The sequence below is a fragment of the Scyliorhinus torazame genome, chromosome 16, assembly GCF_047496885.1.
Source record: "Scyliorhinus torazame isolate Kashiwa2021f chromosome 16, sScyTor2.1, whole genome shotgun sequence".
NCBI classification, from domain to species: Eukaryota; Metazoa; Chordata; class Chondrichthyes; order Carcharhiniformes; family Scyliorhinidae; genus Scyliorhinus; species Scyliorhinus torazame.
In genome coordinates this window covers 45242729-45314817 of record NC_092722.1, presented here as the reverse complement: position 1 = coordinate 45314817, position 72089 = coordinate 45242729, and the positions used below count along the sequence as shown (strand labels likewise).

The following is a 72089-nucleotide window of genomic DNA, read 5'->3' as shown; positions in this document are numbered from 1 at the left end:
AACTGAGTAGAACTTCAATACAGGACAGTCCTGCAGGATTTTGTCTTTTAGGGATGGAAATCTGCCGTCCTCACCCTGGTCTGGTCTACATGTGACTCCAGACCCACAGCAATGTGGTTGACTTTAAATGCCCTCTGAAACGGACTAGCAAGCCACTCAGTTCTATCAAACCACTAGAAAGTCGAGGAGGAATGAAACTGGACAGACCACGCAGCATTGACCTCCGCACCGAAGACAACAACAATGAACTTGGTCGACCTTGAAGAATTCTCCTTCTTGCATCTGGAAGCTTGTGGCAAAATTGGGAGAGTTGTCCCACAGACTACCATAAGACTATAAGACATAGAAGCAGAATTAGGCCACTCGGCCCATCGAGTCTGCTCCGCCATTCAATCATGGCTGATATTTTTCTCATCCCCATTCTCCTGCCTCCTCCCATAACCCCTGATCCCCTTATTAATAAAGAACCTATCTATCTCTGTCTTAAAGACACTCAGTGATTTAGCCTCCACAGCCTTCTGCGGCAAAGAGTTCCATAGATTCACCACCCTCTGGCAGAAGAAATTCCTCGTCATCTCTGTTTTAAAGGATCTTCCCTTTAGTCTGAGATTCTGTCCTCTGCTTCTAGTTTTTCCTACGAGTGGAAACATCCTCTCCACGTCCACTCTATCCAGGCCTCGCAGTATCCTGTAAGTTTCAATAAGATCCCCCCTCATCCTTCGAAACTCCAACGAGTACAGACCCAGAGTCCCCAACCGTTCCTCATACGACAAGCTCTTCATTCCAGGGTTCATTCTTGTGAACCTCCTCGGACCCTTTCCAAGGCCAGCACAGTCAAGTCACAACCTGACATTGTTATCCTCACCGAATCATACCTTAGAGACAATGTCCCAGACACCACAATCACCATACCTGGGTGTGGCCTGTCTCAGAGATGGGACAGATGCACCAGAAATGGCAGTCAGGAGGGAATCCTCAACATTGTTTCCAGACGCCATGAGATTTCACAGAGTTTGATTGGATTTGTTTTATTATCAAGTGTACCGAGGTACCGTGAAAGTATTGTTCTGCGTACAGACCAGACAGATCATTCACACATGAAAACAAATCATAGGACATACATAAATACACAATGTAAATACACAATGTGAATAGACAATGGGTGATGCATATAGGGTGGTACTACTCAGTAGAGATGATGTGTGAAGAGATCAGTTGAGTCCATAAGAGGGTCATTCAGGAGTCTAGTAACAGCAGGGAAGAAGTGTTTTTGAACTTGTTAGTGCATGTTCTCAGACTTTTGTATCTCCTGCTTGATGGAACAAGTTGGAAGGAAGAATAACCCGGGTGGGGGGGGTCTTTGATTATGCTGCCCACTTTCCCAAGGCAGCGGGAGATGTAGACAGAGTCAATGGATGAGAGACGGATTTGAGCGATGGAGTAGGCTGCGTTCACGGCTCTCAGTAGTTTCTTTTCAAAGGTCAAAGGAAACCTGCTACTGATTATAACTCACTACACCCCCACCCCACAGCTGATGAATCAAGATTCCTCCATGTTGAAAACCAATGAGAAGAAGCACTGAGAATGGAAAGACACAGAATGCAATCTGGGTGGTGTACTTCAATGTCTATAACCAAGGGTGGCTGTGAACTATCACTACTGACTGAGCTGGCCAAGCCCTAAAGAACTGGGTCTACGGCGGTTGGTGAGGGAATCAACAAGAAGGAAAAGCATACTTGACCTCATCCACATCAACCTGCCTGCCGCAGATGCATCTGTCCATGACAGTATCAGTAGGAGTGGCTGTCACACAACCCTTGTGGAGACAAAGTCCCACCTTCATAGTGTGAATGCCCTCCCCATCATGTTATTTGGCACCACCACTGTTGTAGTTGGGTTAGGTTTCAAACAGATCTAGCAATTCAAAACTGGCCATCCATGAGGCGCTGTGGGCCATTAGCAGCAGCAGAATTGTATTCAAACACATTTGTAACCTCATGGCCCGGCACATCCTCCATTCTATTCATTATCACCAAGCTAAGGTATCAACCCTGGTTCGATGAAGAGAGAGGAGGGCATACCAGGAGCAGCACCAAACATAACTAAAAATGAGGGGCGGGACTCTCCGGTCTCCGACGCCGAAATCACGTTCGGCGATCTCCCGGAGAATCCATGTTGGTGCTGATATCGGGGGCAGCGCGCTTTTGCGATGCTCCGCCCCCTCTAAAACAGCGTACTCTAGGAGTACGCCGCAGGCCATCAGGACGGCCTCAGGACGTTATCTGAGGCCCTTCCCCCGTGCTCCGCCTCCGATGGACCGAGTTCCCAACGGCGTCGGCCGTGTGTGGTATTTATTTTTGGGAACTCAGCGTGGCGGCTGCAGACTAAGTCCAGTGCCACCACAGTCGGGGAGCGCCGATCCATGGGCAGGGGGGCTTTGGCGGGGGCTGCGGGCCCTGGTGGGGATGGTCTGGGAGTGGCGGGCCTGGTCAAAGGGGGACACTATTTGGCATGCTACAGTCAGGTGCTCTACGCTGTATGCCTGCTCGCCCCCCCCCCCCCCCCCCCCACCAGACGGAGGATCGGTGCCCGTTTTGCACCATTTTTTGGGTCGTAAAACACCACCGTTGCCACACCGGCGTCAGGACATAATCTCCAAATCAGAGAATCCAGCCACCTGTGTCAATCTGGTGAAGCTACAGCACAGGACTGCTTGCATGCCAAACAGCTGGAGCAGCAAGTGATGGACAGAACTAAGTGATCTAAGATCTGTAGTCCAGCCACATCCTGTCATGAATGGTGATAAACAATTAAACAGCCAGCAGTATGAAGAGCCATATATATCCCCTTTCCTAATGATGGGGTAGCCCAGAACATTAGTGCAAAGACAAGATTGAAGCATCTGCAACTATTTTCAGCCAAAAGAGCCGAGTGGATGATCCATTTTGACATCCTCCGGAGGTCCCCAGGATCACAGATGCCAGACTTCAACCAATTTGATTCACCCCACATGATATCAAGAAACGACTGAAGCCACTGGATACTGCAAAGGCTATGGGCACTGACAATATTCCATCAATACTTGTGCTTCAGAACTGACTCCAATATAGCTCTATACTGGCATTTACCCAGCAATGTGGAAAATTGCCCAGGTATGTCCTGTACATAAAAAGCAGGACAAATCCAACTCTGCCAAATGCTGCCCCATCAGCCTATTCCCGACCATCAGAAAATTGATGGAAGGGTTCGTCAATAGTGCTAAGAAACGGCACTTACCACAGCAATAGCCTGCTCATTGGTGTTCCGTTTGGTCAGCTCCTGAACCCATTACAGCCTTGGTCCAAACATGGACAAATAAGCTGAATTCAGGAGATGAGTTGTGAGTGACTGCTATTGACATCTAGACAGCATTGAACTGAGTGTGGCATCAACAGCCCTTGAAAAACTTAGGTCAATGGAAATCCAGGGGAAAGCTGGTTGGAGTCATACTTAGCACAAAGGAAGATGGCTATGGTTGTTGAGGGTCAATCATCTCAACCCCGAAATATCACTGCAGGAGTTCCACAGGGTTGTGTCCTAGGCCCAACCATCATCTGCTGTCACATCAATGTCCTTCCCTCCATCATTAGGTCAGAAGTGGGGATGTTCGCTAATGATTGCACAATGTTCAGCACCATCTACAACTCAGATACTGAAACCATCTGTGTCCATATAAAACGAGACCTGGACAACATTCTGGCTTGTGCTCATAAGTTGCAATCAACATTCTCACCACATATGTAGCAGGCAATGACCATCTCCAGCAAGAGCGAATATGACCATCTCCCTTGACATTCAATGGCATTACCATCACTGGATCCTGCACTATCAACACCCTGGGGTTACCATAGACCAGAAACTGAACTTGACCAGCCATATAAATACTGTGGCCGCAGGAGCAGGTGAAAGGCTAGGAATCCTGAGGAGAGTAATTCACCTCCTGACTCCCCAAAGCCTGTCCACCATCTACAAGGCACAAGTCAGAAATGTGAGAGAATACTCTCTACTTTCCCAGATGAGTGCAACTCCAACAACACTCAAGGAACTCAACACCATCCAGGACAAATCAGCCCACCTTGATTGGCACCCCACCCATCACCTTCAACATTAATTTCTTCCACACCAAAGCACAATGGCAGCAGTGTGAAACATCAACGAGATGCACTGCAGTAACTCACCAAGGCTCCTTCGACAGATTCCAAATATACGACGTCCATCACCTAGAAGGGCAAGAGCAGCAGGTGCATGGGAACTTCAGCACTTTCAAACTCCCTTCCAAGTCACTCACCGTCTTGACTTGGAAATATATTGTTGTTCCTTTGCTGTCGCTGGGTAAAAATCCTAGAACACCCTCCATAACAGCACAGTGGGTGTACCTCCACAACATGGCCTGCAGTCGTTCAAGAGGGCAGCTCACCACCACCTTCTCAAGGGCAATTAGAGACGGGCAATAAATGTTGGCCACGCCAGCGAAGTCCTCATCTCATGTACGAATAAATGTTTAAAGATTTGGAAAAAAGAATACATAGAGTGGAGCAGCTGTTGATACCCATTCAGTTACACAGAAATGCCATCAAAGTTCAAAGAAGCTGTGAAAGCTCTTGGAATTACTTGGAGGTTGTTCTTCAAGATAGAAATGGGAAAGTACATGCCATGGGGCAGAGTAAGGCCCGTGATTCTGTAAGAACTAAAGCGCGGCGTGCCTCACATCTCCGGCCCTTCCTGACCACCATCCCTCAATGGTGTGTGGGCCTTGTACTAGGCCCTTACTTACCCCCTCGCACTACTACTCTTGGTGTTAATACAGAGTTCTGCCAAATTTCTGTATTCTGTGAAAATTTCTTTCAGATCCGTCTCATCAATACCGTGAGGCAGGTACCTGACAAATAACTGGTGACTGTCTGGGTATCAGATTGTGCTCTATGATTCCATATTCCTCCCCTGTTCATTTTCACTGTGACTTGGACTGGGGCCCAGTTTTGCCATTCTCTAATTCGCTCATCACAAGGCCTTGGGGTGGAATCCATAGATTTCTGGTTTCTTTTCTGGTCAGGGCTGTGGCATTGGGGCTTTGACAGCATGAGGTGGGATTCCATTGGTGGAGACAAACACTTGTTACTGAAGACCAGGTGAACATCCCGGAATCCTCAACCAGAACGGGTGTTGGATTGGCAGGTGGTGGGGATAGAGAGTTTACCACGGCCACTACCTCCTCCAACACCGGCTCAGGGTTTATTTCATCCTCTAATGACTCTGGTTCTGGTTCTGAATCTGTTCTTCCATAGGTCCTATCTCCTACGTTCCTTTCCGACCTCAGTCCTCCCTCGATAGTGAGTGAGAGAGAACCCTGAGACTGGGGATGAACAGACAGACGGACACACACACACATACATACATGAACATGCTGCTTAGTGTGGGAACACACACCTTCCACCCCACCCCCCTCCTCCTCCTCGCTCCTACAAAACCTATCCGCACACCAGGCAGGAAGAGGAAGAAAACCCAGGCTGAAAGACAACCTGCTTCTTGCCCCAACTTTCTGCTGAGGTCAGCTTGGAGTCTGCCTCAACAGAGGTGAACACAAGGTGGACACTACTTAACCAGCCTTAGCTCAGCCCCTGTCCCCTCCCCTTTCCTTGGTAATCAAATCTTGGGGTCTAATCTGTTTCTTTCTAGCTCTGCTTCTTAAGTGAAATAGCTTTATTAGTTAGCTATAATTATCTAGCTTGATAATTGGTCATTTTTATGAATTACTCATTTTTAAAATTATCAATTTATTGCCTTAACGTTGATTTTTTTTCTTCTTTTGGTCCAGCAGCCTGTGTATGTTTCCTTCATACCTTAACTTTTTTTAAATTCCTGTTTAAGGTTGAACCAAACCAGATCTCAGGCAACTGCTGCTGAGTTTCTTGCTGATGGGGACTAAAAGGTTCACAAGAAATCTGATCATTTTTGGAGGGCAGATGAAAGGCGTTATTTTCACTCCTACAGAAAGGGGAAGCATTGGAAATGCTCAACAGGTCTGGCAGCAACTGTGCAGAGAGAAAGAGGTAAGCGACCCTTGAACAGAGATAGTGTAGATCATGAAACCCAAAACATTGACTCAATTTCTTTCTCCACAGATGTTGATTGGCCTGCTGAGTATTCTCAGCATTTTCTGTTTTCATTAAAGGACTGCGCCACAGTCTCAAACAGTGGTTAGGGACTGCGATGCTGGAAAGTTTACAGCTTTTTATTGCACACAACTTCTTTAACCTCTGAGTCCAGGTTGGCACGCAAGGTCATCATTTCAAAATTGAAGTATGGTGATATGTAATGACATACGGTGCTTTTCATAGAATGTCTACAGCATAAAGGAGCCCATTCGGCCCATTGATTCTGCACCCACACTCCGAAAGAGCACTCCACCCAGGTCCACTCCCTCACCCACCCCAAGCTAAGCCTAACAGCACCTCCCTAAGGGCCAATTTAGCATAGCCAATCCACCTAACCTGCGCATTTTTGCACTGTGGGAGGAAACCGGAACACCCGGAGGAAACCGACGCAGACACGGGGAGAATGTGCAGACTCCGCACAGACAGTGACCCAATTTTCTTACAAATGTGGAAATTGGATTTAAAATCTGAGGAGGGATTCCGCAATTCAGAGTTGAAAATCTTGCACAGAGAGCATGTAGGGACGTCACAGGCATCCACTCGACATTTTATGTAACTTCACTTTAAAGGACAAAAAAAAACCTCCCAATTTCCCCGAAAGGCAGGTCATGGAAAAACTGCTCTTACCCAAAGAAATCAGAAGAATGTTTACTTTCTCTTCCTCTCTAACTGTTTCCAAGAGAATCGAGTGAAATGAAGTTGAAGCATGCTGTGCGATATTAGTAACACATGTTAATATATTTGCATGAAATCGCTTCCCCTCCTATTTTACTAAAGATTTAAGACAACTGGGCTAATGCCTTTGCATAAATAGATCAAGACACACGTTATCGCATTTGCAACCACAATATGATTTCAACCCCAGTGTGTCTAAACAGTGTCTGAGAAATCTAGCAAGTCCAAACAATTACTTTTTTTTTGCTTGCTCTGATTTTTTTTTTGCAGAAACTATTTCATTAACCTTGCTAAAAGCCCCATAAGCTTGTAGGATCCAAAAAAATAACCTGCTCATTCGGTTAGAAAGCCTGTCATTGGAGCAGATTCTGTTGAGGTTGAGCCCAGACGCTGGCTGCAAGAAGTAGCAACAGGGAGATTGGGCGGGAATAATGCAAGTGAAAAGGTTCTACCACCAAAAGCAGGGTTAAAGACACAAAGCGGGGAGTTATCAGATGGTGAGAGCTAAAGGGGCATAATATCTCGGAGAGTATATAAAACTGGAGGTATTTGCAACAAAGAAAAGTAGGGTGGAGCAAGATCGAGGTGTAATGACAAAAAAAAACGAATATTAAATATATGTGTGAGAGTGAAATGTCATTCGTCCAAAAATCTTTGCATTAAGCTCCTCTTTTTAAAAAAATAATATTTTATTAAGGTGTTTGAAAAATTTTATAACAGTAACATAAACAATGACATAAAATGAACATTTCCCCCCCAGCCCAATCTTCACGCACCTCAACCACACAACAACAAGCTGCCCCCCCCACTTTGGAATTCTGCATCTGCTGACATTTTAATTTTCCCCGAGAAAGTCGACGAACGGCTGCCACCTCCGGGAGAACCCTAACATTGACCCTCTTAAGGCAAACATTATTTTCTCGAGACTGAGAAACCCAGCCATGTCACTAACCCAGGTCTCTACACTCAGGGGCTTCGAGTCCCTCCACATTAACAAGATCCGTCTCCGGGCTACCAGGGAGGCAAAGGCCAAGACGTCGACCTCTTTCGCCCCCTGAACTCCCGGATCTTCCAACACTCCAAAGATCGCTACCTCCGGACTCGGCACCACCCGTGTTTTTAGTACCGTGGACATTGCCTTAGCAAAATCCTGCCAAAACCCTCTAAGCTTTGCGCATGCCCAAAACACGTGGACATGATTTGCTGGGCTTCCCGCGCACCTCGCACACCTATCCTCAACCCCAAAGAACTTACTCATCCTAGCTGCTGTCATGTGTGCCCGGTGGACTACCTTAAATTGTATCAGGTTAAGCCTGGCGCATGATGATGAAGTATTAACCCTGCTCAGGGCATCCGCCCATAGCCCCGCCTCTATCTCTCCACCTAGCTCGTCCTCCCACTTGCCCTTAAGCTCCGCCACCGAAGTTTCCTCCGCCTCCGGAAGCTCCTGGTAAATATCCGATACCTTCCCCTCTCCCACCCAGGGGCTGGAAACTACTCCATCCTGTATCCCCCATGGCGGCAGCAGCGGAAAGGCTGGCACCTGTTTTCTCAAGAATCTCGCACCTGCAAATACCTAAAACCATTCCCTGCTGGCAATTTAAATTTATCCTCCAAAGCTTTCAAGCTGGGAAAGCTCCCGTCTATAAATAGATCCTCCATCCTTCCAATTCCTGCCCTCTGCCAACTCCAGGACCTGCCATCTAGCCTACCTGGTACAAACCTGTGGTTATTATAAATCGGGGTCCAAAGCGTTCTCCCTCCACTCTCTTATATCTCCTCCATTGCCCCCAGATCCTCAGAGTCGCTACTACCACCGGACTTGTGGAGTATCGGGCCAGCGAGAACGGCAGAGGTGCCAGTACCAATGCTCCCAGACTGGTGCCTTTACATGACGCCACCTCCATCCGCTCCCATGCCGACCCCTCCCCCACTACCCACTTCCTAATCATGGCTATATTAGCTGCCCAGTAGTAATTGCAGAAGTTCAGCAGCGCCAACCCACCTTCCCCCCGACTGCGCTCCAGCAACACTTTCTTCACTCACGGGGTTTTACTCGCCCACACAAAGCCCAAAATAATTTTATTCACCCGCTTGAAAAAGGCCTTAGGGATGAAGATGGGGAGGCACCGAAAGATAAACAGAAATCTGGGGAGGACCGTCATTTTCACAGTCTGTACCCTCCCCGCCAGTGATAGCAGGAGCATGTCCCATCTCTTAAAGTCCCCTTCCATTTGTTCTACCAATCGGGATAGGTTTAACTTGTGGAGTACCTCCCATTTCCGGGCCACCTGGATTCCCAGATATCAAATGCTCTTCCCTACCATTCTAAGCGGCAGCTCTCCCAGTCTCTCCTCCTGTCCTCTTGCCTGGATCGCAAACATCACGCTTTTCCCCATGTTCAATTTATACCCCGAAAATTTGCCAAATTCCCCCAAGCTTCGCATTACTTCCCCCATCCCCTCCAACCGGTCTGAAATGTACAAGAGCAGGTCATCTGTGTATAGCGAGGCCCAGTGCTCCACCCCCCCCCCCCCCCCCCCCCCGAACCAGCCCTTTCCAGTTCCTAGAGGCTCTTAACGCCTTGGCCAATGGCTCGATGGCCAGAGCAAACAGTAACGGGGAAAGGGGGCACCCTTGCCTCGTCCCTCAGTATAGTTCAAATAAAGCCCTCACCAAACCCAAACCTTCCCAGCACCTCCCACAGGTAATTCCTACTCCACCCGATCAAAAGCCTTCTCCGCATCCATCACTACCACCACCTCCACCTCCTCCCCTTCTGAGGGCATCATAATAACATTTAGAAGCCTTCAAACATTGGCCTTGAGTTGCCTGCCCTTAACAAATTCTGTCTGGTCTTCCCCTATCACCCCCGGGACACAGTCCTCTATCCTTGTGGCCAATATCTTAGCCAGCAGTTTGGCGTCCGCATTCAGTAGAGAAATCGGTCTGTATGACCCGCATTGCTCCGGATATTCCTCCCGTTTCAGGATCAATGGTCAGGATCAATGAAATCGAGGCCTGCGACATTATTGGGGGGAGGACTCCCTTCTCTCTTGTTTAGTTAAATGTCCTCACCAGCAATGGGCTCAATATCTCTGAAAACTTCTCATAGAATTCCACCGGGTAGCCGTCAGGCCCCGGAGCCTTACCCGACTGCGTGCCCTCCAGACCCTTGATTATTTTCTCAATCTCAATTGGGGCTCCCAGCCCCTCCACCAGGTCCTCCTCCATCCTCGGGAACCTCAACTGATCCAGAAATTGCCTCATCCCCTCCACTCCAGCCGGGGGTTCCGACTCATATAATTTACTCTAAAAGTCCTTAAACACCTCGTTCACCCCCGCTGGGTCTAGGACAGTATTCCCGTCCCTACTCTTTACTTTACCTATCTCCCTGGCCGTCTCTCTTTTCCTGAGCTGGTGCGCCAACATTCTGCTTGCCTTTTCCCCGTACTCATAGATCGCCCCCCTTGCCTTATTAAGCTCCTCTCTGTCCAACATTCCAGAAATGTTCTCACTGCTGCGTGCTGCATGCCACTTTTGTTCAATACTGAGCTTCTGCTGGAAGCTGCCTTCTGCTCCTTAGTGCTACAGATAAGGTGTTGAAGGATTCTTGTCATTACCTGTATGGACCATTTAACAGTTTAGAATTTTTTGGACAAATTAGGCACCGTTGAGGTGCCCGTATCGTTCACATTTGCCGTTTCAGTTTGTGAAGTCACAACCGGAGATGGCTCTTGTCAATCCATTCATTTGATCCATTTGTGAAGATTTAATTTGCATCAGCGGGGAGAAGGCTCTTACACATTCATAAACTACCGCCATCCTGACAACATAGGTACATTACGGCTTCTTTTGGGTCTTTGAAATAACTCGCTGAATTTGTTCAGGAGAAAAACATTGAATAACTTGCATTTATAAAATGTCTTTAAGATAGTTAAAGGTCAAACGGACTCCACAGGGTTCATTTGACTGAAAAAACATTTTGCAGCACCTTATATTTGACTTTCAGAATGCATCAAAATGTATTTATATAAAAAGGATTTTTGCTTCCTGGTGCGTTTTCCCGGGATGGTGTTAGGGATGCTAAAGTTTGCTTCAATTGCATCTCCCCCATGGAGAGAGCATACAACAAGGCGTCGTCGATAGACAGGAGCGTGTTCCAGTACATGTTTGACGTGCTCAAAGATATTGGTCGGGATTCTCTAATCCCGCGGCAGAGTGTCCATGCCGTCATAAATGCCGTCGCGTTTTACTCCTGCATGAACGGGCCAACCCGACGACTAATTCTGGCCCGCAAAAGGGGCCAGCACGGCAATGGAGCAGTTCACGCCGCTCCAGCTGCTGATCCCAGCGTGAACTGGGCACCGCGGGATCCGCGCATGCGCAGTGGCGCCGGCGCCAACGCACACATGCGCAGTGGCTTCCTTCAACGCGCCGGCCTCGACGCAACATGGCGCAGGACTACAGGGGCCAGCGCGGAGGAAACTAGGCACCCAGCCAGAGAGGCCAGCCCACCGATTGGTGGGACACGATCGCGGGCCAGGCCACATCGGAGCCCCCCCCCCGGGTCGGAACCCCCCCTCCCTCCCCACAGGCCGCCCCCCGACCCTTTCACGTCGAGTTCCCGCTGGCTGAGAGTAGGTGTGGACGGCGCCGGCAGGACTCAGCGTTTTTAAGACGCCACTCGGCCCATCCCGGGCCGAGAATCAGCAGGCCAGCCGCATAGAGCGGCGCCCAACCGGCACCGCGCCAACCACGCCGGGTCAATTTTTTACTATGGTCCAAAGTAGAGCTGTGAACTGTGGGCAAATCTTATTCATCAAAGCTCTGAGAGTTGACCTCTGACTCATGGTCAGAGTGAAGGGATATTCAGACATTTAAAGCAACAACAAACTGCCAACCATTAACTATAATATTCAGCAATTTCAAGACCGCAGTGTCAAACTTTTCATCTTCTTTCATTTTTTAACAATCTACAAGCTTTTAACACTGAAACTTGGCATAACTGAATCACTTCTTCAGTACTTTGTCTACCCTCCTCTTCTCTTCTAAGCACACTTAGATTCTGCACTATAGACCTTCATTGGCATTACCCCACTTAAAAAACATCAATGCATCTACATTAAATTGTGGCTATGTTTCTAATATTCATAATAAACAATTCCTTACCTGCAGACACTGAGGGGTGGACATCCAAATCTTCAATGCATGTTAAGAAAAGTGCCTGAAGTAAATGTGGAAAACAAAGTAAAATGTGGAGATGAGTCCGGGCAAAAGGCCTTCAGCCTGAAACTGTCTCTCACCACAGATGCTGCCTGACCTGCTGAATATTCCCAACATTCTCTATTTTTATTATAGTATGGAGGTAAATCAGTCATGATACTCGATTATCTGAGGAGCCTCTGTGCAAAGATAATTACCGCAGACATCAGTTGTATTACGGGCCAGGGAACCCCAAAGTGTACCATGGAGTTCACCTGACCCCTAACTTTGAATAGATTTTGGTTATGGGGAGCACAAAGGCCCACTTTACAGATGTGGGGCAACAGAGAGCTAAAAGTATTTTTAACAAAAACACAATGTTTATTCTATGAATCCCATTAACATTTTTAAACACACACAGTAAACATCTTAGCAACCATCAACTAAAATACTCCGCGCCGAGGTCCCAGGTTCGCTTCCGGCTCTAGGTCACTGTCCGTGTGGAGTTTGCACATTCTCCCCATGTCTGTGTGGGTTTTGCCCTCACAACCCAAATATGTGCAGGCTAGGTGGATTGGCCACGCTAAATTGCCCCTTAATTGGAAAAAATGAATTGGGTACTCTAAATTTAAAAAAAGAATACAGCACTCTATAAGTAACCCTTAATCTTTCCTAGCAACATCCATCAGACAAATACCCTCTTTAAGACAGAGATCAGGTTTAAATTCTCTACTGAGAGCAGTTATCACTTTGGAATCACCCAAATGAACACTCTTGTACTTGTAGAGATATCCATGCACATCTGCTGGCTTTCACTGCAGCTCTTCACTCTCAAAACAAAACTAAAACTCACAGACACACACCAGCCTTTGTTCAAAGCGAATGTAAATGCAGACAGACAGCCCAGCTCCACCCACACTCAGACATCACTGAAGCTATTTGACAGACACCCATTTCTTAAAGGTACACCCATTACAGCTCTTTGATAAACACCCATTTCTTAAAGGTACTCTCACATGACAGTTATAATATCTGTTAAACGAACAAGGGTATACTGGTTAGCCATAAACTGGTTAAAATGAGAACAGAGTCTGATGTCACTTCCGATTGTTGGTAAGCAACTGAGGAAGACATTGTGCCTAACATAGGGATGCTGAATGTTGGCCTGTGCCAGGCTTGCCATTGAAAATGTGTCTGGGTGGCACTTCTAATGGTGGGTGTGCCGTCTTTGAATCATCACATCTTCCTGACTCAGTTCGGAGTGTTGCTCTGTTTATTTGGCTCTAAATATGGCGGTCAATATGGTCGCCTTCCTTAATTCTAATTACGTTTGCTTTAGAGCCGCCAGGTATCTTTCGATACGGCCACAAGGTTCAAACTCAAATACTGATCAAAGAGCCGGTACACCAGTTAGTTAGTTCAAAGTCAATACTATTTATTTACATACACAGCAATATCTACTCATGCACGAAATACTACAGACTAAACTATCACTACTGCTATAGCCTATACTTGGCTTCGGGTGCCCACTCAGTCAGAGGAACAATGGCCGTTGTTCGGATATGAGGCTGCTGGGTCGAAGTGGCGAAGGGGAACTGCTAAGGTCGTCTGTCTGGTAGCGAGCGTTGACTTTGGACTTACTTGCTTCTGGTGTAGCTGGTGGAAGGGTCTCGCCGCTTTGAGAGCCGATTCCAAGAGAGCGATTCTCTCTTGGGGCCTTTTTCTTATACCCGAAGGGGGCTTCGCGCGCTTTTGGGCGGGCCTTGTACTTGGCCCCAATAAATTGGGCCATATCTTAATCACTCGTATTGATCTTGACCAATAAAGGGGTGGGTGCACTGATGACTGTGCGTGTCCTAGGTGGCCGTTGGCCTGACTTTGTTTGTGCTTTCGGTTTGGGGAACTGGCACCGTGAGGTCTGGAGCCAGATCGGTTACTTGAGTTTCTCCCTTTGCTCCCGGAGATGGGCCATCAATATGCTAATGGACCTACAGTTTCAGTCTCGTCTGGGAGCTGCGGTCCCAATACACGTACAGGCTCTGTGCCTGCCTGCTTTCTTAGCATTGTCCATAGTTCCCTGAAATCTTTGCAAACATCCATTTTGTATTCTGGAAGTGGCCATCCCAGATGGCTACAGGAGGCAAGGTTTGAAGTGCTTCATAGTGCAAAAGTTTAATCGATTCTGTTTCACAGAATTAGATCGTACGCCTGTTTCACACTCTGAGTGATGTTACTTTCCATTTCAATTGAGTGCGAGATAAGGCAGAGTATAAATCGGGTGCTTGATCGAAGTCTATCAGGCAGGTTAGATTAACATAATCCCATAATTTCAAGCATGGAGGAGAGGCAGTTGGATAATAGCGGACATCATGTGAAGCATGCAATAATTCCACCGATGGAATGCACAGGTTGATTGGTAGCAAGTGAAGATACTGAGCTGCAGGAAGATCCAAAGTTGGGGCATTGATGGCTGTTCAGGTGAGCGAAATGCTTACGTACGAATTTGCAGGTGGTGGCGGGGCAGTGGCAGAAGAGATTTCTCAGAAGGCACAATTGGAAGTTTTGTCATCAGCTATCCATGGATGTCTCGCAGATGACAAGGAGATTTTTCCTCCAGTAGGGTCTTGTCTGCCTGGTCACCCTGCTGGCTTTGTTCACTTCCCTCTACCACTTCAAGGACATTAACCAGGGTGTCCTGTGTGATTGGCAAAATTGTGCAGGATGCTGCAAAGCGCACAGTGTGAAACACCTTGACGGGGTTGTACTGGAGCAATCTTTAAGGCACATGAAGTATGCCTTTAGAAGGTTTATGATTGTTTAATTACAATCCTTAAGTTACGATGAGCTTCACAGCTAAGCAGGAGTCCATAGATATAAACTAAGGCATCCATTACTGCCAAAAGACGACCTCTCATCCCCAATCGTCCACCCGACCTGGGAACTATGAAAAGCGTTGGTCATTATACTGTCATCAAATGATGATTTATGGTAGCTAACCTTAGTGAGTGTTAAGTTGCAGAGTGAGTTAATTTTGATTGCACACCAGTTTCAGGATGATTAAGTGAAATCCTTTCCTGTTGACAAGGCGGTTTGCATTTTCAAAAAGAACAAGTGTGACAATGTGGGTACATTTAATTGCACCTTACAGCTATTGGCATTGCTAAATGTTAACAGCACAAGCACATTGACATGTTAGGCCCAAAGGAAACTATAAGCCGGCCAGCTTGCTTAGTTACTTAGTTGCTTGCGGTGGATTGTCAGTAGGTTGATGTTACAAATGCCCCGGTTCAAGCTGAAAGCAGCCAAGGGTGCAAAGTTTCAGTGTCCTAGTCACTTTGATGGACATTGGCATTGCTATGCCTCTGGTAGTCTGCAGGTCTGGACCAGGCAAGTGGCATAACTTTGGTATTGCCACACAATAGAAGTGCAGTCTCTACAAGCAAAGGGGAGGTTGAAATTCGGTCACTTTGGTCTGCATGCACAGAGGCCTTTGGGTGCTAGACTCTGCCCATGGTGCCCAATAAGTCTTGTTCCCTGTACAGTTCTTTATGAACCTTCTGTTATACCACTTCATATAATTGAGAATCTTTGGGGAGGAACATTACTTCATGTAGTGAATGGAGTAAGTTGAAAAAAGTAAAGACCACAGTGGCTAAAGCAACACTGAAATGAAAAAAAAAAATGAAAACCGCTTATTGTCACAAGTAGGCTTCAAATGAAGTTACTGTGAAAAGCCCCTAGTCACCACATTCCGGCGCCTGTTCAGAGAGGCTGGTACGGGAATTGAAACGTGCTGCTGGCCTGCCTTGATCTGTTTTAAAAGCCAGCGATTTAGCCCTGTGCTAAACCAGCCACTGAAACAATTTGCAAAGGTGGAGATGGCGAAACAGTACCTAAACACTTTTGCAAGTCTACAGCTGCTTCACAATGCCAACTGCCTCTTCTGTGCCCGTCTCCCCTTCAGAAAGTAAACCAAATAAATGAGGGAAGAAAATAATAACTTGGGACATTGAAGCTACATTTAAGTCTGATCTGTAGGCAACCACCATTCATATTGCAGTCCAAAGAATACTTACTGAACAGAATCATAGATGCCTGCCATACAGAAGGAGGCTATTCAGCCCATTATTTCTGTGCCAGCTCCCTGCGAGAGCAACTCACCGAGCCCCACTCCCCGACCTTTTCCCCATAATCCTAAAAAAAATGTTTCTCTTCAAATAATTATCCAATTCTCGATTGAAGACCTCGATTTAATGTGCCTCAACTACACTGTCATGCAGTGCATTCTATATCTCACCCACTCGTTGCAGAAAAAAGGATTTATTCATTTTCCTGTTGGTCCTTTTGCCAATCATCATAATTCCGGGTCCCTCTGGTTCATGATCCTTCCTCCAACGTGAGCAGTTTCTCCCTGTCTACTCTTCCAGATCCCTCATGATATTGAACACCTCGATTAAATCTCCTCTCAACCTACAAAACAGAACTTCAAAGCATTATTTAAGGGAAAAGATTCGACATTACAACACCCAAACACAGTTAACTCTGCAGGCACCCGCCCCCCCCCCCCCCCCACACACACACACACACACAGAATCCACCCAAAAGCAGGCAATTAACATGAAGCAAATCCCAACCAGGAAGCCTCGACAAAGTTTTAAAATGACTTACCTGCGTTAATTTCTCATATTTCTTTGGACATCCTGTTTGAAGTCATTTGTCAAAGTTTATATATACATGTAAATTTAGCTAGTGCAGACACTCTGAGTTATGTTGGTTCAAATGAAAATTCATCAAGCTCGAACATGAATTCAGCAAGCTGTTCTGTCTTGTCGCCAGAGTTTAAGGTGAGCCACTGAAATGTGGAATGAAGCTTCCTGCACCAAGGATAAACGTGAGCTAGGATATTTTTTGAAGTATTGTAGAGTTCAGCAAATGGGTATGAACACTGAGGGTCAGCTTTATAACCAGTATTGAATCTACCAATTTACATTGTACATTTGTCAAATGAATACTTCTTCTCCCAAACATTTTAGATAATTCACCATGACTTCAAATTACTGATGTAATGTTTTAATGCATTGAAATGAAATCTATCCAAGTGCTGAGTGAGAGAAAACCACTGGTCTACCTCGTCTTCTATTCCAAAGCCTCACATTAGGGGTTAGATTCTCCACTGCATGCCAGCGGTAGTGGAGTACCAATGTGGCGGAGTTACGAGAGTTAACATAGAAACATAGAAAATCGGAGCAGGAGGAGGCCATTCGGCCCTTCGAGCCTGCTCCACCATTCATTATGATTATGGCTGATCATCAAGTTCAATACCCTGATCCCGCCTTCCCCCATATCCCTTGATCCCTTTAACCCCATGGGCTATATCTAATTCCTTCTTGAAATTACATGTTTTGGCCTCAACTACTTTCTGTGACAGTGAATTCCACAGATTCAACACTCTCTGGGTGAAGACATTTCTCCTCACCTCAGTCCTAAAAGATTTACACCTAATCATAAAACTACGGCCTCTCGCTTTGGACTCCCCCCATCATCAGTAACAATAGTTCTGAATCTGCCCTGTCTAATCTTGGTGGAATTTTATAAGTTTGTATGAGATCCCCTCTCACTCTTCTAAACTCCAAAGAATATAATCCTAACCAACTTAGTCTCTCCTCATGACAGTCCTGCCATCCTGGGAATCAGTCTAGTAAACCTTCGCTACACTCCCTCCATAGCAAGAGCATCCTTTCTCAGATAAGGACACTAAAACTGCACACAAAACTCCAGAAACAGCCTCATCAATGCCCTATACAATTGCAGTAAAACATCTCTATTCCTATACTCAAATCCTCTCACTATGAAGGCCAACATACCATTTACCTTCTTTACTGCTGCTGTACCTGCACGCTTACTTTCAGCGAATGATGCACGAGGACACCAAAGTCTCGCTGAGTATCCGCCTCTCTCAATTTACACCCATTCAAATAATAATCTGCCTTCCTATTTTTCTACCAATGTGGATAACCTCACATTTATCCACATTATACTGCATCTGCCATGTATTTGCCCACTCACTCAGCCTGTCCAAATCCCTCTGAAGCATCTCTGCATCCTCCTCACAGCTCACCCTCCCACCCAATTTTTTATCATCTGCAAATTTGGAGATAATACATTTAGTTCCCTCAATCAGATCATTAATATATAAAGTGAACAGTTGGGGTCCTAAAACAGATCCCTGCAGTACCTCATTAGTCACTGCCTGCCAATCAGAGAAAAGACCCATTTATTCCAACTTTTTGCTTCCTGTCTGCTAACCAGCTTTCTGTCCATCTCAAGACATTGCCCATAATTCCATGTGCTTTAACTTTACATATTAATCGGTGAGACCTTGTTGAATGCTTTCTGAAAGTCTAAATAAACCACATCCACCAGTTCTCCCTGGTCAAGCCACTAGTTGCATCTTCAAAGAATTCTAATAGATTTGTCAAGCATGATTTTCCTTTCTTAAATCCATGCTGACTTTGTTTGATTATACCACTGTTTTCCAAATGCTGTGCTATGAAATCCTTGATAATGGACTCCAGCAACTTCCCTACTACCGACGTTAGGCTCGCTGGTCTATAGTTCTATGTTTTCTCTCTACCTCCCATTTTGAATAGCGGGGTTACATTTGCCACTCTCCAATTTGTAGGAAACATTCAGAGTCCAAAGAATTTTGGAAAATGATCACCAATGGATCTACTATTTCTAGGGTCACTTCCTTAAGTATTCTAGGATGAAGATTATCAGGCCCTGGAAATTGGTCCACCTTGAAACCCACTAATTTCCCCAAAACCATTTCTTGACTAATACTAATTTCTTTCAGCTCCTCACTAAAACTTGTGTTTCTCCGAACTTCCAGTACATTATTAATGTCTTCCTTTGTGACGACAGAAGCAAAACATGAATTTAATTCCTCAGCCATTTCTTTGTTCCCTGTTATGAATTTGCCCTGTCAATTTCCAGCTGAGCACTTCAAAATCACTCATGCGTGAAGGGGGGGTTGGAATGCATTTAACTCTCTTTAAAGTGGTTGATGTTTGAAAACATTGTGGTTATAGCACTTCAGAGCTACTCATCCATGAAGGGAGATGAGCTGTGTTTTATGAAAGCTGTGAATCACAGCCCACTAAGAGAAATTAATGAATTACTTCTAACTAAAGGATCGAAAGGGTTTAAGCACAGGTCACTTCTTCCTCTTTCCAGAAATGGGAATGTTGTGCTTCCCCTGTCTGAGCCAGCAGATGCACGCCCAGGTGAGTGATACAACAGTAATCTTTTTCACTGCCCCTGTCTAGTCTACTCTCTAGCTTCCAGACAGGGGTCTCCTTTCTGGAGGATCAATGGGGGTGTTCCTTTGGTTAAGGTGTCTTTGTGGGTATCCCTCTGTTCAGGGGGTCTCTGTGGGAGTCTCTGTATTCAGGTGTCTCTTTGGGGGTCTATTCAGGGGGTTTCTGGGGGTTCTCCCTATCTAGGAAGTCTCTGGAGGATCTCCCCAACTTGGGGGTCTTTATTGGGGTCTCACTAATTAGGGGGTCTCTGTGGGGCCTCTCTATCTAGGGGTTTGTAAACATTGTGGTAATAGCACCAGAGTTACTCATCCATGAAGGGAGATGAATGAAGCAAGGCTCACAGCTATGTTTTATGAAAGCTGTCAATCACAGTCCACTAAGAGGAATTAATGAAGAACTTCCAGCTAAAGGTTGGAAGAGGTTGAAAAACAGGTCACTGCTTTAGGGGTCCCTATCTAGTGGGTCTCTGGGGTATCTCCCATTTTAGGGAGTCTCTGACAGGAGTGTCCCCATCTAGGGGGCCTCTGGGGGTGTCGCCAATTTTAGGGAGTCTCTGGGAGGTGGTGAGGGGGCCTGGTAGGGGCAGGGTGGGCAGGGCATGCATTGTGGGATGGGGATTGCCCCCGAGTGGACTTTGAGGGCAATTCCCTTAAGAGGTTACCCCCTTGGCCCACGGCGAGTTTCACCACATCAGGGCCATGCTGGTAAATACCAGCAGTGACTCCCGTCCATGTAATTCCAGGCCCAGAGGACCAGAGAATCACGCAACACCAGAGACTCTGGTGCCCAGCTCACTAATAGAACATAAAACATACAGTGCAGAAGGAGGCCATTCAGCCCATCGAGTCTGCAGTGACCCACTTAAGCCCTCACTTCCACCCTATCCCCGTAACCCAATAACCCCTCCTAACCTTTTTGGTCACTAAGGACAATTTATCATGGCCAATCCACTTAACCTGCACATCTTTGTGAGAGGAAACTGGAGCGCCCGGAGGAAACCCACGCAGACATGGCGAGAACGTGCAGACTCCGCACAGACAGTGACCCAGCAGGGAATCGAACCTGGGACCCTGGTGCTGTGAAGCCACAGTGCTATCCACTTGTGCTGCCGTGCTGCCCCTTAATGATGTAAGTGAACCATTTGCATCCATTAGCATCCTCCCATAAGTACATGGGCATGAACCCTGAACCTGCCGCCAGCGAGGTGCCGGCGCATAGTGGTCGGTTTGACTTCTGACATGAACCTTGATTTCGGCCGGACGCTCGATTCTCTGCCCAATCACAATCCGCTTGTCGGCGTCGCGGGACGGAGAATCCAGCCCATGGTCCCCCAGATGGAGAACACTGGCCCAGGTTACTAATCGAACCTTGAATTTTCTTTACTAATAGGAGGCCATCTGCTAAACCTGCCATGATTTACCATTCCACCATCTCTGCTGATAATGTGTTCCATATTTCTAGCACCCACTTGTGAAAAAAATTTTGCTTATGTTTCTTGTTTTAATTTGACAACCTTTGTTTTAAATTGTGGCAGTGCGCATCAGAGAGTCAGCTAGTTGCACCATAGAGTAGATGGACTGCAAGTTGGATGTTACACTCCTTTGGGTTGTGTGCGCTGCAATTCATTTTGCGACGGAAGTGATGAGTAGCCGCCATAAAGACAGGGAGAGGAATCTGAGGAACAAAACTCAACAGGCCATCCTTATGCAACATTCAACAGCAGACATTGGAGCAACTTGTGATGAGGTCTGGGAAAAGGAGGAAGAACTAGTAGGTAACAATTATTTTTTAAAGTGTCAAACCTCAAATTCTATTTATTAATAATAATAATAATCTTTATTACTGTCACAAGTAGGCTTACATTAACACTGCAATTAAGTTAAAATCCCCCAGTCGCCACATTCCAGCGTCTGTTCCTGTACACAGATGGAGAATTCAGAATCTCCAATTCACCTAACAGACACATAGGGCGGGATTCTCCCATCCCGCGGCACAGTGTCCACGCCATCGTAAACGCCGTCGCATTTTACGACAGCGTGAACAGGCCACTGCCAGGAGTAATTCTGGCCCCTACAGGGGGCCAGCACGGCGCTGGAGCGGTTCACGCCGCTCCATCTGCCGATCCTGCTGCAAAATGTGCGCCGCGGGATCCGCGCATGCACAGTGGTGCCGGCACCAACGCGCGCATGCGCGCAGGCCTCCTTCAACGCACCGGCCCCGGCGCAACATGGCACAAGAGTACAGGGGCCAGCGCATAAGAAGAGGCCGGGGGACAAAGAGGCCAGCCCGCCAATCGGTGGGCCCCAATCACGGGCCAGGCCGCATCGGAGGGGCCCCCCCTCCCCGGGGTTGGAGCCCCCCCCCCCCACAGGCCGCCACTCAACCCTTGCACGCAGAGTTCCCGCCGGCTGCAAGCAGGTGTGGACAGTGCCGGCGGGACTCAGTGTATTAACTGCGGCCGCTCGGCCCATTCCGGGCCGAGAATCGGCAGACCAGCCGCATAGAGCGGCCCACGACCGGCGCCGCGCCAACCACACCAGCGCCAATGGTGCCGATTCTCCACTCCGCGGAAAATCGCATGCTGGCATCGGGGCGGCGTGGCCCAGTCACGGGGATTCTCCGGCCCAGCCCTGGGCTGAGAGAATCCTGCCCATGTTTTGGGACTTGTGGGAGGAAACCAGAGCAACCAGAGGAAACCCACGCAGACACGGGGAGAATGTGCAGACTCCACACAGACAGTGACCCAAGCAGGGATCAAACCTGGGACCCTGGCGCTGAGAAGCAACAGTGCTGACCAGTGTGCTACAAAATGAATCCATGGGAATACATCCATCATATATTCCTTCTAGTGGTCTTCATCACTACCTTTCTGGTCTCTTAACTTTCTCAATGATCTTAGGTTATTGTCCCTCTGATCTTTGCATATTTTCCCTTGCCAAGCTCTGACTATTCCAGCCAACATGCTATTGCTCCTCTATCTCTATCGTGCTGAAAGCCAACTTTGCTTTATTCTAACCCAAAACCTACAACGAAACACCCCTTTCCCTCCCCTCTTCCTCTTGAAAATGGGCTTTTCAACCCCACCCTAAAGTCTTCGACGAGATTTATTTTGAACCTCCCTGCATTACGTGCCTTCCCTCCACAATAAAAATAATCTATCCTCACTTTCTCGGCTGGTTTGGCTATATCTGCTCACTGGTAACCGGGTAAGAGGCTGGGACGGTTTTTGTCCCATCCAGCTCACCTCCTTGCTACATGTGATTTCAGGAGTGTCACATGACCTTCAGTGTATTAGTGAAGAAGCATTCTCCATGGGCAAGCTGAGACAATGAGTGACGGCAGTGTCATAATGATGTGCTTGGTCCCAATGAAACTACACGAGCTGGGCAGCGGACACAAACAATACACGAGCTGATGTTTCAAATATCCCCGATTCCCCCTGAAAGCAGCCCCAGACCCCATCGAAGCAGTCATCCTCGATCCTGAGGAACTGCCTGGGAAGAAGAAGTGGTTGAATGCACCGTCTGTTGGTGATCAGCGTGAGAGGCATCGCAACAAAGTTTGTTCCTAACCTATCCAACATATATGTACACTCCAGTTGGCATTACTGGATAGCTGCCAGCAACATAAATCTAGGTCTGTTTTCACAAACCTAACAAGGAGCACTGGACGCAATTAAGGCAGATCTTCCCCTTGCAATGTCCAAAGACGTACAAATTGGGTGGATTGGCCATGCTAAATCGCCCTCCGTGTCCAAAAAGGTTAGGAGCGGTTATTGGGTTACGGGGATAGGGTGGAAGTGAGGGCTTAAATGGGTCGGTGCAGACTCGATGGGCCGAATGACCTCATTCTGTACTGTATGTTCTATGTAATGTCCTGCCTGAAATCAACCAACATGAATATGGAAATTTGCTCCGACTTCATGACTCAGTGACCGTAATCTCGACTGCCAAATGCAATTTAATTTGATGATGTGTGTTATTGTATTTAGTAAGATTTCACTGTAATATTTTCTCAAGCCCTTTCGATCAGTACAATTAATTATGAGGCAAATATCCTGCGATTGACTTCTGTAAAGTTAAACATGATACCTTCCCACTAGAACATTGCTGAGATGTTCGGAGGAGAGTTCAATAAAGATTTGCTAAATGGAGCTGCTTTATTGTTAATTTAACTGTGTACATTTTCCCCTCTCTTTGCCACTCTGTGTTTGGCATGTGGCCCAGTGTTCACTAGTAAATCAGTTGCTTTCCAGTGTCTGTAGATTTGATTAATGTGGGTGCCGAGTCAGTTCTTCATAAAGTGATAACAGGAGCCCTGCACTTCCTCAGATTGGGGAGTGGGAAAGGACAGCACAAAAGATTAAGACAAATGAAACTTGGAAAGTGGTTTCTAGTGAAGAGCTGATTGGTTACTCCGAAGAAATGTCTTACAGCCGACCAAAAGGTCATCACTCATCTTTACTCCTACCTTGAGTCTGGGAGGTAAGAACAAGGGTAAAGTTAGCCATGAAATATGTAGCGTTATCATTTGTACAAGTGCCCAGAATTTTTTTTAAATCGGGCTTCTGCTCAAACTTTATGTTGAGCCCGAAGACATCATACAAAGCAAAGGACAACCCCACTGTATTAGTTTGCAAACTATGCTGTATCGTATTATCAGTCCACTATTTTAATGGAGAGGTTAATTTACTTTTGCTAGATTAATGTCTCCATTAGAATGGTAGATAGAAAATAGCTTGTTACATGGTAGGTTAACATCATAGTTAACATAGCAAACAAAGGGATTGTTTAACTAATCTTTGTACAATAACAGCCGAGACAATACCTGTGCTGTTATTCCTTGACATTATAGCATTGATATTTCCCATTTTCACTTTATTTTATTCCGTGTGTAAGCTATTTGGATGATTGACGAGTAAAGATGATGCAGGGAAGAGTTAGCAAGCAACAAATGGCAAACTCAGCTTACAAAGGGTTAAAGGTACATCTGTAAATCTTAGATAGAAAACGCTGGAAATGCAGAACAGGTAAAACGCGCGTCCGAAAGATATAGACTATGAGCCGAGGAGTAACCTTTCAGAATTTACTTTGGACAAATCGTCTGAGTGTTCTCACCAAGTGATCTAAACGGAGATAAAATGATCAAAAATACTATTGACAAAAGCACAGCGTTCAATTCTGCTATGACAAAAAATAGCGAGAAAATCCAATCCGAAATAGCCATGTCCTCCTGATTGCAAAATGCTGCCCAAAAGCAGATCAATGTCAGCAATGCCGTTAGACGAACATCAAAAAGATGATGGTAAGTTTAATTTCCTGCATGCTATGTATTTTTAGCATAATGATTAATGCATTTGTGCGAAATTCCTGTCTGTACTATTTTAATGCGGTTCTTAACCCATTGAAAATAAACAGGCTTAAATCAATGTTAAAGTAGCCAAACTTACATCAGCAGGAGATATTTCACCCCAGTACATTGCACCCCACTATCTCAAAATCCCTCCCATATTAAACCAACCTAAGATCCTTTCTGTTTAATCCATTCTTGTGTCCTTTCTTCGTTTGGTGTATGTTTTGTGAATATTACACCATTTTTTACTGGATCATATATTTCTCCCACACTACTCCCAATTGCTCCTGACATCTACTGTGTTTAATGCCACCTAGTCGCCTGGTCCTAATGATTCAAGACTCGTGTTAGAGATTCATCTCACTATAAAATTAAATTTTATGAGATGTTTCATTCCACAAAGGTGAGGAATATGATTGCTGAGAATAGAACACATTCTAATTTCAGGCACTCCCGGGTCACAAATAGCAGGATCAGTTATAGCACGTTCTTCCTATACTTGCTCTATGACCACCCGGGTTTGCTTTGCACCATCACCCCTTTTGTCTTTTAATCGTTACTGCTTTCCACCCAATTTGTTCTTTCCTCCCCTTCCCCTAACTTCCCCTGCCTCTGTACTTGATCAAAAACTGCTACGTCTCTATATTTTTCCAGTTCGAAGAAAAAAAGCCATCGAACTGCAATACAGTTCTGTTTCTCTCCCCACAGATGCTGCCGGACCTGCTGAGTATTTCCATCACTTTCTGCTATTGCTTTCGAAATAGCGCAGTATGTGCTTAGGTGTCAAATTCATCATGCTCCTTGCGACATGTTACTCTATTAAAGATGTTGGCTTGGTGAGATGCAAAATAAGAATCTCATCAATCTGGCCCAACAATGTTTTTCAGTCCAAACACCGGAGGAGTGCTTGCTCCAGCACGAGCGGGACATTTCCCCTTTCCCAAACTAGGCACCGTATCACTTTTGGTAGTGTGTTTTGCAAATGGGTACCAAATGGGAGCCATTGCCACTGTGAGGAACGAACAGTAGTATTCTGAGAAAGAAGCGTTGGTATAACCCCCATTCCAGACAGCCCAGGAAAACAGGGAGGAGGAAAATGGCTCTGATGGGTCCAGCTGTCCCACTCCCAACAGTAAAATGTCTTGTTGGCAAGTCACTCAAGGCGAAGGTACTCAGAATCGAAACACCACGAGGAAAGCAACATGAAACCTCCTCTGCTATTCTTCCCTAGTAACTGGATTAAGAAGTTTCTGTGTGAGATTTGAATTAGGACCGACCCTAAGGGAGGGCACACTGGATTGATGGGCCCACTGGGATTTGAATTAAGCCCGCTCAACTAATTTCGCCTAGCATCTTTGCAACCAACAGAAAAATGAAACGTTCAGCTCATCAGTTTGGGTTGGATTTGAACCTGGGCCCATTTTTTATTTCAATGAAAACAATAACTATCGCCAGTTTTCAACAAGGTGCAAACCCGTTCGGTGGAATAATGCGATGCTTGAACTCGCATTCCTCCGATTTTTCTCAGGCTTCAGTGTTTGAATCCAGTCCAATATAATCCGATAGCATCAGCTCCGTATTGCCAAATGATCAATTGACAGGACAGTAATACTGCATCCTATAAAGTGTTTTCATCATGAAACCTTCAGATGATCACAAAAAAAAGCGAAATCCCTTCTACAAGTCCGGCCAAACAGGAACTGTCTCATAAAGGAGTTTGATCATTCGTTTTCAGGGGTGTTGCAAGCAGAGCTCAAATCCAGCAATAGCTAGGGCAACAGATAATTTATCTTTTAACAAAAGAGCAATGTGTGGTATTAAAGAGAAAGAATGGAATATTTGCCCAGTTTTGCCAAATATTAACTTTCAAGAACCAGGTATCGCCTGTGTTAGATTTACAGTAAACTCCCTCTATTTCACAAAACCAATGTTCCTTCAATGAAATTTCAGAATAGCATCTGCTGCTGAATCAGTGTGACACTTCCATTCCTCATGGCAACAACACTTATGGTACCTTTGAGACTAATTCAATGGTAATGTATGCTGAATTATGGGTGCGATGGACAGAAGTTTAAAAACTACAGTGCCTTAGCTGAATTCCTTTAATAGCTGATATGTTAAAAATGCGAATGGATCTGGCACAGTGGTTGTGATGACATGGCATCAATTTATTTGTCACCATGGTACTTATAAACAGAGTGAAAAGTAAATTGTATTGCAGGCTGAAATAGCCCTTTGTCTCTCTCCCCCCCCCCCCCCCCCCCCCCCCATGAACTACCCTTCCAAAGTATTGGGGATCAATTACTTTTGTACACCTACAGGATTGATCTTTATGTGTCAGGAGATGAGACCAATTTTTTTTGTGTGTCAGGAGATGAGGCCCTGGGAACACAGGGGTGACCAAATTTTATAAAATGGAGGAATGGACGCTTCAACCGTGGAACAAGCAGGCAGGCCAGTGACCAGTGGGAGGGAGGGAGGGGGGGTGTATTTGATAACCTTGATGCCATAATAGCATGGGGGGGGGGGGAGTGGCAGTGGCGGTGGGGTGTTTAAAATCAACTAAAACTTTCAACCTGTCTTGTTGAGTCACAACCTTATCATCTCTCAAGGCAGACTCGCTCATTTGTAGACCCGGTCAAAGCACTCAAACTCACCATGGAGACTCACAGACTCCCATGGGCTGGCCCTAGAATTATGGGATAAAGCAATCCCATAAGAGACACGGGGCAATCTGTTAAAATAAGGGGCAATCCCTTGAAATACAGTCGGTCACCCTGGTGAACACCCCAAACTGACCCTCAGTTGAGCTGAACTTAGTGAGTACATTAGCGTTTTGAGTGTTGTTTTGTGACCAGATTCTATCCGGAAACTTCAATTTTTTAACTGGAGATATTCTGATCTATCAACATGTCATATGATTTCTATCCTCATCCTCACTCTCATTGTGGCCATCAGTATTAACCTTGGGAGAATGTTTATTCTTTGTGCCATGCGTAATTAAATCATAAACCTGTTTATAAAAAATGATTTTGTTACACATGGGACACGGGAGGGCATTCCCCCTCACAATGCTGCTCATGCCATGGTCTTTTAAGGGGGGGGGGGGGGAGACTCAATAAAGAGGCTAAGAATGATCATCTGCTGCTCATGCCAGCTGAAGTGAAATACCTTAATGGGAGCAAAATACTGCCCATGCTGGAAATCTGACATAAAAACATAAATGCTGCAAAAACTCAGAACTGTCTGCGGAAGGGTCATTCCACTGGGGCTAAATCGCTGGCTTTGAAAGCAGACCGAGGCAGGCCAGCAGCAACGGTTTGATTCCCCTAACAGCCTCCCCGAACAGGCGCCGGAATGTGGCGACTAGGGGCTTTTCACAGTAACTTCATTTGAAGCCTACTTGTGACAATAAGCGATTTTTCATTTCATTCCAACTCGAAACGTTAACTGTTTTTTCCCTCCACACACGCTGCCAGACCTGCTGAGTTTATCCAGCATTTTGTTATATTTTTTTTAATTACTATACCTCAGTCGTTCCAGTTTGAGGAGTTGAGTGGGTTTCCGGCTTACAGGCTGCCCTGTGGGAAGTGACCTCGGCCAGGGAGACATACAAAGTGCTACAAATGACCTCGGTGGCGGCACGGTTACACAGAGGTTTAGCACTGCTGCCTCACAGAGCCAGGGACCTGGGTTCGATCCCTGCCTTGGGTGACTACGTGTGTGGAGTCTGCACTTTCTCCCCGTGTCTGCGTGAGTTTCCTCCCACAGTCCTAAAGCTGTGCAGGTGAGGTGGGGTTACAGGATAGGGTAAGGGGAGTGGGCCTGGCAGGGTGCTCTTTCAGAGTGTCGGTACAGACTCGATGGACCGAATGGCCTCCTTCTGCACTGTCGGGATTCTATGATTCCGCGTCCGGGAGCCTGGGAAACAGGAAAAGGAGCCACTGGTGCTGCTGCCCCCGTCGCTCTTTGGTAGGTCGGGAGAGGGTGAATGTTGGTTGAGAACAGGCTTTGATGCCCTGTGAAACTATCTCATCCCAATAAAGGGGTTGATGTGCCCATGGTGTTGGTGCCAGTGTGACTGTAAAACGACACGAACCATCACCTGCCACAGAGAAAGTGCGAGTGGGGTGGGTGATTTGTGAGGGGAAAGGACATTTCGTTTTGGTGAGACTTACGTTTTTTTTGGAGGGGGGCTCAGTTTGAAAGCAGTCTTGAAATGAGAAAGGCTCTGTGTAAAAGGGGGAGGTGAGAAATTGTCAATTCTCCTTCGCGTCTCTCCCTCTACCGGCTGTTTGAGTGCCTTCTCTGCCCAGCGCTTCCTCCCGTGCAAATTCGCTGTCAGATGCTGCTGCTGTCAGTGGATCTGCGAGTCACCAGCGCCTCTGCAACCAGCGGCGAATGGAAGCAGCCCGTGGGGCTGATTGACACGGTGGCCGGTCCAACCCTGAGCTGCCGAGAACCTCCCCCCTCCTCTCTCTCTCTCTCTCCCACCCCGGGAGGGGGTGGAGGGGCTCAGCGCCCGATCGGGGATCCGAGTGGGGTTCGACTCGCCACCTCGCATTCTCCTGCTCAACACAGCCTGGGCGCCACATCCCACGGAGACAAGCCTTGGGCGCCGCACCGCAGACTCGGCAAACGCTCATCCCTCCTCCTTCTTCTCCCTTTGCCTCTCTCTACAACCCAACCAGAGCTCGCCCCGGACCCGGCTGGAGCTCCAACCACCGCCCCCCCCCCCCCAAAAAAAAAAACCTCTCACATCATACATCCCTCGACCGCAGAAGGCTTGTGCTATTTCCACCAGCAATCACTTTACAACCACACTCAAAACAGCACTTAAAAAAAAAAAGACGATCTGTCCGTCCGGGTGTATTTATATATGTTGGCGACATCCTCGATTATAACTTTGTTTTGGAGAAAAAAGAAATTGAGTGGATCTTTCTTTGGGCGAAGATTTTTTTTCCCAAACCTGTAACAAACAACCTGGAAAACTACAAAAGACTTGTTGCACTTTATGCGATTTTTTTTAACGAGGGTGAGATTCTGAAACACTTCCTCTTTTCAAACAAAAAAAAATCATCTGCAATTAAGGGATCAAATATTTTTTTGCCTGGATCTTAGGTTTCCTGAACTTCGCGATGACTCCGGTCTCCGTCCTGCGTTCGCTTCTCGTCCTGGTCTTGGCTCTGTTCGCGACCAATGCTAGTAACTGGCTGTAAGTGTTGACGATTGTGATTTCTTGCATTTGTAAATTATCTGCAAAAGAAAAAATGTTCTGATTCTCGCAGCTGAGGGTGAGCTGGTGCAACAGGTAGAATGTGTGAGGGGGATTGGAGGGGGGATCCGAGTTTCGTTCTCTTTCCAAAACAAAAATACCCTCTTTTTTGCCCTTACAGTAAGTGTTTTTTTGGGGTGATTTAAATTGTTTTAAACCCCCTCGACTCCCCTCAATGTTGTCATTCAGACTCTGAAAGATGTCCCGGGGATGGGGGGGGGGGGGGAGTGCCACCCGATTAAAACATTAAACATATTGGGCAATTTAAACTGAGCCCCAATATAAAATTCATTGATAATACAGCGGAGTTACATTTATATTTATAACATTTGAACGTGGGTTTTTTGTTTAATTCCAAACTTTTCCACACATTTCTGTCTGCCAACAATCCTCGGCCGGGGGAATGTCAATGATTATTTATTTATTTCAATTCATTATTTTTGTTGATTGGTTAGGTGGGGTGATCGGAGAGAGGGGGGGGAGAAGAAGAAAAAAAATAGACTTGTACAGACGTGTTCTAGACTTCAGCAGATATGTGCTTTCAATTAATACTCATTTTTTCATTCATACTGTGAGGGAAGGTGCCAGCAAAATGACAGGCGTGTTATTTAAATTGTGGGATCACCCCTCCCCCCCCCCCCCGCTGCTTTATTTGAAGGATTTTATTTTTTGGTGGGGGAAAGAAAGAACCGAGTCAAATATGTCGTTCGTGTTGAAAATGTTGATATAATTGGAGGGGGGATAATAGCTGGATGGTACCTGGAATATAGCCTCCCTCTGCACCAGCCTATGGCTCTTCAATATAGACCCAAATCAACTAAAATAAAAGTTAATTATCAGACTTATATCCAACAGAGGGAAATGCTTTGTTTTAGAATTGTAGAATTGTTTTTCTTTAAAGCCCCCTACATCCATAATAACCGCGCATTTAAATGGCTAGCATGTGGCGATTTTCTCTAAAAAAACACAAAGTAATTAAACGGGAGCGCGATGCTGCTTGTGCACAATTAACATTTCGTGTGATTTATAGAACGGGCGGAATTAAATGCAATCGTCCCGTCCTCTTGTTTTGGAAAAAACAGAAGTTTCGTCCGAAATCCGCCAGGAACAGAGATAGGAGTGTGAGAGAGGAGGACCTGTGCATTTCCCATGTCTGATTAAAGAAAGTATTTGTTTTCCAAACGATACTAGGCACATCGGAGGAGGGGGGGGGGGGGGCTGAAGGTCAGCTTTGCACAACAACAGTCTCGTACACTGTCACAGTGCTGCAAACCTCGCCAGTCTGATTGTACTTGCTGTGGGCGACCCTAACCGAACAGAGAGGGTGGGCAGGGCAGCCTCCAAACTGAGCAAGTTATTCCAGAGGGGATAATAAAGTTAAATAAAGGTGCACCACACTGTAGGCGGGAAAAGACAAATCAGTTGCCCCTTATAACCCTTTAATTACAGAAAGTGATTTTGTTGTTGTTGCAACTTCGAACTCATCGGATGACGAAGTGCGTTCATTTCCAATAACATTCAGAATTTGAGAAAGCTGTGATACCCGGAGTGTTCTGGTTCGCCGGAGTCTGCATTGTTACCACGGCCAGAGCGATATTGACTGACCTGGCAGACTTCACGCTGGTATATGGCCAGAGAGAGAGCTCATTAACCGCGAGGCAAGTGGCGGGTGCCCATACTAAAGCGCAGGTCCTCTTTCCGATGTGAAATTTAGTCGCTAGTTCCCCGTTATGCAGATAAACTGCACAACACACAGCGAGGCTCAGATGATTGTACAACTTGTTTGATAAATAGTTTCTCCCTTAAAAAAAAAATCGGGCAAAAACAATAACTCATCTGAAGATTAATTTGAGAAATTGTTTTCCAAATTCTGGATTCGGAGCAAGTCAAATTTTGGGATTGATATACATCAGCCCTCAGACAAGTAGCATTTCGTGTTTTCGGACTAGACGAGACATAACGATGAATCACAAAATGTGTGGCCTACACGATTCACACAATCCACTTTCTGACCATCTTCAGTCATAATTCTGCTCCCCCCAAAATTTAAAGCAGAATTGTTCCCACACCCCTCCCTCAAACACACTCACAATGTTGTGTACACCTCTTTTAAATACACTGAAGGTGATTATTTTTGCTTTTAAAACCTGCTCATCTCCGAGGTAAAAATGTTCCTCTTGTCAAAATTTTAAAAAAACAAGCCGCTTAAAATAAGACAATTAAATTAATAAAATATTGCAAACTTCAATGCAAAGATGGTAAAGAAAAGAGCAGCGTTTGCAGTGTCTAAACTGACCGTGCAAATCTGGGCTCGATCTGTTTAATGAGCCCTCATTCTCCGGTCCTCCTTGTTTAACAGTTGTCATGAGTTTATCTAAAGCCCCCTCAGGCTCTTTAACTCGGGTTTTTTGTTGTTGTTGAAAAACTGAATTAAGGATCAAATTGGGCAAGTTGGAATTGACAAACAGCGTTCGTTCCGCGTGTCTTTTTTATTTCTTCTGTTTGGAACCTCCGTCGTGTGTTTCACCTCTTGTGATTACAAACATTTGAGCATAAAACGTTAAACATTAAATAAGCTTCCAGACAAAACAGATAGTTAAGACACTGTTTGGCACTGGCCCAGGGAATGTCTCTCGGCTTCTGAAGCTATGATATCTCGGGTTGTTATTGCAGTAGATTTTCTGTTATGGACTGAGATCGATCGCTTATTATTTCATGCTGGTAAAAACCCACCACCAGTGTTTTGAAATGTGGTGGACCTGCTTTGTTACACTGTGATGACCCCCCCCCCCCCCCCCAGTCATTTTAATACAGCCTTTTAGTTTTTACACTGATGGATCCTTCCACCAGCCACCCCGCCCCCCTTTGCTCCTGCTAACCCGCTGCCTTTCTGGGTGTTTTAACAGGTATTTGGCCAAGCTGTCTTCGATCGCCAGCATCCAGGACGAGGAGACGTGCGAGAGATTGAAGGGTTTGATAAACCGACAGATCCAGATCTGCAAGCGCAACGTCGAGGTGATGGACTCGGTGCGGAGGGGAGCGGAGCTGGCTATCGAGGAGTGTCAACACCAGTTCAGGAACCGCCGCTGGAACTGCTCCACGGTCGACACGCTGCCCGTCTTCGGCAAAGTGGTCACTCAAGGTACACACAGGAGAGCGTAGGCCAATAATCCCGGGTTATTGCGCACAAGGTACACAGATCAGAGATAACAGACCCGCAGGAGATGCATCGGGGGTGGGCAATGCGCAGTTAAAACGGTGAGAGAGGAGGCTAAGTGAAATTGCAGACGTTGGTGATTTTTTTTGGGTTCAAGAAACAATTGAGGTTAGAGAATTGGTTTATGAAAAGGGGACTTGCTGTCCTCCACGATACAGATTATTCTCCTAGAAATGCTGACATTGTCATATACTCCAGGAATATGTTCGGAGTTATCACAAACCAAAGGCACACAAAGTCAAAGATAAGAGAGAAAATAACTTGCATTTATCAGAACGAGTCATTCCTACAGAAGGCATACATCTATCATTGCAATCTTGGGATTTAATATACATCGGTCAGGAATAATAACCCAACGCTCAATATATTGAGAAAGGAACAATGAATACACATAAATTAAATACATTGATACAAAGACTGAGAGGACAGATGCACAAACACATTTGTGACAACAATCTCCAGATAGAATACTGGGAGGATCAGGATTCTCTGTACCTAGAAAGAAGAATTAATAATTGGAATGTCAATAAAGGGTGGCAGGTTCTGGATACTCTGTTCCCGGAATGAAGAACTAATTCTTGGAAAGTTAATAAAGGCTGACCTATGATGATAGGTCTCTTGCCTCTTTCTAATTTATCAACACTATTTTCCTCTTGCAGCTCCTAAGCTACAAATATATTGTCCTCTTCACTGTGTTGAAGCCATGATTCATTACATGATCTCCCACTCTAACCCACACTTTCCCAAGGCTTCAAAATGGTAGAACATTTTATCTCCCTTCGTTGGCCCTAAGCTACTTGGTCTAAAACCCAGGCTAAGAATCAGGTGGTAACTTGTCTTCTCCCTTACTCTTTTCACCCTATGGGGGAAGGGGGTATATTTCACCTCTGGCTTTTACCCTTCATTTGAAATAGAATCCTTACAGTGTTGAAAAAGGTCATTCAGCCCATCAAGTATGCACCAACCCTCTGACAGAACACCCAGGCCCACTCCCCCCATGATCCCATATCACCACCTAACCTGCTCATTTTTAGACTGTGGGAGGAAACCAGAGCACTCGGAGGAAACCCACACAGACGCAGGGAGAATGTGCAAACTCCACACAGACAGTCACTCAGGGCCAGAATTGAACCTGGCTCTCTGGCGCTGTGAGGCAGCAGTGCTAACCACTGTGCCACCCTGCCGCTTGGATTTTTGTAGAATACAAAACAATGTTCTGTGGTAAACTGGAAACATATCATGGACAGGTGTAGATAATCAATAATTAAACCCAAAGAGGATGTATTGTTTTAATAATCCAGAACCACAAAGTGAATGTCAGTGAAAGCAATCAGAAGGCAAAACTTGAATCTGGAATAGCAAGGGTCAGGTACAGATTGTTGGCAGGTATATGGAGTTAAACCACAGATTAGCCATGATCTCCGTTCCTATGTAGGTTGTAATCCAGAGATGTATAATACACAGGTATGGATTAGAAATAGCACTGCTCTTAGCCAGTTCCTTCGGATGAAGGATGACTTGCTTCCACTGTGGTTCAATGGATTCTGAAATCGCTGATAAGTCCAATGCATGATATAATTAATTACATTAATACTGGGATGGGTTACACACTGATCATAATCTAGGAGAACACCAGTTAGACAGCCACCCTGATGGCTCAGTGAGTTTATCCAGTGAATAGTCAAGCCTTACAAATGTGGATGACCTACATTCGATCCCAGATCATGGTCAGCACTCAAGGATGAAACAACTAACCAGGTTTCACTGCTCACTTCCAGCAACCCTCATTGTGGACTGTGATCATTAGGGCAAGGGCAAGGTTGGGCTTTGATGCCCTGTATGGCTTAAACGGGCTGCCGATTGTTAGAGCTCACACATCAATAATGACCAATATGGAAATACCAAAGGACTTCCAGAACCAAAGAGCCAATAAATTCAGGAGACTGGGAGAGAAGAAAAATAATTAAGGCAACTGATAATGGCACAGCCCCTAAAACTAGAATATAGTGATATAAACATGTCGAATATCAGTAATTCAAGAAATAAGATAAAAAACCTGAACAGAATACTCAATTTCCATGCGGTTGTAGAATAGATCAAAGTGGATTGGCACTTTTTGTACAGCTTTCATTGCTATTGAAACTGATCTAAGGAATATTGGTAGGGTGTATAACAGGTGGCCAATCTTCTACGAGCTGGTTTACCCATCCCTGCCCCAACTGAACATGACATTTCCACCTCCGTCTTTCTATTTCAAATCCTGATCCATCTGTCATGTGTTTATTTCACATTTCTCAGTATTTATTTATATCTATAATCATTCATGTATTGGCAAATAAAATGCATAGGATTAATGCAACTGAGATGTACAAATAGAGAAAATGGTATTGGGAATAACACACATACAGGGCAGACAGTAGTCCCAGTGGTGCCACAAATAGTGGTGAAATCAGGACAGCTATGGTAATCTCAAAAACAATCACATACAAATTTGTAACTGAAATCCTAGGGCAATCATACACATAACAATGACAATAATCTAAGGGCATTCACACACAGCAGTTACGGTATTGGAAATGTCACAAAAAGGCATCACTCTCACAAAAATCTGACCTCTGCAACATCGCCTGTCTCCTATTCTGCCACAGCCTACCTGCTGCTGAAATCCTCGCCTTTCATTCCCCATAAACTTGAGCTTATCCAGAAATCTGCTGCCCCTATTCTAACTCACACCAAGTCCTGTCCATTCATCACCCAACAGTGGCTCCCAATCCATCAATGATTCAATTTTAAAGTTCCCATTCCCATATTCAAATCCCTCGTCGGCCTCACTGTTCCCTATTTCTCTAACCTCCTGCAGCCCTTTAACCCTCCAATCACGTCACATTCCTCCAACTCTAGACTCCTGCGTCCCCAGATTTTCCCCTGCCATTAATAGTTGTGCTGTCAACTATTCAGGCTCTAAGCTCTGGAACAAAACTGTCTGTCTCTCCACCTCTTCTCCTTTAAGACCCTCCATAAATGTGACAAAAATTTTAGTCACTTCTTTATTCACATGTCTTAATGGGTCCTTCTTCAACTCTGGCAATTATCGAAGGTTTCCCGACAGTCGAAGTACTCTATAAATGCAAGTTGTTGTACTCACAGGGCATTCACAGAGCGGTGACAATAACCCAAGGGCAAACATGCACAGAGCCGTGAAAGCAATGTCGGGACAGTTGCACATGGTCATTTTGACTGCATAACTTAAACCAAACATTGATTGTGTGAGAAAATAACACTGGATCAGTTCTAAATAAATAGGGATTACATTCAGAATTCAATTGATACAAATTTTATCAATCACACAATGCAGGTGTCACTGACAAAACCAGCAATTATTGCCTTTAAAAGGTGGTGGTGGGTCACTTCTTTGAACTGAAGTCCAATGAGCAATTTGGATATAACTGGGACGTGTTTAGGGTCAATTCAGAGGGCAGTTAAGAGTCAACCACATTGCTGTGAATCTAGAGACACTGATAGACCGATCCGAATCAGGTTGCCTTCACAAAGACATTAGTAAACTAGTCGGACTTTTATGGCAATCCAGTTGTTTAACTCGGAATTACAAAAATCCTATAGTTTCCAAACCAGCTAGGTAAGGACAGCAGATTGCCTATTCAAAAGGACATTAGTAAACCGGTTGGGATTTTCTATTTTTTTAAATTTCGAGTATCCAATTCATTTTTTTTCCAATTAAGGGCAATTTAGCATGGCACTCCCGTATTCTGGCACATCATAATTGAAGGTTCTTTTGTTTTTCTGCCTCTGTAGATAGTTCAGGCAGTGTCCTATTGGGCCCTCCCCTCCACAAACACCCCCAACTCCCTCCCTCCCCACCACCCACCTTCCCTTCCCTTCTATTGGTACAGAGGGGGGGGTATCTGGTCTCTCCAGCGCAAAGATCAGTGTTTGTACCATTTGTTTTTTGTAGAAATGTGTTGTGAACTGTTTTAATAATCAGAGTATCCAGCACCGCCACCCCCCCCCCCCCTGCCCATACATTGGTACTGAGGGGAGGGTACCCTGTTTCTCCAACACAAAATTAGTGTTTGTACCATTTGGCCTTGTATATATTTTTTACTGTTTTTATAAAAAGATATGGCCAATCCACCTACACTGCACATCTTTTGGGCTGTGGGGTCAAAACCCACGCAAACACGGGGAGAATGTGCAAACTCCACACGCACAGTGACCCAGAGCCGGGATCAAACCTGGGACCACGGCTAACCACTTGTGCCACCGTGCTGCCCGCCGGTTGGGTTTTTAATGACAATCCATCAGTTTAATGGTCACCATTACTAGTTTTTGTTATTCCAGATTTAAAAAATTACCTGATTTTAAGTTCTCCGGGTATCATGTGAATTTGACTTCATGTTTCCAATTATCAGTCCAAACTTCTGGATTACTAATCTGGTCGGATCACCACAATGCTGCCTTGCCCAGTAATAGGAGGACATATAGGTTCAATCCCGCAAATCCGGCACCTTCGGAACCAAGACCATGCCCGACTTTGGATTTTCTAGGATTTTGGACGTCCAACCTGGCAACCTGGGTTCAAACTAACCCGTTTAGTTATCATGCAATACGTTCAGTCACAGAGTTCAATATCTCAGGCTTACATCTAGTTCCCGTACAATATCGATCTTCAGTTAGCAGCTTGTGTCCGGGCTATTACATTTTGAGGGTGTGTTGCAAAATAGGATAAAAACAAGTCATCAACAATAAGCTCCTTGAGCTTTACATTAGAACCATTCCAGAGTGGGGCTAAATCTATGCTGTTCCTGACCAGTGGCACCCTTTCAAAAAATGTCCTGTTACTCAAATTGATTTATTGTTTTCTTTGTGGATATCCACTTTGGCAAGCATTTTTCAAGCTGACAAAAGCCAGTGTGCAAAACTCAAAACGCCCAGTTTTTTTGGACATCTCGGGTTTTCAGGTAGCCAGATTTAAGGTACTGTACCTGTACTTCATAGACTTACCGAGCTGGTGTAAATTCATCAAGGACAGGCCAGGAAATCAAGATCAGTTCTAAATAAAAGAAAGATTGCATTCAGAGTTAAATTGATATTAATGTATTCATTCATAGGATGTAGGTGTCACTGGCAAAACCAGCAATTATTGCCCATCAGAGCCATCCCTTTTAGAATTACTTAAGTAAGAACTAGTTTAAAATATCCCAAGTAAATTAACCCAGCCCACAACACAATGCCAAGATAGAGATGGCTGCAAGGACTTGGGATCTGTGGAGATCAAAGGAGATACTTCGGAATGTACAGTGTATTGGAGTAACACTATAATCTGATTTGTTGGAGAATCGTGGGTTTGAACAGGCTAACTAGATCAGCAGAGATAGCAATGTAATAGATACATTAATATACAGTAGTAAACAAACAACATATGTAGATATTGGGAATCAAATAAAGGAAAGTGTGCATGGTTCGCATTTAGGAAACTTAACAGCAAAAAGTTGATTAACTTGGTTGGTTAGATGGCTGAAGTGTGGTGCAGAATTATGCCAACAGCGATGGTTCCCTGTAGCAGCTGCGGTAATTCTTGATTCTCACCTTGCCCCGTAATGATATTGTGGCATAGCCATGGTTAGCGACCTTCAGATAACGAGGACACTATATAATTACATGTATATATACAGAGAGAGAGAACTTTGAACTCTTGGGACTGTGATGGGGTATACATTACTTTACATTAAACTCAAGGCTGCTGGTAAAAGATTCAACTTGAGCAGAAATGGGCAGAATTAGCCCCAGGGACACTGCTACGTATGCTACACACCATATAATGACTTTAAACAAAGAAGTTAAAATTTCACTGGCAGCAATTTATTTTGGTGACTTTTATTCAAATTTCTATTGAGATTATATGAAAGGCAAGTTAGATCTAAGTTTCTGCATTGATGCAGCACAGTGATTTATGTCAATATATATTGTATTATATATTACGTAAATATATATTATGCCAAAATCATGAAGGGGTCTGGACAGAATAGACAGGGAGAAAATGTTCCCACTTGTGAAAAAGTGAGAATGAGAGAGCACAAATGTAAAGTCATCAGTGAAAGAAGCAATAGTGATATGAGGAAAAACGTTTTCACGCAGTCAGTCAGGCATGCTCTGCCTGAGAGAATCTGATGGAGGTAGGTTCATTTGAAGCATTCAAAAGAAAATTCAACTGCTATCTGAAAAGAAAGAATGTGCAGGGTTACAGGGAGAATGGGACTAGGTGAGTTGCTCATTTTTCAAGCTAGTGCAAACAAGATGTGCCAAAATAGTCTCCTCTGCACCACACAAATTATGTCTTTGTGATGTTTAACTGAGGTTCAAAGTCCCAATTTCAGTGTAATCTGTATTTTGACACACAACGTGAGGCCATTTTAAAGAGGTAATTTCACACCACCTGGACATTGCTTAACATGCAGCATAACTACAACTGATGTAAACCTATTTAGAGTTTTAAATAATCCCGGTAGTGACCCGAAACATCTTTACACTTTTAATACCAGCGTAGACATAGAAACATAGAAAACAGGAGCAGGAGGAGGCCTTTCATTATGACCATGGCTGATCATCCAGTTCAATAGCCCATAAATGCTATATTTAACTGCTTCTTGAAAACATGCAATGTTTTGGGCTCAATTACTTCCTGTGGTAACGAATTCCACAGGCCGATCACTCACTGGGTGAAGGCATTTCTCCTCATCTATAATTTATGGTAAGACGGTCTGTTTTCACCAAGACCGATTATTTCATCAGCTTCATACCCCGGTGGATGGAGTTCTACTCATATATTTAAGTGTGCATGTGCCAAACTACCAGCTCTATAGCTTAACTGGCATCCAGCCCAGCTTTATAAAAAATCTATGAAATAATTTGTGCTTCCTTCACCTAATGAAACATTATATACACTGACCAGTGTAGGACTGAACCACATAGATTAAGACAGATTCTAACCATAGCCTCTGCTGGGGGCAGATATATATCAGGGATTCTAATTCAGGTAGATGACTGGAGCACAGTGAACCCCCAATCATTTTGCACTTATATAAAAGTAGCTATTTAAACCCAGCCTTGAAGTCTTGCATTTGACCTTGACATTGATGGGCAAAGGAAGAAAAGAAGCTCGTTACAGATCATTATCTCGTGGTTCCTGTGCGGGAGTGAACGTGAAAAGGGATGTCCCAATAATCAGATGGCCCCCCTACAGTCCACGCCTCAATCGAGATTTTACCAAAGTTGAGACGAAAAGGTCATTAAACTTTAACACGGTTTCTCTCTTCATGGAGCCTGACCTGCTGAGTATTTTCAGCAGTCTGTTTTTTAAAATGTTCCCATTGGTGTTATTTTAATGCAGACTGGTGCTGAAATAACCCCAGTCCGAAAATCTGAGCTGCACAGTGGTCTCAGCTCACCTGGAAAGTGGGGCTCGGTTGAGGTGGTAGGCAGCAGGCATCGCTGGTGGAACTCTAACAGGAGTCTGAGACTTCAGGACAGGCAAGAAGTTATAGGGGAGGGGCAGTCAGGGGCTCCTATTTATAGAGCGCGATCAGATATACCCTTAGGTAAATTTGATTCAGAGTGGCGAGCGGGGAGCTTAGAGTGCCCATTGTTGCAAATTACAACCAGATAAAGCCAGGCCACCAGAATTAGGGGGGAAACGAGCCCAGGTATAACCTAAACAATAATTGATCGGGTGCAAAGTAGGACTCGACACTGTTTTAAACACTTTAGCCTCAGATGATCTGAGGCAGTCCCTTTTACCGCTTTTCTATGTCGATTTTGATCAATTAAAGTAGAACCTGTGTGAAAGACCTAACAGTCGATGTGATGGAGCTTGTTTTAAACAGTGAGACAGAAGCACACGTTGGAAGTGGGGTATTTGAGGGCTTTCTGTGGATTAGAGCGACCTCCACTGTCGCTACTTTACCCTGCAAGATAAGCCACCCCTCCAGCCCAGCCCAGCGTGCTTTCTCGGGAGCTTCTTCCATCGCCGTCGTTTTCCGGAGGCGATTAAATAATTTAATATTATTTTAGGACCGCGAATGGAGCTCAGGCTGTCGCACAAATTCTTTTTCTAAAAATCTATTTTGACACACATGCGCTGGAGCCGCTCCAGCCCCTTGCACTCGGGGAATTAGCTCACTTCTCAGCTGAGAATTGTACAAAATCTACCAATACTGAACATCAATTACATATTGGAACTTGGATAGGCATTAATGTTTTGTGCATGGTGCCAAGTACACGGGGAAACGGTTTTCTGTGCATTTAATTTATGTTTCAAAATGATATGTACCACTTCACGTTTCCCCACTGTTGTCCACTCCTATGAATGCTGTAACAGTTACTAGGGTGCAGTTTCACAGTGAGAAATATCCTCTGCTCCTTCCTGCATGTTGCACTCTAATGTCAATGCTGATAGGTGTCAAAACAGGCTGTTTTGGCCAGTGATAATACCCAAATGTATCACTGTCGAACATGGACTCACAAAGCATTTTCCATCAAGGGTCACTGGGAACATAGGAACAGGAGGCCAGTTAGCCCACCCTGCCCCACCCCCAGCCTGCCAACACATTCATCTAGAATCTAGATCACAACTGAATTGCAACCTAGCTTATTTTGCCTCCCTTAATTCCATGTTCCTCCATACCTTTAGCTAATTAAAATCTTAATGATAGCCATCAGAAGCATGGTATTGGTTAGCATTAGTGGTTAGCACTGCTGCCACATAGCACCAGGGACCTGGGTTCGATTCCCACCTTGGTTGACTGTCTGTGTAGAGTTTGCACATTCTCCCCGTGTCTGTGTGGGCATCCTCCCATAGTCCAAAGATGTGCAACATAGGTGGATTGTCCATGTTAAATTGTCCAGGGATATGCAGGTTAGGTTATGGGGATAGGGCGAGGTGGATGGAAGAGTGGACCTGGGTAAAGTGCAGACTTGATGGGCTGAATGGAATCTTTCTGCACTGTAGGGATTCCAAGCAAGTTTTCCACCCGACTCTAGGGAACCCTGAAATCAATTTTATTCTCTGTTCCTAAACTGAACACTGGATACGTTCCCTGGTCTGATGGATTGATAACAAACTAGATGGTCTATTTGCTCATTGTCCAACAAAGGAGGCCATTCAGCACATCGTGCCTGTGCTAGATCTTTGAAAGAGCTATCCAATCATTCCCATTCTCCCCTGCTCAGTCCCCATTGTCCAGGAAACAGTTTATTTTCAAAAATAAATCCAGTTCCCTTTTGAAAGATTTTGCTTTCGGGGAGTGTATTCCAGATCAAAACAACTTGAAGTTTATTTATTTTATGGGTACCAAAGTTTGCACTTTAATGCATTATACTCTTCGTCAAATCGTCACATCCACTATTACTGCCAGTCCTGGTAGTTCACCCTGCTGAAGCAACCCATCAGGTTTGGTCAAATGAAACCTCTGTGTTTTCACAGTTCAAGTGGACATAATACAACAATTTCACACACCCCACTCTTATACTTTGCTGAAAGCCTAGTGACAACACTGCTGTCCAATATTAAAGCAACAATGAAGGGGAAGGGGTGTGTTTATCCTGTGTTTCAACGCAGCATGGGCCATTTTGGCAGTAGTCAGGCCCTGCTATGCAAGACCAAGATTAGTCTGCACCTTTTGAGTTCATTATTACCATCCAATTGGGGTGTGAGGATTTCTTTTGATAAAGTGTTTATATTTATTTTCCATTTCCATTTGTAGGTCTCTCAGTACAACATTGACTCAGATATAAGGACATTGGGTGTTTCCAGTGCTTTATATCTATCCTGGGTTCTCACCACTCAGAATCCTCCATTAAAACTACCCTTTCAATTGATATTTTGAATGATACAATAAAAAGAGTAAACTATGCTCTCTCGCAGTCTTTATTCTTTAAAAAACATGTAATCATAGATCTTGTGCGATATTGAATCCATTCAGGCCCTGTATCAAACAAATCAGCAATAAAGCCATTGTCATGTTACTTGAGCCTCACAAACCACTGACAAAAGCAACCAATTGCACACACATTTTGTAAGCCAGTTATATTTCAGCACTCAGAATTTCACACACTGAAGTAGACATTCGGCCCATCATGTCTGTGTCAAGTCTATGAAAGTACTATCCATTTCGTCCCATTGCTCTTTTCCATCTTACAATATTCATTTCATCAAATAACGATCCATTTTCCTTTTCAAAGCTGTTACGGATTCTGATTTTGCCACTGTTGTATATTTGCCTGCTTAAAAAATTATATAAAATCCCTCCCTTCATTCTTTAGCTGATGATTATAAAATGATGCCACCCAGATATTGTTCAAAAGAACACAGGTATGAATAAATAAGTTAGGCACCAACACCTCAAGAAATAATTTCACTCTCTGCTCTCAGAAGCAAATGCCACAATGAGAAATGCCACACATGGGCTGCTAATAGCCTTCCCCAATATTGGGCCAATCGGTTTGTTTTCCAGGGAGGTAGGGGTCAACTTTAATCCCTTTTGTATAGGATGGTAGTGCAGTTTCTATGGATTTCCCCATCTGATCAGGGATGGTGTGCTGTCAGAATGGAAAGGTTAGGAATGTACCTTTGGAGCAACTGCTCCAAATGTCTGCTTTTTGCAGCTGGCGTTCAGGTAGCCATCTACAACACATTATAAAGGTGTATGACCCACTCTAGGTTGGTTCACTCTGGATCTGCCCTCCTCCCTACTGGTGTGGTAAATCCTTACTTCCATTCATGCAGCTCCCACTGCACCATTGCCAAGGGAATGAACTTAACTAAATGCACACTCAGTCATGACCTGTTACTGTGGTGGAAGATGTAGCACTGACCTCCTTGACACGTTTCTTTACCCCATTCAATTATTGTTTTCCTCATCTTAGGTGGCTGACTCAGGGTGGGATTTTTTTTCTTAAGATGTGGATCCATAGTACTCGTGTGTGTCGTTGAACAATGGGGACCTCACTGCTGAGCCCCACCTTTTGCCCAAAATCCAGTGACTTTTTACCAGATTCATGATAGCAACCGAGGGAACCTTCTGTTGCCTGGGATGCTGAGGCCATTTGCAGCACCTCTATAGGTATCCTGGATGGTTCAACCAATTCAGTGCAGACTGGGTATCAAATATGTGATACCCTGGTCTATCCTTTGCATTTATAAACTGGGGTCTGATTCATATCTAACTGAATTATAATTATCATAAAAGCAAACTGTGCGGTAACCCACATTCAGAGTACACACTTAAGCAATAGATGCCTGGCCTCCTGTCTCACATTTCCATACGTTGATCTGTTAATGACTTGTATAAGTGGGTCACTTTAACACTTCATAATTCACTATCACAATCCAGCCACTGTAAGTAGTGCTCTGTAACCTCTAGTTGTAAAGACAAAAAAGTAATGTCATTCTTTAAAATAAACCAACATTTATGTACTACAGTGCGTTTTATACATTTGTACTTGGAAATTTATGCATATTGTTGGGGAAATATTTTTAAGTGTTACCCACAAGGTGCAGTGGTGCAGTGGATTAACAGCATTTTTTACCCCTATGAATTTGAATCTAGCCCAAAAGATGGGATGAATATTCTCCTATTTGCCAATTGTCATGGTCTGTGTAAAATGTGTTTGTGCAGTTTCCCTTTCAGTTCTTGGTGGCCATGGACCCACAGTGCAAAGCTTGAGTCTGATTACTCAAGCTTGAAATGGCAAAACACCTCGGTGGTTTTTGCTCCTTTGGGATCGAGGTACATTTTGGGGACAGAGTATAAGCAAATTTGTTCTGCGTCTGACTTGAGATTCTTGATGTTGACACTTGAGTGCCATAAATAGGGAAGCATTCCATGAGCGAGTATTAATGTCTATTATCAAAACAAGGACAAAACGTCACAATAAAAATGTTACTGAGAAAATGTTAACTGAAACTCAGTAAGTGTAGCTATTAAATCAAAATGGAAAGCGTTAATATTTTTTTAATCCTTAAAAAGACTAAAATGTGCCTTTGGCATAGAGTTGAGTTCCTGGTCTTCCTTCATCAGTGTGACAAAGTCCTACTGTTGCAGAAATCAGCATATTTAGAGTGTGGCATCGATTTCACACAGCCAGATAGAAGAGCTAAAAATCTGCATTTATTAATTCCTTTTCTGGCTGCTGTACTCTCTAGGGGCCAAGGGGCAAGGAGGGTTTACTCAGGCAAGAGAGGGCAAAACATTTTGCTGTCCTTTACAGGTAGGCTAGGGTACACAGCCAGTGAATGGCCAGAGAACATCATTGCTTCCACCTCTCATGGCAAAGTCTATGTTAATCATTGGGGCAGTGTTACGTCCTGAGATGTCCATCAGTACTACTTGTTTTGGTGGGGCTCAAAGCTTTTAGAGGTAGCCGAGATATCTGCTTCACGTGACTGCTTTTCTGTTGGCGTCGGGCCTGCTGTCAGTGGCTTCACAGTGAAGTAAATATAGCTCAAGTTAGCGCAGCAGGGAACAGCTGCAGCAGTACACAAAGGACCAAGTGCAGTCCAAGCCAATGCAGTTTTCAGCCCTTTGCACAGACCGTGCGGGAAATGTCTCTCACAGGCACTATCTTGTGCAGCAGTTGTGACCCTGCAATTGTCCTCACTTTCCTAGGACTAGAGAAAGGGAAGAACTAGCCAGAGTACCTTCCCGTGATCATTCACCAGTTGGCTTGGGTTGAAAAATGGACACTGAGTTAGCATGTGAAAATGTCCCACCCCAATAGTTGAATGACCAGCTGATACGAGATGGCAACACTCTTAACTGAAGAATGACCACTCAAGCAAGATAATAGAGAGCTGTCAGAGTCCAAGAAACAGTATTCCTGCAGTTTGTAACTTCAGGAGAGGAAAGGAAACAAGAGGAGGAAACTAGAGAAAAATGTTTGTGGAGAGGGAATGATTTGCACATTCAAGAGGGGGGACACTCCATCAATGTAAGGAAAAATTGCACCATATTCCGATAATATATTACTATTATTAATAGCATTGGTACATTTTAATGTCAGCTGCTTATTAACAGGAAATAGTTTTATTTGTAAATGCATTTTTAGCATGGTAAAAATTCACTTGAGCATTGACTGAGTGAGGCTGGGGGCCACTTTTAATATCAGAGAAATTCCCTCTTGCAGCAAATAATACGATTGTGTGTTAGCAGATACTTAATTAAAATGGAGCAATCCAATTGGTACTGCCAATTGGCACTAATTCCAGTTCGAAAGTCTCAATTCATAGAACACAATTTTAATATGAAACACTGTTCAAGTGGCCCCACATTGTGAAAATCTAAGATACTTACATGAAATTTAGAGGTTAAAAACTCAACCCCATTGAGTCCGTATTGAGTAAGCTGACCTTAATTCTGATGATGGTACGACTGCTGTAGTTGGCTTCAGCACCCCAGGTTTTCTGTGTGTCCTGGGGAGAAATATATATATGTGGATACCGGCCGTGGACAGGGTAGGTCCTAGCTCTGGTGCCCACATGCTATAATACTCAATCAGGCACTTTCTAGCCTCACATGAAGAATGCTCATCGGGTGAAGTGCCACCGAGCAAGAGATGCTCTTTTGAGCTGTATCCCAGATAACCTTAGCACCTTTCAGAGAGAAGGGGAGGAAATATGAGGGTTAAAATAAATCTATTTGCAATGCTCAGAGCAGAAACACAGTCTTAAATTTGGTAATAAGAAACCTCAGTTCTGTTTTAATAAGATTACTGTTCTCTATATCAGCAGGGAATTGCTTCATTCTCGGCTATCATCTCATGGCTTAATCAGCTTTACATTCCTACCCACCGGCCATTAAAGTAACATGATCCAAAACACTAATAATCTTTGTTGGCCCATCAGTTAATGCTCAGAGAGGAGAGTTCTTGGCTTTATTTTAGGGGTTAGTTTTGTTACCAGTAATGGTCTCAGAGTAGTCCGGGGGGCGGGGGGGGGGACATTCAGCTGGTCCCACCCCTGCAGTATACTTTCTGTCCTGTATCAATATATTGTTTTTGCAAGTGTGCACCTGCCAATTTAGGTTTTAATGCTGGAGGAGAGTCAAAGACCATGTAGAAACTGGTGCATCAAAAGGACTGCCCTGGCCAGGGAATAAAGTTATACAACATCATTTAAAAAGTCAAAGTGGTTTTACACTATTTCTTGGTGGTGGTCTTACATTTCTGACTTTAGTGCAATCTACAGACCGAACAACATTCTGACTCTCAGATTTGTGTCGCGACGTAACCATCACCACTTTGGCGCAACACAAGAAAAGACCAATTGGTGTGGAAAATAAATCAGAAATGATTCTCAACATAACCGTGACAAACTTAGCTCCCATGTGTTTCTGCGTAAACGTCACATCCCATGCACTCATCAGCTTGCTCCTAACATTGAACCCTAACTAGCTAGCATGCATAAGCATAGAATCTATGTCAGGTGTTGAGCGGACAACATATTAACTGGCAATGTAATTGGGTCTGCTCTGTTGTTACATGCCAGCGTGACCTTGATGTGACTGCGTAACCATTCGCATTTTTTAAAATGCAGGAACACGAGAAGCAGCCTTTGTTTATGCAATCTCATCTGCTGGAGTGGCCTTTGCAGTTACTCGTGCCTGCAGCAGTGGAGAGCTGGAGAAGTGTGGCTGCGATCGCACAGTCCATGGAGTAAGCCCTGACGGTAAGTCTAAAAACTGTTGCTCCATCAGGGGGCTTGATGGTGCACTGAATTAACCATTGTCCTTTCTACTCTGAAATATTTTTTGGAAATTAGCCCAGAACAATGGCCTGAAATTCTTCTTCACCCGTATAGGTCCTATGTGAATTGAGATTCAGCAATTCCTTGTGTGCAGTGCAATTCGCCTATAATCTGACGTTAACTGGCAATCAGGTTGAGAGACCACAGAATGGCTGGTGTGAAAAATGAAGACAAAAATCACTAATGTAGTAGGTCCCTTCTTGAGGTTGGAGTGGGGCCCAATTCTTGGGGTTGAGCCTATGTGCATCTAACTATACAACTTTGGAATGCTTGACTCTGATACCAGGTGCCTCAGAGAAGATGATATCTTCTAGTAGTATCATCGATGAATACACAAAAGAAAATCCCATTTAATACATATTCATTTTTAAAATAAATTTAGAGTACCCAATTCATTTTTATTTCCAATTAAGGGACAGTTCTGGTGTGGCCAATCCACTTAACCTGCACATCTTTGGGTTGTGGGGGCGAAACCCACGCAAACAGAGAGAGAATGTGCAAACTCCACACGGACAGTGACCCAGAGCCAGGATCGAACTGGGATGTCGGCGCGTGAGGCAGCAGTACTACCCACAGTGCCCCCATTTAATTCATATTCAACCATTAAATAGAAGGAGACCACTTTTGATAATGGAAGAACTTCATAGTGGCCAGTAGTAGTCTTCAAAGGCCCTTTTTACACCCCTTTCTAACCCCTGTTTTCTCTAAGACTAAGGTTTTATTCCATTATGAATGTCGATACAGCAGCCTCAGTATTTAAGTTACATTTAGGACACCTTTAAGGGCAGGAAAAGCGTTGCCATTTCCTTGCCTTCTTTTCTTAATTCCTGGTGTGCTGGAACCACTCTTTCCATAGTACATAGGAGGTAAAAAACAGCTTCACAAAGTTACGGACAAACAAACAATCGCTGCAGATTCAAATCATGTTTTCTGTGCCTGTCAGAGGGAGTAAACAAGTGATTTAATTCAAATACAAGCATCCTGCAAAATTTGTGAAAGTATTTTTTTGGCCACTCTTCTCAACTTAAATTAATTCTGTACATTCCTGGTCACGTTTTTTGAAAGGTATTTAAATAACCTGTCTTGTTCAGATCTCCTTGATTACTTCAAAGGCAGTCAGGCCAGATAACTTCCACAGATAATGAGAAAAAAGGATTTACTGCATAATAGTTTACCATAATATTGATGAACTTATTTTATAATATTTGAAGAGTGAGCTATGTTTAATAGATACTATAAAAAGGTTGTCGCCATGAGTATTTGTTGCTTTAATGTTTAATTAACCTCTTTGTCAGTCAAGAGCTAAGTCAAAGCCCGCCTTCCAAAATGAGAAATGTCACGAGATCATGGATAGAAGCTCTTGCCGAAATAAACGGTTCATTTCCTGGCAGCCGACAAATTAACAAAGAACAAAGAAATGTACAGCACAGGAACAGACCCTTCGGCCCTCCAAGCCCATGCCGACCATGCTGCCCGACTAAACTACAATCTTCTACACTTCCTGGGTCCGTATCTCTCTATTCCCATCCTATTCATGTATTTGTCAAGATGCCCCTTAAATGTCCCTATCGTCCCTGCTTCCACCACCTCCTCCGGTAGCGAGTTCCAGGCACCCATTACCCTCTGCGTAAAAAACTTGCCTCATACATCTACTCTAAACCTTGCCCCTCTCACCTTAAACCTATGCCCCCTAGTAATTGACCCCTCTAACCTAGCTATGTGGGCATTTAAAAAAAAATTCTTGGAAGTAAGTCATCGAGAGTAAAGAAAACGAAAGAAACCAAAAACGTGGAGCTATGATTTCTGCTTTGCTACAGTGCTGGAGCCGATGTCTAAACACAAGTTTGATCTGACTGCCCATCGTATTAGAAACTGGAAAGTAAAATTGAAGGCGGAATTCTCCCAAACCTCTGCTGGCGGGTTCAATGACGGGCAGTGGTGGGGGCTGTCTCCAGAATTCAGGATGGAGGCCGATGGCAACCCTGCATCCTAGAACACCACAGCAGTAGGAGCATCTACAGGTGGAGCTTCCAGATTCAGTGTCCTGGAGGGGGTCCAAAATCCAGCCACAGGATATTCCTCGACAGCCATCTTCTTTCTCAGGAAAACCATCTTCTGGCCTCAGAGTGCTCCTTGAGATCCACCTTAATTTTTGGGAGGTTTATTTCCTTTCTTCAATAGCGGGTCAGTAATGTTGGGCGCCTTTCCAATATGGTGCCCCAATAGGACGGAAGACTACACACCATCAGGCCTGCCCCACCACGGGATATGGCGCAAAGCATCCAGTTGCATAATTATGAGGTTGGGACTGGAAGATTTGGCGTACGCAGTGGAAACACTCCATGTTCCTGCCCCCGCCACAGGACATAATCCCCAGATGGGAGAATTCTGCCCTCTGTGCGGGTTTGAAAATCAAACTGCTAATCCCAAAATGCAGAAATTCATATTGACAGAAAACACCATTTCAGTTTGGGATGAACAATGTAAATGCACCCCAAAAGCAATTTAATATAAAAGCAAAATACTGCAGGTGCTGCAAATCTAAAATATGAACAGATAATGCAGGAAATAGTCAGCAGATCAGGCAGCATCTGTGGTGAGAAACAGAATTTACATTGCACATCATTGACCTTTAATGTTGATTCTGTGTCTTTTTCCTCAGATATGCTGCCTGACCTGCTGAATATTGCAAGCATTTTCTTATTGTAATATGAGCATAATTATGGCAATTTGAAATTGTTAAGTACTGTTTGGAATCCAGGGCGGGATTCTGTGATCCTGAGGCTAAGTGTTGACGCCTCCGGAAACGCCGTTGTGTTTCTCGACGGCATCAACACGATCTCAGGATCAGCAATTCTGGCCCCCTGCACTGGGGCGGCCCACACTGCTCCAGCTGCTGATCCCGGCGTGAACTGGGCGCCGCGGGATCTGCGCATGCGCAGTGGCGCTGGCACCAACGCGCGCATGCACAGTGGCTTCCTTCAACGCGCCGGCCCCGACGCAACGTGGCACAGGACTACAGGGGTCAGCGCAGAAGAAAGGAGGCCAGGCCACATTGGAGGCCCCCCCCTCCCCAGGGTCGCCCCCCCCCGACCCTTCCACGCCGAGTTCCTGCCAGCTGAGAGCAGGTGTGGACGGCGCCGATGGGACTCGGCATTTTTACGACGGCCGCTCTGCCCATTCCGGGCCGCGAATTGGCAGGCCGGCCGCGTAGAGCGGCCCCCGACCAGCACCGCGCCAACCACGCCGGCGCCAATGGCGCGATTCTCCGCTCTGTGGAAAATCGTGTGCCGGCGTCGGGGCGGCGTGGCGCTATTCGCGCCGGTTGCGGGAATTCTGAGGCCCAGCCCCGGGCTGAGAGAATCCCGCCCCCAATGTTCTACCACTACTACTATTGGAGTGGTTTTGTGTGGAAGGCCCATCAGCAATTCCTGGAACACTCACAAAAATTTTGAGATCAGTTTTAACCTTCCTCTGCCCAATGGGAACAGTAGTTTAAGATGGCAGGAACGTGGAGGGATGTTTGCGCCACGTTCCTGGTGGAGACCATCTTAACTGACCTCAGATCAGGCACGGGAAGGGCTACACAGCCCAAACTGGCAGGAAACTACTTGAAAAGCAAATGTCACGGCCCCATATTGTCAGCGGTGCAGCAATTTGTGCTCACAGATTTAGAAGCTCACATAGGACCAAAACCAACAGCTATATCACTAAAGAAGTCAGTAGAGCGGCAGAAAGTTAATTTTACTTTTCTATGGAATCCTTGTGGAACAGGAGTGCTCACCTGGACTCTGAAAGGACCTTCCCAGTCTTGACCTGACCTTTGCCTCCCATCACTGTAACTTACTGCCAAAATCCTTGCCTGGCACTAACTTCTTACCCGGAACCGTCTCCTGAGTTCTGGCATCTTTGGAGTGATGAATCAATTTCAGTTCATGTCTGTTGATGTCAATTGAATCTTTCACTGAAGGGAAACCGTGCTACTTCATTTAAATTAGAACCAAAGGTTAAAATGGCCTGGGTCTCAGATTGAAGTTTCCTCGGAGGTTTATAGGAACGTACAATCATATGTGGTGGCAAAGAGATGTTGCCTATATAGTCCTTATAGTCAGATGATAGGAATACCCTCTCTTTGCAGAGAGACATCGGCCTCTGGAAAAGGCTTTCGCAATTTCAGGTTTGAAATCATTGCAGTCTTTTAAACGGGAACTTGACAGGCTTCTGAAAGAAGGGGATGTCCCCTGTGGCAGGGGATACCCAGTCAGTTAATTTAGATCATGATAAAAAATGGGCAATTACAATTTTCTGATGCTTGCTTGTCTGTCTGAGGGGGTCTGAGAGAAATTTGCCCTTTATTAGCTCGACTTTTTCTATTTGTTTTGAACTCCAAGAGACAACACTACTAGGAATTAGGAGGACAGCGTGTAGAGTCTGCTGGATCGGATTAACTTGATGGGTTGATGGTGTTTTCTCAGCTTTCCCTTTGTATGTTCACCCTCACTGCAAGATCAGTACCTTCAGGAGCTGAAATGGGGAAAGTATTGATAAAAACCTAATATACCGTTATTATTAAGCCTGTCAGGCTATGTTTATGTGAAAGGGTACACTGTAATTCCTAGAATTTGAATTAATTCCTGGTTTGGCCCAGGCTTGACTTGGCCTTGGGAGTATCTGGATTGCTACTTCCCGAATTAAACAGGCTTTTTGTTCTGATTGTCGCATTTTTTTTTTTCCCTGTTGGGTTTAGGATTCCAGTGGTCAGGCTGTTCAGATAATATTGCATATGGCGTTGCCTTTTCCCAATCTTTTGTGGATGTAAGGGAAAGAAGCAAAGGCGCCTCCTCGAGCAGGCCGTTAATGAATCTGCATAACAACGAGGCCGGAAGAAAGGTATGTGGTTTTTAATCCGACAACTACAACCCCGTTCCTAATCTTAAACTTCACAACTTTAATTCAAATGTTAAAAAAGCTTCTCTAGCTCAATATTGATTTTCTTAGTTCAACAGCTTAATTCTAGGTAAAAATAGGTTCTATCAAGTGTGTTTATCAATGGTTGATTACTGCTGACTGGTGTATTGGCAATCCCATCTGTTCCAGACGGACAAGGCCATGGTTCTTCAGTCTTTCCCAATAATTCAATTTCCCCCAGCCCAAATCAAAACCTTGCCCTGGGTTTCGCCCCCTTCCCAACTCCCTCATCGCAATCACTCCCTGCACCCCTACCACCACCTAGGGACCATTCCCCCAGATCTCTTCTCATAAGTCTCCACTAACAGCTCCCTCATGCCCAAATTCTCCGTCCTTTCCCTCCAGCCAGGTAGCAGATCTCGAGGCCGCGACATCTCCACTGATCAGCCTTGCAGCTCTTCTGTGAACTTATGCTGGTGCTTGATGGTCTCCCTCGTACATCTTGAACTGAACATGTCACTCGGGTTTGGCCATGGCATTTTGCAGTTTGCACATGACTTTCATTCTGCTGTTTTTGCAAATAGTTCAACATCCCGTGTGCTTTGTTGATTGCTACACTACATTGGGTGGACATGTTAAGCGTTGAGTCTATTTCTTGAATTGTTTATTCAGGGTCCATGACCCCTCCTACTATCTGAATCAAAGTCATTGATACAAAATAGAAATAGTAAGGTTTTTTAAAAAATTAATTTACGGGATGTGGGCGTCACTGGCTAGCGCAGCATTTACTGCCTGTCCCATATTGTCCTTGAGAAGGTGGCGGTAAGCTGCCTTCTTGAACTGCTGCAGTCCCTGAGATGTAGATACACCCAAAGTGCTGTTAGGGACAGAATTGCAGGATTTTTTCCCAACGACAGTGAAGGAACATGGGTATGAGTGACTTGGAGGGAATTTTCTAGGTGGTGGTGTTCTCAGGTATCTGCTGCCCTTGTCCTTCTAGGTGGTAGTGGCCGTAGGTTTGGAAGCTGCAGCCTAAGGAAAACTGGTCACTCCCTGCAGTGCATCTTGTAGATGGCACACACAGCTGCCACTATCTGTCGGTGATGGAGGAAGTGAATGTTTGTGGAAGGGGTGCCAATCAAGTGGGCTGCTTTGTCCTGGATGGTGTTGAGCTTCTTGAGTGTTTTTGGAGCTCTCATCCAGGCTAGTGGAGAGTATTCCATCACAATCCTGACTTAGGCCTTGTAGGCAGGCTTTTGGAGAGTCAGAAGGTGAGTTAGTTACAATAGGATTCCTAGCCTTTGACCTGCTGTGGTAGCCACAGTATTTATATGACTAATCCAGTTCAGTTTCTAGTCAGTGGTAACCCCAGTGATAGTGGGGGCTTCAGTGATGCTAATGCCATTGAATGTCAAGGAGCGATGGCTAGAGCCTCTCTTGCTGGAAATGGTCATTGCCTGGCACTTGTGTGGCAATACTGATTGCTGAGACACACCATTCTGCATTTTCCCAGACAGGACCTTAAGTAAATTGTAGATGTACAATCTCCATATCATGTACGTGAAGTGCTAATTTGTGAAGAAATGTGAGCCACATGTTTTATGAGATCTTCAGAGGATAGCCAAGTGACATTTATTTCGTCATCTTCTCTCCTTTAGTTTTGTTATCTTCCCTGTGTGTCATATACGGCAGCATGTAATTTTGCTTTTTCAATATTATCTATTTCTTAATAATGTTCTTTTTTACCGGTCAATTGAAGAAGTTCACTCTATGAACTTTTCCAAAAAAAAATGACAAAGTGTCATTTTTGGCGAGAAAATCGGTGCGATTCCTGCCAGCCCTGGCAGCATGCTCTTGGTCACTATCTTTAGGTACTTTGGGGGGGGAAATTTCCCATGTGAAAAATGCCACGCATAAGCCGCGTAGTGTCTGATTAACCCGCCCTGGGGCCATCTGACCACTTCAATCAAGGGGTGCTGCATTTAAATGATTCTGCAGCACTTAATCTGAGTCAAGCCAGGAGGGGATGGCAGCAAGGAAACCAGCTCCTGGATTTATGGAGGGGGCTCTCACCCATGCGGTGGATGCCATGGAAGAGAGGTGGGCAACAATATGAGCTCGGGTTAGCAGGAGGCCCTCCAGCAAGGTAACGAATCCCATCTGGGAAACGGTGGCAGCACTGGTCAGTGCCAGCAGCCTGATCAAGAGGACAGGAATGCAGTGTCGGAAGAAGATGAATGACCTGCTATAATCAGCAAGGGTAAGTGCTCTCTGTATCCTCTTGGCACTCCGCCCTTCCGTCACCCCCGTAATGTCACCTGGAACCCACAAGCCACCGCCTCACCGATTCCCAGCACCCAACCTCCCAGCACCATCTTCAACCACACTCCTCTCCTCTCAGCATTCCTCATCAGAACCGCTCCCTGCTTAGGCGCAGTGCCCAAACATGGCAGTTGCCATCGACCTCTGACCCACCAAGCGTCCAGCTCACATCAGCCCCTTTTCTGCCCCTGCAGGGTAATATAGCCCACAACCAGAGAGCGAGAGAGAAAATAGGCGGCGGAATGTCTGAGCTGAGGATCGTGACACCATTCGAGGAGAGGGTCATGGAGCCATGGAGCTCGCAGGGGAGGAGCAGGAGTGGGCCTGCATTGAGAACGAGGTTGGCCTGATGGAGAAAAGTGAGGAGCCACTGCACCTTCATCCAGATGATCAGTCTCAAGTGAGTGCTTTGTTGTTTACCGAAGAGCTTGGCCGGTCAACTAGCAGTGCCTCACCACCCAACTTCGAAAGCACCTTGGAGTATATCCAGGCGAAGAACATGGATGAAGCGTCACAGCTATCACCCGCACTATCCATCATCGTCAAGACACACACCTCAGTGGGCTAACTTAGCAGGCAGGCTTCTGGAACACTTTCTGGTGAGCACCATACTGCTTCTGATGAACATCAGGTGGAGGCAGGAATGTCCCAGGGTTCAGACAGTCAGGGGTCTGCTGGATCCCAGGACTCAGCTGTGTCCAGTCAGGTGCCGTGCCTCTGGACAGATTCGTCCCTCATCTGCTTGAGATGCAACAGCAGAGCTCGGAATGCCAGGAGAGGTTGTCAGCGACATTCCTGTGACTGCAAGGCCGAATGGAGGAGTCTCAAAGCCTCCTGTCGTAGGGGATATTGCCGACAATGCGTGGTACACAGGCCAACACCGTAAGGGTGGCGGCCGCAGTGGAAAGCTAGGCAAGATGTCAGATCCATGACTGCTGAACTCAGAGGCATGGCTCAATCCTTGAGAACCATGGTTGAATGGTTCAACACCATGGTGTGGACAATTGCGGGCCTCCAGGACTGGCAGCACCAGATAATGTTGAGGCTTCTGGAGCTCACTTTAGCTGACCCTCCACCCCATGGAGTAGCCCAGGGGCCCAAGAACACCAAGAGGGAAGAGGAAGTGCTGCAGACCCTCCCGGGGCTTTCCACACAGGAGAGTCTGGGAGTTACCAGCCATTCTGAATCTCCCCCTCCTGATACCAGCGCACCTCAGGGACAGAGAGCTGAACAAGGTGATGTGGCAACACCCAATGCCACCCAAGAGTAGGCCGGGGCCCTCCAGGTCCCAGTCCTACAGAGGATGCCCACCAAGGTGTGGAAGGTAGCAGGGTTCCTCCACTTCTGATGTGGCATCCAAGGAATACACTGAGAAATCGCGTTCGTAAGGCTAAGGAATTGTAGGGGCACAGAGTAGGCATGGGTGAAGGTAGGCACAGATATCTGGGGATCTTTATCAAATCTCACAAATGCACTTGTTACCACATTAAAAACTCTTGTTATTCACAACCTTAACATCTCATGTTGTTAATCCTCCTACCAGTGGGATAGCGTTCCACCCCATCTGGATACAGCTCTTCCCACAGGCCTTCAAAGTGAGGCAAATGGTTAGGCCCAGTCAAAGTGAAAATAACATAATTCCTGCAAGGACTTGGACATTAATCAGTGAGCCCTAGAGTCTCGCTCCTCATCCTCCTCTAGTGCTATGCAACAAAATGATCGAGGGCATAAACTCACTTGCACATGAGCTGGGGAGTCAGCATGCTGGCAAAAGACAGGCAGGAATCAGACATAAGCAAAAGCTGAAGTGCAACACAGAGCTTTCCTCACTGTGAGTCGTCAACACCCTCCTGCATGTTCTGATCAGCAGGCATAAGGATCCCCAGGCCCAGCACCCTGATGACGAAGGTTTACTGTGACCTTCCTTTCCATGGTCGCGGAGTCATTAGCATAGTCTTGGAGTGAGGAGCTTCTTGAGCTGTCAGACAACATGGTGCTCCGATAGGGTGAAACGGGAAGCGATGAAAGCAGCCTGGTCCTTCTGCCCATGCAAACCTTCACCCTGCCTGTTTGCCATCCTCCGGCTTCTCTCCAGCCTCTTCCTCCACTTTCTCTTGGTCCTCCTCCTCATCTGGGGACTGTACTGTAGGGCTTCATAAGACGCGTTGAGGCAGCGGAAATGCATCTCAAGGAGTCCGATACACCGTTCAATCACAAACTGGGTGGCACTGTGAGCTTCGGCTTAGCGGGCCTCTGCTTCAGTCTTTGGCCTCCACGCTGGGGTCATCAGCCAAGACCTCAGCGGATATTATTTGTCCCCAATAAGCCATCCCTGCAGCTTGTTTGCCCTTCGAATAGTCCAGGGATTTGTGATTGCACAAGGATGTAGCTGTCATGCGCACTCTCTGGAAAACATGCATGAATCTTATCTGGTGGTAATACACTAGCTGGACATTAAGGGCATGGAACTCCTTCCTGCTGATGAATGGGACTCCCTGATGCCACGAGGCACGTAGAGCAATATAAGTGCAGTCGACTGCTCAGCATCTGTGGCAGGCCAGCTATGGTGACGAATCCCACAGCTCTCTCGTCTTGTTGGGTTTGGTTCGAAATGGATGAGGTCCGATGCCCTCGCATAGAGTGCATACGTATCCACACGGATGTATTTATGGGCGGACTGTGAAATGTCACAGAGGTCACCTGGGGAGCCCTGGAATGAACCCGTTGCATAGAAGTTGAGGGCTGCCGTGACATCACGGCCACAGGCAGGGGGTGCCCTACGCCTCCACATTGCGCCAAGTTGGACAGAATATGATACAGGTACCGCACTGTCTCCCTGGTGAGGCGGAGTCTTTTGCGGTACATGGTGTCCCACAGCTCCATGAAGGACACACAGGTCCATCTAGCCTTGCTCTCCTCCTTTGCCTTTGTGCCCCTTGTTCGGCTGCTGCTACCTCTGGCTCTTGAGCCTGTCTTACGGCCCACTGGTTGCCTGGTACTGGGTTTTCCCTGGGTGCGCCGCTTGTTGTTGCTGGAGTCTATGCTTCTCCAGCGCTGTAATTTGCAGAATTGCCAACTCCACTGCCTCCATACAGATCTCGAATGGTAAGCAGCGAGGGACGAGAGAGAGAGAGAGAGAGGGTGAGAGACAGGTTGGTGTCGCAGCTGCCAAACTTTAGTAGCTGCTTTCACCCAGTGTCCTCCCAGTTCTGGAAGAAGCCAATCCTACACATTATCCATCTCAATTGCTGCGCCGGCCCTGGTCCATGCCCTTGCCAATTCAATGTTGCCTCTGGCCTCCAGGCTGATTGTCCCCTACCTTAATCTCTATATCACTAGTGGCTCTGACAGGAAGTTTCAATTGTTCCCCATCCCTCATGGGCATGGTCAACTGGACAGTTCCGACCATCTTGAGGGCTAATGGATCTTCAATAGCAAGCACAGGGGTCCGGCACTTATGCAGACTCAGTCCCTCTTGATCCCGTGCACCCAAGAGTTTATCCTTGAACCATGAGTTATCACCCCTTGTCTTGACTTTGCTGGGCAGCTAATGTTGTTAAGGTTTAGCTCACGGGGGCCAATTAGTTTAACGAACATGATTCTCAGAAATGTTAGAGACCACAATTACTTCCTGAATCAGGGATAGGAAAGACTAATAGGCAACCCTCTCACTCAGGCTGCAACCTCCCGAGATCTCATTACTGTCAGGCCTTTACATTTAAGACTCCTGGACAGCCACTCCAATAATTTTTTAATGATTACCCCCCTCCCGCACCCCCCCCCCCCCTCACTCCTGCAGCCCCCGCACCCGCCAATCACTAGGCCCCATCCCAGGATGGGCATCATGCTGCCTTCTCTTTCGGGGTCTCATCCATCCAGCCCCTTAGGTCCGCCTCCTTCAGTCTCAACATACCCTTCCCTGCACCCACAGGTGCCCCATATCCCCACACCACGAACAGCTGACAACGGGTAGGATTTTCTGGCCATTCGCGCTGGCAGGATCTTACAGTCCCAGCATTGGTGCACCCTGGCCGTGGGTTTCGCGATGACGAGGGGTGTGTTCAACGCCAGGACCAGGAGATCCTGCCGCCGATGAGCCACCCTCCACTGCTGCAGAACGCGCCACGGAGGGGTAGGAAAATCCTGCCCTATGTCAACGCTCATTAAACTTTACTGACATCACAGGCAGCAGACTTGACACAGTGCTCTCAAAACTTTCTGAATTACATGGGCTGCAAACTGACACAGTGCTTTATAATATGTTTAAGTGACAAAGGCAGCAGGCTTCAGGGCAACACACATCATATGGCCCCCATCCTGGAAGCCCCCGACACCCCACCCTTGAACCCATTACTGGAGCTGGGCAGCGGGCTCTTGTCTCCTTGGACTCTGGTACCAGGCGCAGGAGGTGCTCACCTCCTTCCTCCCTCTCAGAAGTCATGGCACCTGATTCCTGTTTTTAAAAACCAGTAGTAACTTGCATGCTTGTAACATCACGCCTGATAGCTGGGAAGATTCAATGAGGTCTGAAGATTCAACTTTAACCTTGCTGAGTACATTATAATGCATTCAAATTTATGCAAATAAGTTTTGTACCCTTCCTGGGCATGAACCTGATCACATCATCAGGGAAGACCCGGAAACATCGCGATCCAAATTCACCAAAGAGAAGGAATTGGTGGATGCTGAGTCTGGAGAAGGGTGTGTTGGTAGCCTGGGTCACATTGAGGTCCAAAACGACGAGGTATTGGGCGTCTTCAAAAAATATTAAGGTGGATAAGTCCCCAGGGCCTGATGGGGTCTACCCCAGAATACTGAAGGGGGCAAGAGAGGAAATTGCTGAGGCCTTGACAGAAATCTTTGGATCCTCACTGTCTTCAGGTGATGTGCCAGAGGACTGGAGAATAGCCAATGTTGTTGCTTTGTTTAAGAAGGGTAGCAAGGATAATCCAGGGAACTACAGACTGGTGAGCCTTACGTCAGTGGTAGGGAAATTACTGGAGAGAATTCTTCGAGACAGGATCTACTCCCATTTGGAAGCAAGTGGTTGTATTAGGGAGAGGCAGCACGGTTTTGTGAAGGGGAGGTTGTGTCTCACTAACTTGATAGAGTTTTTCGAGGAGGTCACAAAGATGATTGATGCAGGTAGGGCAGTCGATGTTGTCTATATGGACTTCAGTAAGGCCTTTGACAAGGTCCCTCATGGCAGTCTGGTACAAAAGGTGAAGTCACACGGGATCAAAGGTGAGCTGGCAAGATGGATACAGAACTGGCTAGGTCATAGAAGGCAGAGAGTAGTAATGGAAGGGTGCTTTTCTGATTGGAGGGCTGTGACCAGTGGTGTTTCGCAGTGATCAGTGCTGTTCGTAGTATATGTGAATTATTTGGAGGAAAATGTAACTGGTCTGATTAGTAAGTTTGCGGACGACACAAAGGTTGGTGGAATTGCGGATAGCGATGAGGACTGTCAGAGGATACAACAGGATTTAGATCGTTTGGAGACTTGGGCAGAGAGATGGCAGATGGAGTTTAATCCGGACAAATGTGAGGTAATGCATTTTGAAAGGTATAATACAGGTAGGGATTATACAGCGAATGGTAGAATCCTCAAGAGTATTGACAGTCAGAGAGATCTTGGTGTACAGGTCCACAGGTCACTGAAAGGGGCAACACAGGTGGAGAAGGTAATCAAGAAGGCATACGGCATGCTTGCCTTCATTGGCCGGGGCATTGAGCATAAAAGTGGCGACTCATGTTGCAGATGTATAGAACCTTAGTTAGGCCACACTTGGAGTATAGTGTTCAATTCTGGTCGCCACACTACCAGAAGGATGTGGAGGCTTTAGAGAGGGTGCAGAAGAGATTTACCAGGATGTTGCCTGGTATGGAAGGCTTTAACTATGAGGAGAGGTTGAATAAACTTGGTTTGTTCTCGCTGGAATGAAGGAGGTTGAGGGGCGACCTGATAGAGGTCTACAAAATTATGAGGGGCATAGACAGAGTGGATAGTCAGAGACTTTTTCCCAGGGTAGAGGGGTCAATTACTAGGGGGCATAGGTTTAAGGTGCGAGGGCAAGGTTTAGAGGAGATGTACGAGGTAAGTTTTTTACACAGAGGGTAGTGGGTGCCTGGAACTCGCTGCCGGAGGAGGTGGTGGAAGCAGGGACGATAGTGACGTTTAAGGGGCATCTTGACAAATACATGAATCATAGATATCATAGAATTTACAGTGCAGAAGGAGGCCATTCAACCCATCGAGTCTGCACTGGCTCTTGGAAAGAGCACCCTACCCAAGGTCAACACCTCCACCCTATCCCTATCCCCATAACCCAGTAACCCCACCCAACACGAAGGGCAATTGTGGACACTAAGGGCAATTTATGATGGCCAATCCACCTAACCTGCACATCTTTGGACTGTGGGAGGAAACCGGAGCACCCGGAGGAAACCCATGCATACACGGGGAGGATGTGCAGACTCCGCACAGACAGTGACCCAAGCCGGAATCGAACCTGGGACCCTGGAGCTGTGAAGCAATTGTGCTATCCACAATGCTACCATGCTGCCCTAATGGATGGGAATAGAGGGATACGGACCCCAAAAGTGTAGATTTTAGTTCAGACGGGCAGCATGGTCGGCGCAGGTTTGGAGGGCCGAAGGGCCTGTTCCTGTGCTGTACTTTTCTTTGTTCTTTGTTCTCACTGGTGTAAATCCCATTTTTGGCCTCTCACAATATTTTGCGGCCTTCCGCGCGCGGCCCCAGAACACCGGCTCCATGTTGCTGAGGGGCTGGCGTGCGTAAGACGTTCCCCGCGCATGCGCAGGATGGCGCGGCCCAACTGCGCATGCGCAGGATTGGGCTGCCCCAACTGCGCATGCGCGGGTTGGCGCGGTGCCCATTTGGTGCTGCGTAAGGACGCTGGAGCGGCGTGATCCGCTTCAGCGCCGTGCTGGCCCCCTGTGGGGGCCAGAATAGGTCGTGTCTGGGCCCTGTTTGCGCCGTCGTGAAACGCGACGGCGTTCACGACGGCGCGAACACTTGGCCTCAATATCGGAGAATCGCCCCCTATATCTGTCAAAAAGAAAATCTGTGGATTGATTTGGTAACCAGTTGGTTATTTTGCAATACTGTCAAAACAGAATGGGTGATCTGCCGATTAGCAAATTTGTTCAGCTAAATTATTGATTAATTGTCAAACAGCTCTTTTGTGGTTATCGTTGACTGGTGGCAGGTTTGACTCCAACGGTGATTTAAAAAATAGTTGACCAGATGTGATTATGTTCTAACATCGGCGACCTTTATGTCACTATTTTACATTCTGATCTTGGAAAGATCTTCACCTTGCTTTGGCATCAGGCGCCATTGACCATCTTCAATCTGCAGAGGAAGGTTTTGTCAAACGTTAGTCATGGTGTACCTCACAACCAACCCAATGAAATGGAGGGGTCAATCCTATTCAATCTAGCATTATTCCCAGGGAGAGAAATTTGTCTCTGATGTTGGCAGTATCGGATCAGTTGCCTATTATATGCAATGCCTGAAATATACTTCCATTTACCACACTGGAACTGAAGGGTTTTGTAGAATGAGAGACTGATCCAGAACTGCCGTATTGCGTCACCACCAGAGATGAATTTCTACCCCCTGGTTTGTGTCCAGCCAAAGGGGATGCAGCCGGCCTTTTATGAATCTCATTGTGTACAAAGGTGGCATAAACCAAATCTGTTTACCCCAAAGAAAACTGTGAACATTGCATCAACCAACTAACTGAATGGACTGTTTTTAATGGACCAGTGTGTGGAGTTTGCAGAAGCTTGCTTAAACCATCATTTATTCCCGCTCTATTAGCTCCGACAGTTGAGTGGTTGACTCTCAATGCGAATGTCACACATAGAAATCACTTGGCTTGTGTTGCTGCAGTCTAACACTTTTACCGAAAGGTCTTCTGGAAGCTTCAGAGTGATAATAGTAGCTGAGACAGTAAATCCTACAAAGGCTACACAGTCTTCCGACATGCCATCTTGTAGCTGCCAAGCCTCCTCTTTTACACATGTTGCCCGATACATGTTACTGCTCCCCTACAAGTCTCTTCAACTCTTCCTCAACCACATTTGCTATTTTTCCCAACCTTATTTTACTCTTACTCATCCATTACATTTGCTCCTTTACCCAAGCTTCTTTAACACTTTCCCCTTTCCTTTGTGATTATACTCCCTTTCCTCCCTGGCCCATTTTATTTTTCCCACAGCGCTGCCCAAGCTATTTGCCCCACCATAACTTCACTGCTCTGTCATGGTCACCATCATCCCTGTTACCCTCTCAATATGACTCTGACATTTCTACTCCAGCTACCTGCACAAATCCTCCTCAATCCTCTAGTCTGTCCCAAAGCTGACTCTAGTTTCCAAGTCTCTAACCAGTTCAGCTAAACACGGTTATGTAATTGGGCAATGCTGTGACAGTTTGGAATTACTGTTACAAAATTATTTGTTATCTTAATTTCAATGTTAAAAAATATAAGATCAAAAACACATTGTAAGCAGACAAGGCGTCTGTTATCACGTAAATGTTCCGCGACAGCAGGATGTTCCAGGAACTAAGCTGCACCATAAACTCCCCATCAAAGCAGCACCACCCCTTCAAGGATGCAGCTGTTTCCAGAGTCAGTCACAATTGCACTATTAAAACAAACAGTTCAAAACGTGACCCTTACCTCCTCAACTATAACTGTGACAGATGAACAATATTGTGCACTGCATCACATCACGTATTAAAACAGCCAAGTTATTTTCCACAACATCTAACTGTGTATTCTTTTTCCAGGCCATTTTGAACAACATGAGGGTGGAATGTAAATGTCATGGGGTTTCTGGATCGTGTGAAGTGAAAACTTGCTGGAAGGCCATGCCTCCATTCAGGAAAGTCGGCAATGTGCTGAAAGAGAAATTTGATGGAGCCACGGAAGTCGAACAAAGGAAAGTCGGTTCCACAAAAGTCTTGGTGCCCAAGAATTCACAGTTCAAGCCCCACACGGACGAGGACCTTGTATACCTCGACTCAAGCCCAGATTTCTGTGATCATGACATTAGAAACGGGGTCCTCGGAACCTCTGGGCGGCAGTGCAATAAGACGTCCAAGGCGATTGACGGTTGCGAGCTCATGTGTTGTGGTCGCAGCTTCAACACGGAGGAGGTGGAGATCGTGGAGAGGTGCAGTTGTAAATTCCACTGGTGCTGCTTTGTCAAATGCAAGCAGTGCCACAAAGTGGTGGAGATGCACACATGTCGGTGATGAGGCCTGTCCCAGGTCAGCCCAGGCAAACCCAGGTCAATGCCCTACACTACAGGGGACTAGAACACTCCAGCAATTCCAAGAAGACAGATAGAGAGAAAACATTATTTAAAATGTCCCAAAGGATCCTTGTTTTATTATTTTTTATTTATTGCTGACTAACAAAGATCTGGAGGTACTTCTCCATGGACTGTTATTGCTCCGGTTGAACTTACCTCTCTGTTACTGATGCTGCTTAAGTGGAACATGGGGGTGAAAGATGGTCTGGTTTGACACTGGTATTGTTGCACAGACCTTTTCTGGTATTGATACCTCTTCAGTTGTACACTGCTTTCTTACAGCCATATCCAGTTTAGAACTCACATCAGTATCTCCAATTCTCCGGCTGTTCTCTGATCACAAAAAAGTTACCCTAACCTCCAGTTGCCAGCAGCCCCTTCCGATGATCATCCAGTCCAGGCAATCTGGCTTGTGCTGAAATCTCTCCATCCAACCAACAGCCTTATGATTGTCTGCCGTTACATAAGGACGCCTCTCACAGTGCTCCAGTGGTCTCCGGATAACTCAATATATCAATACCTCCAAATTGCATACATTCCAAACTTGTCATTACAAACTTTCACACAACTCCGGACAGCTTACAGAGTGACTGGCATTTCATGACTTCCCCCACAATACGAGTGTGCGTAATTTTATTTTGTAACAGAGAACACAGCACTATACCGTCAATAAATAATTTAGATGGTACCAATTGTAACATAATGTATAGAGTCGGTGAATCAGAAAAAGACCAAATACAGAGAAAAACCCTTTATGGGATGAATATGCACGCTGGACAGACTAACAGAATGTATTATAACAGTATTCTGAATATTTCAGTTACAAAGAGACTATGTCAAGGTGAAATGAATCCTAGAAGATTCTATCTCAAATAATGCTTCTAGTACAATGTAATGCACAGTACAGTTTAGCCTGTACAATGATCCTAGTGTTCATGTATTGTTGACCATGTTATCTGGACAGAAATTTGTGCTACAGATGTTAAAGATCTAGAATCCTAACTCTGATCTTTCGCAGTTGTTCTTGTGCTGGAGTTAAATTCTTATTCTTTCCTTTGTGTATACATGAGCATCACTTCAGACCCGGTAGAAATGAACACCCAAGGGGAGTGAGGGCTGCTAGGAATTTGACATTGAGCTGGGTCTAAATTCAACCCAGGTTAACTGCTGACTGTGATTGTACCAAACGAGTTTGGCCACTTTCAATGGAGATGCTTGTCAGCATAGGCCTACAGCACAAAACTCCCCATTTGGCACAATGTTGCATCAAATTGGCAATACTTCTCAATAACCACTGGATGACTAATTAGGCTAATAGAAAACCCACTGGTGCGGAGGTTTTGCTCAGCCTGATTAAAGGGCAAAATGGGGGACTTTGCACTGCATCCAATGGCTATACGTTTCCTGAAAGGGCTTGATACTGACACTCAATAATTCAAATGAAAAAAAATGTACTATTCCCTATTTATAACGTCCCTAACTTCTTAAAGACTGTCCGGTGGATGGGCGAGACTCGTAAAAATATTAATGTGTTGACTTCAATGCTGCTATCTTGAACTGTGTTTTTTTTCCCAAGATTCCAGTATATTGTTTTGTAAAGTATAGGCTGCTCTTTAATATTTTTAAAATAAATTTAGAGTACCCAGTTCTTTTATTTCCCAATTAGGGGGCAATTTAGCGTGGACAATTCACCTACCCATGGGGAGAATGTGCAAACTCCACACAGAGAGTGACCTGGAGCCGGGATCGAACCCGGGTCCTCGGCGGCAGTGCTAACCACTGCGTCACCGTGCTGCCCTCAGCTGCTCTTTAATATTAATCCTATATTACCTCATCTCATATTTCCAATGTTCTTTGCAACAACAAAGAATTGTTTCTTAGTGTTAGGTGTAATTTTGTGTGTACGAGAAATAAACAGGCATCTTTCATTTACCAAGAATGAACACGAATGGGATGTTCCAGGCAAGTACCAAAAGCATTGTTATAAAACAAAAGGAATTATTTTCACCAATTGTAGTTCAATACCAGTTGTAGTGGGATTCAGATTTAATGGTGATTGGAATTAAGACATCAGTACTATCATGGCAAACCTTTTGTGAATTTGATTAACTCCATCCTCTTCTAAAGGAGCTGGGCTAGTTCTCCCTGTGAAGGAGCACATTTCAAGGTGCCTTAATTACAGTTTGCATGATTCACAATTTACTCAGTGACCCACAAGATGATCCTGTAGGTGGTTCCTTATGTAGAAAGCTGAAGCCAGGGGAATGCAAATTAAAATCAGGACGTTGTTGGCAAGAAGGAAAGTTAAGCTGAAATTGTTCACTGAAAGGGTAATAAAGGTGTAGAATAAATTACCAGGGAAGACCATTGCTACAGGCAGTATAAATAGGTTCAAGAGGCAAACTCGTAGTTTGTTGAACCTAATAGCATTTTCCCTGTTCCTAAAATATTATTTACCACACCTCTCCCCACACTGTCAATTTTCTCTTCTGCCTTCCCTCTCTCGTTTAAGAGGCATCTTGACGAATACATGAAAAGGATGGGAATAGAGGGATACGGACCCCGGAAGTGCAGAAGGATTTAGTTTAGACAGGCATCATGATGGCGCAGAGATGGAGGGCCGAAGGGCCTGCTCCTGTGCTGTACTGTTCTTTGATCTCCTGAGTGCACTGAGACCTTACTAGGTTCAATTGTGACCGGTTCCTTTCCGAAGTGTTCACATGTACAATGCATTTGTGTGGAGCCTTTGCATGCAACAGCTCCAATTGTACCCTGGACCCTTTGGTTGTGATGTTTCAATGGGGGGTTGCTACAGAGTATATTGGCCTTATGAGATGCAACATTGCAAATGGATGTTACATGGTGTTGTCTTGTTTTATACAAAGCATTTTCTGACATTTTTGAGAGCATATTAAAACTTGTTCATTTTTGAGCCTAAACCTTCCCCTACTCAAAGTTCATGAACAATACAGTTCAAACAGAAACGGTAGTTGATCACAGCTCGGCATTGGCCTCAATGCAATGGGAAAAGAAAGATCAAAATCAACCTGTGCTTCCCCCACTCCTGATTATATCCAGGAGATTGTATGCGTGTGGCAGTGGGGCGCAGACACAAAACGATCGGGCTCAGCTCTGATGTTCTCCATAACTGATTTCCCCACAAACGGGAGAGTTGGATAGAAAGGGAATGCGCTAGATGGGAGAAGTAAATATCACCGTCCTCTCATCTGACCACATCCATGCCCACAGTTGGCCAATCATGCAGCAAAGGCAATAATGTTTGAACAGGGACACAGAATAAAGTCATACCATTTTTCGGACTAAAAGAGGGAGCTTTAAAAAGAGAAACCCCATTAGGAGACCAGAGAGCATTTGAGAGGAAAGAAGTAGTGGTAACAGTTCTATTCTAATAAGGATAGAACAATTAAACACTGGAAAAAGTTGTAAAATAGATTTGTATAGGAATGCCAGTGTAATCGAAATAATGTACAAATCCTAATATATTTGTTTAGACAGATTCTATGTGATTTTCAGTCTCCAAAATTCTTAATACAGAATTAATAAATGTGATGTTTGCACTCCCAGGTGAAATCAGCCTTATTCAGATGCACCTATGTTGTACACAGCAAATACAAGGTATTACCAGCTCCTGGTATTATGAGGTCCCAGTGCCGAACACACACAAAGCACTAAATACATTTATGTTTAAAAAGCGATATTTTATTATCAGGTATGTTACTTCATTGTATCATTCAAATAAAGTTAGTACAAGCGCAGTTTGAGTCATGTGATGCAATATAGCTACAGCTGAGTGAAAGCAAGATCATGAAGTGGAGCTGAATCTATCCCTGAACTGGTACCGATAGCTTTAGTGAAAGCCCCGTCTTAAATCTGCTGGTGCTCTATTAAAATTGGGTCTCTTCCATTGAAGAGAGGGGTTTCTGTACTGCAGAGGATGGCATTGACTCCAAATTAGGCTCTTGTTTTCCAAAAAGTAGGATTATGTTTGTTACAACACCCTGGGCTAGGTTGCGGTAATTCCAGCCTCCTTAACCCAGAGTCGCAACACAATTGAATGAACAAATAATTCTTTAAAAAAAATACCCTGGGCGGGATTCTCCACTCCCGCGCCGAAGTGGCCGCGCCGTCGTGAACGCCGTTGAGGTTCACGACGGCGTGAAATGGCCCCGGTCCTGACCGATTCAGGCCCTGACAATGGGCTAGGATCGTGGTTGCCGTCCTCTCCAAGTCCGCCCCGCAAAAAGATGGTGGACGGATCGTGCGGGGCCGCGGAAGGAAGGAGGTCCTCCTTCAGAGAGGACGGCCCGACGATCGGTGGGCACCGATCGCGGGCCACCCCACATTTGAGGTACCCCCCGGTGAAGGAAATCCCCTCGCCCCCCCTCAGGCCGCCCCCCCAGCGTTCGCGCGCTGTTCCCGACGGCAGCGACCAGGTGTGGAGGGCGCCGGGGGGAACCCGCCGTTTTGGCCTGGCCGCTCGGCCCATCCGGGCCTGAGAATAGCGGGGGTGCCGGAGAATCGCCATTTTGGGTGTCTCCGGCGAATCTCCGGCCTGCGGCCCGCAGAACTCGACGGGGTCGTTCCCGCCGCTTGGGAGAGTCGCGGGAGGGCATCGGACCGGCATCCCTGGAAATTTAGGCGGCCCAGGCGATTCTCACAACTGGCGCGGGAGTGGATAATCTCGCCCCCTATGTCTTTGGCCCTCAGCTGCCCAATAATTACAGTCACCAGGGCCGTGATTCTCCCCTGCCCAGCGGGTTGGCGTGGCGGGAACCATTCTGGCGTCGGGCCGCCCCAAAGGTGCGGAGAACCGCACCTTTAGGGGCCAAGACCTCACCTTGAGGGGCTAGGCCCGTGCCAGAGTGGTTGGCGCACCGCCGGCCGATGGGAAAGGCCTTTGGCGCCACGACAGCCGGGGCCGAAGGGACTTCGCCGGCCGGCAGAAGTCCGCGCATGCGCAGGAGCGTCAGCGGCTGCTGACGCCAACCCCGCGCATGCGCAGGGGGGGTTCACTTCTGCGCCGGCCATCGCGGAGGATATGGCCAAGGCAGAAGGAAAAGAGTGCCCCCACGGCACAGGCCCACCCGCGGATCGGTAGGCCCCGATCATGGGCCAGGTCACCGTGGGGGCACCCCCCGGGGCCAGATCGCCCCTCGCTCCCCCCCCCCCCCCCCCCCAAGGACCCTGAGCCCGCCCGCGCCGCCAACCTGCCGGTAAGGTAGGTGGTTTGATTCACGCCGGCGGAAGCAAAATTACAGCAGCGGGACTTCGGCCCCCATCGCGGGACGGAGAATCGCAAGGGGGGGGCCCGCCGGCCGACCCCACCACCCCCGCCCCCGCCGCCGAATTTTCGGTGCCGGAGAATTCGGCGCCCAGCGGGGCGGGATTCACGCCGCCCCCCCGGCGATTCTCTGACCCGGCAGGGGGGTCGGCGAATCCCGCCCCAGGTTTGTAAATTTAAGCACAATTACCTTTTATTCATAACAAGAATTAGGCAACAATGAAATATGCAGCAAATACAATTGGTTAACTAACATCAAATTCTTAATCCCCCACTTTAATCTGCCCCCAACCTCTATACACACACACACACACACACACACAGGGGAAAAGGGGTGAAAATAATAAGCGTGAAAGTAAAAAGATAAAGAGTCTTTGTTTCTGATGGTTGTTTCTAGCACCTTCTCTTCAAACTTTGCTTTCTGTTTGAGGTTTTCACAATAGATTGATTCTGATCTCTGCAGTTTCAGTAATACAGCAAGCTTTTCTGGAGAGGACATGAGGGAGAGAGCAGGGCCTTTCCTTTTAGCATCCAGGATTCAACTTCTGCTTTTCTAAAAATCATTCCAATCACCACCCGTTACCGGCCAGAATGTGGCTTTTTTGCCAATTCATTGGCCACCAGCCTACCAATCGAACTGAGTCCCACCCCACCTCTTGTGTGCCAAAAAGTCTGAGTTCTGTTCCTCGAAAGCTAGCAGAATGTTTTCTTTTGTAACTTTTAATTCCTTTATTCCCCTGCTCGATTTAAAGGTATATGTCCATTAAGCATCCACGGATCAAAATGATAACGGGCAAAAAAAGGGGATAATCAGGAAGGACCCTTACATACCTCCCCCCCTAAAGTGAATGAAATATCAGGGCATGGACGTTTCTTTATGAGGTATGCAGGACATAAATCACTATCACATATCCATTGACTCATCCCGAGTATATAAGTTCCCTTCCCAGTCTCTACCTTGGTGACTCGTCAGTCCTTAAACCCATGACGAAGCATCTACAATAACATTATCCTTTCCGGGAATGTGTACAATTTTAACATTGAACTGCTGTAATAATAAACTCTAATATAATAATCTTGCGTTCCGAGTTTTAAACGTTTCTATAAACGGATGGGATGATGGTCTGTATAAACTACATTTTGTTTAACATCATGTTGGACATATACTTCAAAGTGCTGAAGGGCCAGTAGCACTGCCTCTACCCCCAAGTCACTGGCATCTGTGGCCATTTTTATGGTCTAGATTAGTCCGGTGCGGCCAGCACTGTTCGCACACCAACATGGCCTTCAATCTCCCAAACATCCGCTTGGTGTTCGGTGGACCACAGTGTGTTCACTTGTTCCTACAAAATTATCAACATGCAATGTATTTCAGTCTCTAACTTAGCCAGTCTCCATGGTTTTAGTCGAGATGGATGTGGCTTTATTAGTTTAGAATTTCTTATGTCAACATCATGATTAGTTAATGGAGTGCCCCCTGGTGTTTCCCTACAACTCTGTGTATATTCATTAAGTATCTTCATTAGATCTTTCCTTTGTTCTTCTGCTGATAGGTTTGCATCTTTGGGTTTAGAACTCCCTCTGATATCTTCAAATAGTGTCTTGTTTTCACTCTCTTCAAAATTAAAGACAATGTGCTTTCCTTTGTCAGGGATTGCCCAAATTAGAGAGGGACCCCTGAATGAGTTTCTTCTGCATTTCTGTCTGTCATGTAATGCAGCCAGTCTTTTTTAATTGTCCAATAAATGTTCATCCAAATTTTGCAGATCTTCTGCAGCCAAACTACAAGCACTGAATGCTGAGGGAAATATACCGGCCAGCACAGTAGCACAAGTGGATAGCACTGTGGCTTCACAGCGCCAGGGTCCCAGGTTCAATTCCCCACTGGGTCACTGTCTGTGCGGAGTTTGCACGTTCTCCCCATGTCTGCGTGGATTTCCTCCGGGTGCTCCGGTTTTCTTCCACAGTCCAAAGACATGCAAGTGGATTGGCCATGATAAATATCCCTGAAGTGACCAAAAAGGGTAGGAGGGGTTATTGGGTTACGGGGATAGGGTGGAAGTCAGGGCTTAAGTGGGTAGGTGCAGACTCGATGGGCCAAATGGCCTCCTTCTGCACTGTATGTTCTATGTTCTCTTTGGTTCATTT

At 45.8% G+C, this 72089-nt stretch overlaps 1 protein-coding gene and 1 pseudogene across 2 annotated transcripts; one reads left to right on the top strand and one right to left on the bottom strand.

The window, feature by feature from the left end:
• Positions 1–28431: 28431 nt before the first annotated feature.
• On the top strand, positions 28432–65641 carry wnt4 (wingless-type MMTV integration site family, member 4). 2 transcript variants are annotated; one of them, XM_072478433.1, is made up of 6 exons: positions 28432–28535; positions 29870–29963; positions 32930–33165; positions 47849–47980; positions 52806–52948; positions 64113–65641. In XM_072478433.1, the coding sequence occupies exons 2-6, from the start codon at positions 29887–29889 to the stop codon at positions 64578–64580; spliced, it is 1056 nt and encodes a 351-aa protein (XP_072334534.1). In that variant the 5' UTR covers positions 28432–28535; positions 29870–29886; the 3' UTR covers positions 64581–65641. The 2 variants fall into 2 exon arrangements, with proteins under 2 accessions (XP_072334534.1, XP_072334533.1); XM_072478432.1 differs by lacking the exon at positions 28432–28535 and adding an exon at positions 29640–29783.
• Positions 65642–71284: 5643 nt separating this feature from the next.
• LOC140392521 (uncharacterized) overlaps positions 71285–72089 on the bottom strand; it is a 1956-nt pseudogene continuing 1151 nt past the window's right edge.

Coding starts and splice junctions, on each gene's coding strand:
- wnt4 (XM_072478433.1), top strand. CDS start 29,887: ATGACTCCGGTCTCCGTCCTGCGTTCGCTTCTCGTCCTGGTCTTGGCT. Junction 29,964..32,929: donor ACCAATGCTAGTAACTGGCT/GTAAGTGTTGAC, acceptor GTGTTTTAACAG/GTATTTGGCCAAGCTGTCTT. Junction 52,949..64,112: donor ACAACGAGGCCGGAAGAAAG/GTATGTGGTTTT, acceptor TTCTTTTTCCAG/GCCATTTTGAACAACATGAG.